This window comes from Salarias fasciatus, chromosome 15 (genome assembly GCF_902148845.1).
Source record: "Salarias fasciatus chromosome 15, fSalaFa1.1, whole genome shotgun sequence".
NCBI classification, from domain to species: Eukaryota; Metazoa; Chordata; class Actinopteri; order Blenniiformes; family Blenniidae; genus Salarias; species Salarias fasciatus.
Genome location: NC_043759.1, coordinates 25029424 through 25101051, shown reverse-complemented (window position 1 = coordinate 25101051; position 71628 = coordinate 25029424). Strand labels below are relative to the sequence as shown.

At 42.4% G+C, this 71628-nt stretch overlaps 4 protein-coding genes across 4 annotated transcripts; all 4 read left to right on the top strand.

Annotated features, from left to right (window-relative positions):
- The first annotated feature begins 14609 nt into the window (after positions 1-14609).
- On the top strand, positions 14610-15536 carry LOC115402387 (trace amine-associated receptor 1-like). Its single transcript, XM_030110898.1, has one exon. It carries the CDS (start codon positions 14610-14612, stop codon positions 15534-15536), a length of 927 nt encoding a protein of 308 aa, XP_029966758.1.
- Positions 15537-21626: 6090 nt separating this feature from the next.
- LOC115402386 (trace amine-associated receptor 1-like) lies at positions 21627-41149 on the top strand. The gene is made up of 3 exons (XM_030110897.1): positions 21627-21721; positions 21894-22034; positions 40285-41149. Exons 1-3 carry the CDS (start codon positions 21627-21629, stop codon positions 41147-41149), a joined length of 1101 nt encoding a protein of 366 aa, XP_029966757.1.
- An 8086-nt stretch (positions 41150-49235) lies between these two features.
- LOC115402385 (trace amine-associated receptor 1-like) lies at positions 49236-50234 on the top strand. Its single transcript, XM_030110896.1, has one exon. It carries the CDS (start codon positions 49236-49238, stop codon positions 50232-50234), a length of 999 nt encoding a protein of 332 aa, XP_029966756.1.
- Positions 50235-66401: 16167 nt separating this feature from the next.
- LOC115402384 (trace amine-associated receptor 1-like) lies at positions 66402-67391 on the top strand. Its single transcript, XM_030110895.1, has 2 exons — positions 66402-66726; positions 66799-67391. The coding sequence occupies exons 1-2, from the start codon at positions 66402-66404 to the stop codon at positions 67389-67391; spliced, it is 918 nt and encodes a 305-aa protein (XP_029966755.1).
- Positions 67392-71628: the final 4237 nt, after the last annotated feature.

Sequence of the window (71628 nt, the reverse complement as noted above, 5' to 3'; positions counted from 1 at the left end):
GTAAGTGTGAACCTATCGGGCTGTAGCTCCGTCTACAAAGACACCCAGAGAGTGAAAAACTCATGGATGGAGAGAGCAGACGGTCTGGTGCCGCCCCCGCAATTGAGAAACAGAAAAAAAAAAAGGCTAAACAAATTCTAATACTAAATGATAATGAATTGACTATGCATGTGCTTCATTTTTTTTTAAATAAACAGTCTGTAGTGCCGGAAAAGTTTCTTGAGGATGTGTGCATCAGTGCGCCTGCATGGAACGCACACAGCTGAGCCCAAAAATGTAGTATGGGAATATCGGTGGTGTGCAGAAGCTCCAAAGTGGACACGAACAAGACGCAAGTATCAACAGTCCTTCTGACATTTTAACCCAACCAAAACAAAGGCAACCACCTTGAGTTTCTTTTAAATTTAACTGCCTAACATAAAGTGCAAGAAGCTTAACGCAGCGGCAGCCAAGACACACACCATGAGTGTCCGCATCATGTTTAAAAAAAAAAAAGAGCTCATTGTCTGAATGAAATAAATAACAAAATAATCAAAATGCAAAGCTGTCGAAATTATAATTCACATGGTTCACAGTACACTACTTAGACAACATTTTTCAACGTGAATTAAATGGAAATTAAAAACTCCAGAACCGGAAATAGGCACCACTCAAAAACCAACTTGAGCTTGCAATAAGAAAAAATAAAAATAAAATAAAAAATAGAGCTCACCAGCCTCGAAAGATAAATGGTAAATAAAAATAATTCTTACTGCTGTAATATTCTTGGATCACAATCAGTTTAGTAATCCTACTCTGGGTTACCTTCCCTCACGTTCTTCGGCTTGCTCTCCATGTTTTCATGGAGAAAGATGAGCGCATCAACATGCACTGGATGAAGGCTTGCGCGCTGTTGGGTGATCGGGTGAGAGAAAGAATAACCTACGACTTGTCAACTCCTCCAAATTTACTTCGACTTGTGCGACGGGAGTCGCCAAAGGCTGAGTGAGTTGCTTAAACACTGCAATTTTCATCAAGAACCTCAGTCAGTTGCAATGATGTCCCCCTATTCATCTGAATATTGCAGATTTAATATTTCTCTTCTAATGTGCCATGTCTGTTCACAGTTTTGTCATTTGGTCACATCATACTTTCTGTGTTGCAGATGCAGTGACACAGAGTGGAAGGTGGATGCCTGATATGGACGACATGATGTTGAGCAAAAGAGACACTGTTAAAACTACCACCTTCTCTCTTTCTCTACTGTTCATTCTGCTTTTCATTTATGATTGGCTTCTCATGTCGGGGCTCCATTGAATGTCTGTGACCATGCCAGTGCAGATCAGTAACCACTCTTTTTTTTTTTAACCTTATGAAACACATTGCTGTGCAGCTGATCAAGGCTGAAATCTCTTTTTTAAACTGTTTTCAGACAAAGGGCAAACACAAGGTTAAACAGAGAGCAACTGTGAACCACCTAGGTAGTGGAGGCAGCCATTCTATTAAAGAGATGTTCTCATTTATTTCAGATGCTGGGAGTGAGTGGGCACTCACAGGTAATCCAGCTCATCCAGCTTACCTGTGAGTGCACATCGCTGTTCGCAGCACTCGCTCAGACTGTGGGGACTGGGCAAAGCACTGGGTCTTCCCTGCAGATGCTGCACCACTTAGCAGATCCCACCGACCGTCGTGTCACAGCTGGATGGACAGCACGCTGACATTCAGGATGGTCCACCTGACAGGCTCCGCACAGCTGCTCAGCAGCAACATGGCCTTCCAGCAGCCAAACGTATAAACAGAGCTGGCAAATTTCACTGCAACAGAGGCTGCACAACATGGGAAACATGCCTGAGCTGGCCAGAAAAGATGGCCGCCAGCAACAGCATGTGGCCCTTCTGACAAATTCTCTGGGATTTTTCTGATCAGAGGAAGTGCAAAAAGGTGTAATGGAGGCTCTTTGTCCAAGGGTGGAACACATTTTTCAAAAAAAATGCAACACGCTGCAGCAGCGAAAGAGAGGGAGATGGCGTGGCAGAAAATTGCTGCCCGTGTCAATGAGTAAGTTTAAATGTAGTCCTTTATATCAGAATATTTTTGATTGTTAAATATTATTACAGGGAAACTGTTTGAATGGTCACCAGTTAAGGTATTTCATTTAGTTGTAATCCCGCGGGGAAGACGCGCAAATGGCAGCAGCTAAAGATGAAATATAAAAACATTGTTCAAAAGACCTCGGCATAATCTTATTGAGGTACATCATCTTAAGCATGTTTAACATTGTAAAGTAGCATAAATACTAAGTGGCTGATGGACTGTGCAGTTGTTTTATGTCACACATCTATATCATGTTATGTTAAATAATTAATCCTATTTAATCTAATGTTATTATCTATTATTTGAGTATAATATTTTAAAAATGTTATTGATACAAATATTTATTTTGTCTTTCATGTTCTTTTCTTCTTTTGGCCACATGGATTGTGAAGGTTCTATCTGCCTGCTGGAGCCCCTTCGTGCTACAACCAACCTGAAACTGTCAGCAGGAAATACTCAGAATATTTTTGCCAAATGTTAGTTTGGAAAAATATACGTAAATATACTGAAAGATGTTATTTATCTAGGATGAGGAGGATGAAACCGTGCCTGCTGCCTTCACAGAGGATCCGAAGGTCATATCAAGGTACGTTACTGATTGTTCTCTTCCTATTAAATTTCTGAATACGCCTGTGGAACATAGAGCTTGACATTTAGCCGATACTGAAATATTCAAATTGTCATCCTTTTTAACAGATCATGGCTGGTCAGCAGCAGGATGGTCCCTCAACTTCCACATCACAGATCAACACTGTGAGATGATGTTCAGTAAACACCAGAGGTTCATTTCATCCAATTCATGTGCAGCTGGATAATTTAATGTCCTCTATGTATTCCCAGTTACCAGTCAAAGACATTTACAAAATCCACTTACTTAACAAGATAGAGAAATCCCATAAAGAACAGCAGTATCTGGACCTCCACACAGCAAAAAAGGGCTGTATTCAGGAGTACCCAAGAAGAGGATACAGCTGGTATACAGGTCCTGTGCCAGCAAAAGGCTGCAGACAGCCACTTTCAGGAGTCTGCCTTACTAGGTGTGACTTGGTCTTTCTTATGCTGATCAATGTCAGCAGGGGGCTGTGTGGTGGATCCTTCCTCTTTGTCTCATCAACAGGTCCATCTCATTTACAAAAAAAGCACCAAAAGCAGAGATAGTTTAATTCACTTGAAGATATATGCATTTTTTTTTTTTTTTGGGGGGGGGGGGGGGGGGGGGGGGGGTCTCCAAGACTTAAAAGCATTTCAACATTTCAAATATCCTTAAAAATTTATATCATTATAATTTTTTTTATTATTATTTCAGTTCTACAAAATTAAAATTGCCATTGGGTCCAATTTCTCACTCTATGTTGATCACTGAGTTCAATGCTTCATACACTCTCCCAAAACTTTAAAATAGCAATATCACTTAATTTTATTGGACTGGATTCATCACATTGGAGTAAAATGGCTTAAACGAGGTATGTTTCATGATCATTACACTGTCTAGAATCCATACATACTTAGTTGTATTTGAAGATGTCTCCTAAAATTTAAATTCAAACTTGTTTTATGATTTTATGTAAGGGTTACAGCCAGTTATAGCCCTGCTGTAGCCCTGTTTGAGTTCTGTTCCAAGGAAGTATTCCAGAAAAATCTTGAACAACAATGAAAAACAATGTTTTCCTATTGTAACTTTAAATTCACATGCTCTACACTAGGGCTGTCACGATATCAAATTTTCTCTTCACGATTATCGTGGGCAAAAAATATCACGATAACGATATTATCACGATATCAGCAAAAATTTAACTAATAATGGTACAAACATTCAGATTCATCTTTAATTTTATTTTTGTTTGTTTTCTCTCTTTTCCTAGATGAATTACATTCAGAATACCTGTCAAATGAGGTGTTGAAACAATATGAGAACAGTAACTGTACAAATGCATACAAAAAGTGTAGTTACACTCAACTAATTAAAATCTAAAGAACTGATTAACAGAGGATCCACAGCAGAGGAATAATTTACGTAGGGTTGGTGGGTTATGAAAACCCAGGGGCCCTGTTTGGATGAAATCCTGTGCCACCACCACACTGCCGAGGATTTTTGTTTGTTTGTTTGTTTAAATCGGAGGCTGAATGAGCAGCAGCTGCTTCCCTCCAGCCAGAGGCGCCGCTACTGGCTATGGCCCCGAGCTGAAGGGGGCCCCGAGGAACGGCTGATATTAGTCAATTTCAATGACAAATTTAAGGCGCTACACTAGACGCTGCAACGACAACATGTCGAAAATCCCCCGCATGGGGCCCTTTTCCGAGCACTCACCGGTTAGTTGCGAGAAGGGGGCCGGCGGAGAAGACGGCGGATATCAGCGACACAACTTGAAACCCCCCGGACACATTACAATGACACGTCTGGAACCTACCTAATGGAGCCCCACTACTACCCGGCTTGCATCAACGTGCAGTCGGTGTTGCTAAACACACGTTTTTCAGGTTAGGATAGAGCGTCTCGCTGTCATTCTCGGCCACCGCCGACATGTTTAGTTCACTCGTGACGCTCGCTAACTGGGAGCTAGCTAGCTAGGAGCCGTGCAGCTACCGCTGCTGCTGTGTTTACATGTGAGGGGAGGGGGAGAGGCTGGGGGGCTGCAGGAGGGAGACGAAGCAGGGCGGAAGAACAGGAGCGGATTTTGAAAATACACGTTTCAAGTGGCACTAGATCCTCTTTACGATATTATCATGTGCGCATTTTGAACACGATATTGAAATTTCATTTTTTTAATACCACGATTATCGTCAATACCGGTTTACCGCGACAGCCCTACTCTACACATACTAGCCCTCAACCTTATGTTAGATATAAATATCTGTATTAAAACTAAAGTGGGCTATCAGTAAATTGACTTAGCGAAGGGGAGGGGAAGGGGGGCTTGGAGATGCAGGGGCACACTTTGTTTTGCAAATGCTCTGGAATGGGAGGTGTGGTGGGGGAGCCACACGAATTTCTCTGAAAGAGGTCAATGGAGAGTACAAGAGGCTGCCAGACAGAATCATTGTCCCCAAAAACCCATTATTTATTGCAGGTCATCTGCAATCTACGGAGCCCCTAAAGGGACATCAAAAAAATTATTTTTTTAAGGGAGTTCTACGTGCTCACATAAAGCTTTTACGTGCGCACGTAGAACTTTTACGTGCTCGCGTAAAGTTGTTTACGTGAGCACGTAGAACTTTTACGCGCTCGCGTAAAGTTGTTTACGTGCGCACGCAGAACTTTTAAGAGAGCACGTAAAGTTGTTTACGTGAGCACTTATAACTTTTAAGGGAGCACGTAAAACTCAGCTCCCGTCCGTACGCTCCCGTCCGCGCAGATTCCTCCGGGGACATCTGTGAACAGCGTTGGGTGTACACCGGTCGCACCAATACGCATGCTCCGGAGCGCTACAGCAAACAAACCAGTACCGAAGTTAACATTGAAAAGTGAGTCTGTGAAGCCATCAGGCTGTAGCTTAGTCAATAAAAGACACCCAGGCCAGCCTCTCATTTATTAATCGATCATAAAACGGCACAAGGGTGCACTGCCATATGAAAGACGAGATCGGCGTTTGTGCATAGCTCCTTTTATATTTTCATGTTATATATAAAGTTAGATCTTGGATTTCTGCTATTATTCTTAAGATTCAAAATTATTCTTACTCTTTATTTGCACATTTCAATCGCTTTGTTGCACCCCATGTGTGTTCTAGCCTCTGTAACTTGAAATTTCTCCGTGGTGAGATAAATAAAGTCTATTCTATTCTATTATGTTCTGTTTATCAATATGATAATGGTATGGAAAGATGAAATCAGGTCTGACATCATGTACATAAGTTTGAGTCAGCGTGGATTTGCGGTGCAGCACAGAAAAACCTGGCGGAGCGAAATTATAAAGCGAACCTCCAACATGTCGTAAAACACAAGCAGCACATATTCAGTACAGATTCAAAAGTGAATGTTTATTAAAAAAAACTAATGCTCTTAAAGAATATCTAATAAAATTTCCTCTTGTGGGATTAATAAAGGATTTTTAACTTTCAATAACTGATGGATCCTGCCACGGAGAGCGCAGTTTTAACAGTGCGCACGCGCTGCTGCAGAGCGCATTTCAGACGCTCAGATCCAGCAGGGAAAGGTGCTGTTTAGCTCCGAAATGGTGAGTGACTTTATTTTGTCCTGTGTAGTTTTAGAAAATAGTGTACTGGCTGATGGAGTTACTTTAGATGCACTGGTGCCATGAGAGGACTTGATGTAGGAACCAGGAGAGGCTCGGACTGGAGGCTGGACGGAGGAGACGGGACCTGAAGAACCACGACTGAAATGTAAATATACTATAATTTTTCAGGAAAAAAATTCAGGAAAATAACTTAAAGGAGGTAGTAGAAGTAGTTAATGTAGAACTCAACAAGATAAAATAGTGGTTTGACAGCAACAAATTAGTTTTAAATGTTAAAAAACTAATTTTATATTGTTTAATGATAGAGAAAATAATATACATATATCAATTAAAATAGATGGGATTCAATTAGTACAGAAAACAAGATTTTTAGGTGTTATTATTGATAAAGACCTTCGCTGAAAGTCACATATAAATTATATTAGAAATGAAATAGCTAAATCGATTGTAGTATTACATAAAGTAAAAGCAGTTTTAAATCAGTCAGCATTATTTACCTTGTATAAATCACTAATTATTCCATACTTAACTTATTGTGTGGAAATTTAGGGGACGACCTGTAAAACTTATACACAACCAATGTTCATTTTGAAAAAAAAAGGCTCTGAAAATGATAAGTAATAATAGAAATAGAGACCTATCAAACCCACCATTCATTAAGTATAATTCTTTAAAATTTGATGATATAGTTGACTATAAAATACTTAAGATATTATATAAAGCTAATAGGAACATGTTACCAGGAAAAATTCAAGAAAGATTCAAAAAAGGACTTTGTTATAATCTAAGGGATTGACATTTTTAAAAACCCTAGATTCAGAACAAAAATAATGGAACTCATTGTGACTGTTAAGGGAACCAATCTGTGCAATGCCCTTCAGAAAGAAGTGAAAGAAATGTAAAAACTACATTACTGGAAATGTATGCAGTGTTGGACACATGAGATTATGTGTCCAACATTGCATAATTTTATTCTGACAGAATGGAATTTGTTTTTGAATTTTGATTACAGATGATTGAAATTGGAGACGGAATATAAGCGGTTGGATAAAGAAGAGGTAGATAGAGAAAAAAATAATAGGTGTGTGTAATGAGTGTAAAATTCTGTGAAAAAGATTATGGTGTTTGTAAATATTGTGAAAATATGTAAAAATATGAACTGATGAAAGAAGAGGCAGACATAAGTTATTCTTCTTTCTGCTCTGTTTTCATTCATGTATGTATTACTTTCTTTTATGTATATTTTTTGTGTCATCTTTTGAATGAAAATAAATCTATAAATAAAATAAATCAAATGTGATGCCAGTAGCCCAGATATAACATATCAGCTGACGGAAGATTAAATACAGACAGTGGACGTTTAGTCAAACATTTTATTCAGACTTCGACAACTTTCATTAATTTTGTTCAGTGTATTATTGATTATTGGTTCCCCAGCCTGGTCACTATTGCGGTCAATGAACGGCAGATTTCTGTTGATCTTTCCAGGATCTCTGCCATGATGACGGCTGCTCTCGGTCCAGCAGCACCCGCTCGGTCCCGTGTCCTGCTCAGCACCGGTCCAGTACTGGGTGTGTGTGTGTTGGGGGGGTGGGGACCTGGCCATGGTGCAGCTGCTGTATGAGACATAAATAAACGAAACAATAAAAATATGAGCTGTGTAAGTGTGTCAGCCTCATTATTTGCTATATCAGGGTTACATGAACGGACCTATTCAAACCTCAGCCGGTGTCCGTTCGTCCACGGTGACGCTGTTCATTGCGGCGTGATCTTCCTCCAGACAAAGTGTTTCTGTCCTCCTTTAATCCCAGTTTTTAGTCATCCACTGAGCCCTCCTTATTTACCTCCACCTCAGACCTGAGAGGATCGATATCCAGAATCCGGAAAAGTTTCTTTTTTGCCAAAATTGCGGGACTTCTGAACCATGAATATAGCCGTGGGTGCAGCTGAATCAAGACCAGCAATCATGTTTGCTGTAGCGCTCCGGAGCATGCGTATAGGTGCGACCGGTGTACACCCAACGCTGTGCGCAGATGTCCCCGGAGGGATCTGCGCGGACGGGAGCTTATGGACCGGAGCTGAGTTTTACGTGCTCCCTTAAAAGTTATAAGTGCTCACGTAAACAACTTTACGTGCTCTCTTAAAAGCTTTACGTGCGCACGTAAACAACTTTACGCGAGCACGTAAAAGTTCTACGTGCGCACATAAAAGCTTTACGTGAGCACGTAGAACTCCCTTAGAAAAATAATTTTTTTGATGTCCCTTTAGGGGCTCCGTAGCAATCTATTGATCATATATGATCATTTTGCAGTAAACAATGCAAGTGTAACCCAGGTTTAATAAGTGTAGGGAGATTTTAAAGGAAAAGGAGAGAAAAAGTCTTATTTATTCTATATCTGCGTGTGAAAGTGAGAGCTGGCATTTATGGGGTTAACTACACCACGGAGCAGTGCGTGATGACGTCACGGGCTGCAGCTGCACGCAGGCGCACGCTGCCAGTGTTGCCAGGTGTACGATAATTATCGTATTTGTACGATAATTTTGCCCTCTGTACGATGTACGATCAATAATCCCAAAAAAGGCCAAATATACGATAATTTGACCATTCCGTGAAGTGTGGTTGTAATTGGTTGTAATCAGTCTGTCGCAACTGTCTGTCGGATTTTTTTGTGAACCCTGAAGGCATCTCTTTCCATGTGACAAGTTTCAAGCAATCGTGCTTTTCTAAATGTGAGCTGGCCTCAGAACAACAGTAATGATTGGCTGAATAGTCCGCTGCGCCACCCCATGAGTGAGGAAATGAAAAAAAAAAAAAAAATAGAAGAAGAAACAGAGCAGGTCCGCGGACGGCTGAAAAGCGCAGCTTCTCTGGCTCTGCAGCAGTCTTCATCGGGCTCGAACAAGTTTGTTTCTGAACATCGAACGATGTTTATATGTGTTTGCATTTCATAGCCTCGTGTACGTCCAGTTGCCTTGTTCTATGTTTTTTTTCTGCACCAAAATTACTAGATCGCTCAACAGAGTGATTTGACCCCAAGCAGTGCTTTGTACGGTTTGAAAATTGAGTAAAGGGACATTGTGTGAAAATCAGCTTATTTTGCTTGCCAAAAACAGATTCATACCTCTGGTATTGTATATAGAGGGACATTTTGCCCCAAAATTATTTAATATAACACAGCAGAGTCAGATTTACAACATTTGAACACAACCAGTACTTTATACCACTTGAAAAATGAGTAAAGACATTACAATGTCAAAATCAGCTTATTTTGCTTGACAAAAACTGATTCCGCCTAGCGGAAATCACTTTCTGGCAAAAATCAAGTTTTGGCATGACACAGGCACTTTTAAGTTTGCATAAGTGCAGTTTTTGTTTATTTTATGAACAGTTTTCATCGTGAGCACAGAGACAATGTTGTTTCACTGAAAATAAAATTTCAATACTTGAAGCCAGATCTTTATTTCCTTGTCAGTTACCATGAAAACTATTTACCTTTTAAACCTGGTGCCATGTCTATTTCCTGACATTAGGTGGCCTCCAGGCCTCATGGTTTGGCTCATTAGTTCCCACCCGTCATTGTTTATGGGGGACACCTTTGCCTAACGCAACTGTGGAGCTGCTGATGAATCCATTCAGACGTTCTTTGGTCCATTCCGTATTGGCGCAAAGCCGCGAGTGCCTGTTAGACGCTTTTCAACACTAGAGTGACTATAGCGCATCAATAGACTTTTTTAGTTTGATTATGACGGGTGTACAATAATTTTCCTCAAAATACGATAATTTTATATCTCTGGTACAATAATCCTACATTTCCCACCTGGCAACACTGCACGCTGCAGACACAACAGAGAGGAGACCACGCCGGCTTCATGGAGAGTTCCTCCTGAAATCATCTTCAAAAGAGCAGGAAACAGAGTGAAATACTCGGAACACACTGCAGACCGACTCCCCAGAGTCTTGAGCTGAAGCGACCCGCTCGACGGTGAGTTTATTGTTCATTTTGAGCCATAGTGCGTCGACTTAACACGTGCTAGCCGCAGAGCTGCTAACTGTTAATGTAATGTGTGTGCGTGTGTGTGTGTGTGTGTGTGTGTGTGTGTGTGTGTGTGTGTGTGTGTGTGTGTGTGTGTGTGAGTGAAGGAAAGAAAAAAGAAGCTCACTTATTCATCATTCTATCCAAGGAATTGATGCTTACAGGTTGAATTTCAGTTAATTATTGTTTGATTTATACTGATAAAGTTACCTTTCATAATATATTTTATTTTGTAAGTTTATTTGATGTGTTTAAAAGTGGAAAGTATTATTTTGTACCTTTATTGGAATTTTTGTACGGTCATGTTTTATTTATTTTAACAAAGGATTTATGGCCTGTGATGAATTTAACTAAAATGAATGAATGTGGCCTGTCCTACCGGTCAGGTTTTTTTTTTTTTTTTCAGTGATAGAGAAGATTTGATTCAGTGACGCTTGATGCCGAGAGAAAGGGCATCAAAGACACCAGAAGTCGACGTGAGAGGACACCAGTGCTGAATACCAGGCGGTTTTTCAGAAAATGCTGAACTGATGGATCCAAGGAACCCGAAGGCGAGCCAGAACCAAGAAAAGGAATTCAGCTGAACATACCGCCCACACTGCAGTGTGGTACCACACTGGAAATTTCTGACACATTTCTGTAAGTGACCTTTGAGAGATATACGGCGATTCTTTTATTATTTAAGCAACTTTACTGCATGTTCAGTATTTAACATTTTCTCATTCTTCTTTCTCAGGAAGCTGTGAGGAGGCTCCACAAGGCTCAACATGATGCCAGCAAATGTTATGATGCACATTTAAGGTGTGATTACAATTTTGTGTTTGGGTAATATTAAATTCTGAAAGTGTTGTTTCAGCCTGACCCAGTCAGCAGGCCATTCCCTCCTCCTAATCACAGACTCCATTTGTTTTCCAGTGTGTCTTCACCCCGCAATTCTAAGGTGACCACCTTTCTGGCACAGGACGTTTCGTTGACCCACCCAAATGTGGAGCCTGAGTTGGTGAGTGAAATTGTCTGATGCCACTAAAACTAAACTAGGAAGGAACATAAGTTTTCTTCCTTATCTACTGAGCTGTTCTAATATATGTGACCAATTTTATTAATAAATGAACCCTTTCCTCTTTAGCCTGCTGCAAAACCTGTTTTGAAACACTCCGGCTAACTTTCAGGAGCCAAGATGATCCTCCTGAGGAGAAGGGGAGGCGCAGGGTTTCTGCAGCAACTAAACAGGAGGAGAAGAGTAAGTAAAGACTGCATCTCTCCATGCTTTTCTTTGACTCTCCCCAATCTAATTTGCTCAGTGCTAAAATGTCTGTTTTCTCTGTGCTTTGGCAGCTTTTCAAAACCAAAGGTGGCGTCGTCCGTGGCAACGAAGAGGGCGTATGGGAAATGGCATCCATTGACCTCATGTCAGAGGAGGAGGACGCCATCTTGGATGACAAGCCTGTATGGGTCCGGCTTCCACCTCGAAGCAAAGTTGTCAGCGCTGTGTGCTGTGCTGCAAAATAGACTGGAGGCTGATACAAAATAAGCAGCCTACCATCACAAGAGAGTTGCCTGCAGAGCAGCACAGGAGTGACCTGTTGGTGACTCTGTGCTATGGGACAAATTGTGCATACTTTGTAATTTTTTTTTTTTTTTGTTCAATGCAGCACAGTCAGTAAACAGTAAATTGTGTTTATATTGGGTTTTTTTTTCATTGTTTTTATGCATTGGACTGTAATGATGCACATTTGTATACAGTGGGTTTTTTTTTTAACCACAAAATAAACATTTATGCTCTGATAATGTGTCATTCTTATTTATGATATAGTGTGTAAGATTACATGAATTATAACTATATTAAATCATTTATGATGAATTAAACTATAATAGAGTAAAGATATGCAAATCAAACAAATCCCCCTACATATTTGACCAATGGCGGTAGGGCCAGTGAGGGCAAAACAACCAATCAGATGTAAGAATAAGGCCCAAGGTGTGAGATGCTAATGCCCCCCTGCAAGAAACCGGGGTATTATTCTCCATGGCAACTGACCATTGTGGAGCTCAAGAGGTGTCAACATTTCACACCTTCTCAAGGCTGTATGCGAGCCCTAAAAATGGTACGTATTCAGGCGTACTCAGGCTCCTGCATTACAGCTGAGATACGCCTGATTACAACTTCATATGCCTGAATACAGGAGGGGTGTGTTGCTGTAATCAGGCCTGAATACAGGTCTTTTCAAGCAGTGCCAGATGAAGAAGACGAAATTGGAAATTGAGATACTGCAGCAGAAGTTGCAGGTGGGTTCATGGTCACAGTGAATTATGTTCATTATTGGAACATGAACTAAACCCTTTATTTTTATTATTATTATTATTATTATTATTATTATTATTTTAGGAAATAAAGAAGACAAAATGAATTGTGTGTCATGTCTTTAGTTGCTGTGGTGGTAATGATGGTGGTGATTAAACTCCTCAGTGCTCTGCATCTCCAGTGTTATATAAAAAACTCCCATTTGCAAAGAACCGCAGCGCAACACACAATATCTGCTGGGATGTGAGTGCGCGACTATGTTTGGTTATGTTGCAAAATATGGATGAAAAAGATTGTGAATGTAGCGGATTGAGACGTGAAGAGGTACCGTTCAAACAGATAACTGTCCGGAAACGCCAAAACATCTCTGCGCGGTCTGTAAATAATCTCCCGACGAATATTCAAATCACGCTGCAGTAATGCCGCTCCTTCATCTGCAGGATCGCTGATAAAAGGACATGAAATTTTGACAGCGACACAAAAACTCGCCAGCTGACTGAAAGAATGAGGAAATGGAGCAGCGCGTGTGGCTGAAAGGGGGCGGAGCCAGAGAGAAACTTCAGGGTTGACTCAGAAAAACCTGCTCCCGACCAGGTGAGAGTCACAGAGTGTGTTACTGCGGTAACTGACCGACAGTTTAAGTTCTCTCTCCTAGTGGAACAGGCTGGAGTTACTCCTCTGTCTCTGGTTTGAGTTATCTCCCTTTGTGTAATTGAAATCTCAGAGTTTCCCTCATTTCCGGGTTATTCAACACAGAATTTTCTTAAAACCTGCTTGGTGAAATAGACCCCAGCAGTTCCACGTGGCGAAGCTAACTCAGGCATCGCTAACAAGCTGGCATGTCAACAAGCCTAGGGGGAAGCAAGGTCACTGTACCCCATCACTCAACAAGAATAATAATAGATTCATCAATCTTACCGTCTGCCAGGAGGTGACGAATGAACCTCTCACCTGAAAGAGGTGCCACAGTGGCGTCAATCCGCCTTAGGTGAAGGTGAAAATGGGTAGCTTCCATCGCAGCCTCAGGAGGGTGTATTCGATGGTCCGACCAACACGGTCACAAGGCTTCCAGCAGACTGAGATTCATGATTCCGTATAGGGTCGTACCGTTTTCTTCAAGCTTCAAGTTCCAAACTGCACACGAGAAGAAAAAAAGGAGCCGAACCTGGGATGAAACCAGAAAGAAAACCTCCTATGGTCACCCAGGTAACAAGTGATGCTACATACTGGAATTACACATGCACGAAGGCAACATTCAGTGGTTTCAGCACCGCCTTCTGGTGGTCAGGAGGGATGAAATAGAACTACAAGCATTACAGTATAAAAACTATGTTTTTAAATGAGTTTGAATTTGAAATTGAAAACACGTCCACAAAGACTATATTTGGATGAAGATATCTCCATGAAGACCACAGCTGCACTAGAACTAGCTCTTATATGGAGGTACTCCAGATGCTATAAATGGAGGTGGAAAAAGGCGTAATCTGGAGTCACATTCTTCACCTTCATTTGACCAAAAAATAACTTACAAAAGATGTGCGAACATCTCTTTGCACACTGGGGATGTAATGACAATACTACATGAACTTAGAAAATTCTGGGTAGTACTGGAAATCAAATATTATTGAGTTTGTTTACAAACTATCTTGAAGGGAAAACCCTTCTGGGTCACTTAGCTGCTCTCATGTCTGATGTAATCTCCAAGCATTTGATTGGACGGCTTCAGGATGGGTCTGATATGATAATGAGTTGAGTTGTGATAAAAGTCAAACTCAATCACAGCAGCACAACTTGGGACATTTGCTCAAATGGATGACTTTCTGAGATTAAAGCTTCTAAAGGTATACCAAGAACTAAAATATGTTTTTGTGATTTGTGTTCTTTAACACAAATGTAAATGTGTTCCTAACAATAATGTGATTTTCAGGTATCCAGAAACATGGCAGGAGGAGACCCAGTGAACCGCACTTTTATTGACAACAAAACTCTCTGTTATCAGATAAACATGTCTTCTACATTTAAAAGCTCCCTTTCCACAATATGTGCTTTATTGACCATTTTCTTCAGCTCTGTGTCTGCTGTAACTGTGTTTGGAAACCTTCTGATAATAATCTCCGTTATTTATTTCCAACAGCTGCACACTCCCACTAACTTCCTCATCCTTTCTCTGGCTGTGGCCGACCTGCTTGTTGGTTTTGTGGTGTTTCCTCTCAATATGGAATTCTCTCCGACTGCATGTTTTAAATACTATGTGTTTTGCAGATTACGGGATGGCTTTGATGTAACACTGAGCACATCCTCTGCCCTACACTTGTGTTTTATTTCCATTGACAGGTACTATGCAGTGTGCCAGCCTCTGACATACAGAACTAAAATTAATATTCATGTGGTTGTGATCATGATTGTTGTGGCCTGGAGCACCCCAGTTTTCCTTGCAGTTAGTTACATTGTTTCAAAAATGATTTATGAGAAATGCCCAGAAAACTGTTTAATTGGTTTTCTGCTGACATCTGGTTTGGGAACTTTCTCTTTTTATTACCTCCCTGTGTTAGTAATGTTGTGTATCTACATGAAGATTTTCCTGGTGGCTCGGAAACAGGCACGCAGCATCAAGAACACCAACTGTCACAGCAAAAAGAAAGGACTGACAGTCAGAAAGGTGGAAGGAAAGGCCACAAGAACTTTGGCAATTGTAATGGGAGTCTTTCTGATATGTTGGGCTCCTTTTTCTCTGAGTTTTGCCCTTCAGTTAATGGGAATTCCCTCAATTTCTGCTGAAGTGTTTGAAACTGTAACCTGGCTTGCATTGTTTAACTCCATGCTCAATCCGTTCATCTATGCTTTCTTTTACAGCTGGTTCAGATCAGCTTTCAGACTCATCCTATCTGGAAAAATATTTCAAGGGGATTTTTCTCACACAAAATTAGTTTGAAGTTTTCCCGTGTTGAAGCATTCATGCTTGATTACAGGATGTACAGTGTCAGTATAGATTCAGCCTTTTTTTTCCTTGTTAAATCAGGAATGAGTGAGCTTGTGATGGAAATAAAAAGTGATATGATCAAGTTTCCTGTGTTTGAGTGTCATTAAAATTGTGATGATAAATGACAGTCAATGACTGGACACATCCATCACCTTTGGAACTATGATACAAAGGTCACCATGACGATGCACATTACAAATCAGTTAACCCGTAATTCAGACCAAAGCCAAATCAGCCACTCCACTTTTACTTCAGACAGACGTCCAAGTATGAAAAAATGTTTAGATAAGTGAAAAAGGAAGCAGATGAAAGGAAGGAAAGAAAGTAGTGACAAAAAGCTGAGAAACTAATGACCTTCCTGGTGTCTCTCCTTCTGTTTATTGAGAGACACTCTCCTGAGAGACAAAATAAGTTGTACAAGAAGAGCAAGGAATATTAATGATTACTGCAAAAAGAAATTGAAGATAAAATAAACAGCCTTGGAAACAACTCACACCACCTCCTTTATGAGGTAACACTACTGAAACCAACTTAACTTAAAAAATAGTTTTTCAAAACTACAATTTCAACTACATAGATTTGGCATGGATACCTTTGAACATGGCGATAAATCTAACTAAATGTAAGCCAATCAGATAAAATGACAGAAAGAAAAAACATGTTGAAATTTCTGGGTTAAAACTACAAAAGAAAAAAATCACATTAAATCAAATTAAAATCTCATTTCCACCATCTCAGAAGTTAAAATCACATCTCTCTGAGTGATGCTGGAGTGTAAACGAATCGTTCAAAGGTGGCAAGTTTGCAGATGGTGAACAGGTCATCTAACATCTGACTGAGACACTGATGGCGTCTAACAGTGTAGGACAGTGGTCGGCAATTAGCGGCCCGCGGACCAAATGTGGCCCGCGTCCAATCCGGCTCGCGAGAGGATTCCAACACGCGCGCGCACGCACGCACGCATTATAAAGGCCTGTCCTTCCTTCACATGTCCGCGTGGGTGCGTGTTGCGCGTTGGTCCGCGTGACATAAAAATCGTCATGAATTCCTGTCCACTAGGGTCCACGCGGATGTCTGCGCAGCAGCCAGATTTCGAGACTGCGTTTTGCGTTGCTCGCAGCTCACAGCGGTGTATGCAAGCGCCAGAGCGGCACAACAAACAAAACATGACGGTAAGACACCGAAAGAGTGAAAAACGCGTGGAAAGAGAGAGCAGACTGTCTGGAGGGAGGAGAAGGTCTGCAGACAGAAGTGAAAGTAACTAATCGCTGTGGCACCGCCCCCGCGATTCAGAAACAAGAAAAAAAGGCTAAATAAACTTTAATACTTAATGATAATCCGTGTATCATTCGTTCAATTGATATTCAATTAAGAATCAAAAAACTAATTAAAAAGTCTCTCTGAACACACCGCACACTACACGAAGATCGGACCCAAACTCATTATCATACTCCCACAGTCGGACCCTGTCGGCTTCGGTCGGGAGGAGAAGATCGGTGCAAAATTCGGCCTGATCATTCTGTAGTGTGTGCTGGGCTTAAACTGGCCCACAGGTTGACGTGACCCGCCCACGTTTCCCGCCGGCAAAAACTAAAACACAGACGATAGAACTTCCGGGTCACGGAGATCGAAGAAATTGAAAAATCACATTAAAGTCTGCTCTGTGGCCGTATTTCAACTTTCCTTTATTTGATCTGTCTTAACAAACGGGATATTGAAAAACAAGCCAATTTTCATTTGTTTGTTTTTATTTTAAAAATGAAAAAAGGAAAAACGACTCATTTTTCAATAATTAGTTTTTTGATTCTTAATTGAATATCAATTGAACGAATGATACACGGATTAATGATGATGCACTGACAAGGTATGTGCTTAATTTTCTCTAAATAATCTGTAATAAAGGAGCAAAAAAACAGTCTGTAGTGCCGGAAAAGCTTCTCAAGGATGCGTGGATCAGCGCAGCGAACAGCAGAGCATACATGAAATGCATACATGTGAAGCATGGACCCTGGAGCAGACGCACCCACCCCGAATTGACGGTTCTCCCCCCTGGTCTGCGGGTGCATGCCTCTGTTGCTGCCACCTGACACCCCCCCCCCCCCCCCCCCCCCCCCCCCCCCCCAATCCCTGAAAGCAGCGCATTATTCACTGACGCAGAGGTTTTCAAACTGGTAATACCTTTAAAATGACAAAAACAAACAAAACTCAAATATACAACTAATACAATTCAAAAGTCTGCATAGAGTTCTTTATACAGGACAAAGGATGTTCAAGATGTATCTGTTACAATTTGATGTCTGCCCACATTGTGATGATAATATGACTGACAGTTCCCTCCATGCCTTGTGGTCCTGTGTAGAAGTTCTGGCTTCAGGTGTGTGAAGACCTGTCAACACGGTTCACATGCAATATTCCTGCAACTCCCACACTGTACCTATTAGGTGATCTGGGTGAAATTAACATGTCAACAAACTCTGTCTACATGGTTCTAACTATCTTGTGCATTGCAAAGGAAACTATCTTTGTAAATTGGAAATCCAGCAATAATCTGGGCAATAGGCAGTTTGGGAATCTTTTATTAGATCACATTAGCTTGTAGACAATGTCTGTCTGTTCAAACAATCAATCAGCTGAATCTGGTTCCCTCTGGTCTCCTGTGATCAGCTCCATCACTTAATGCAAGGGGAAGATGGGAGCCTCGCCACTTTGGGGGTCAGATGGAGGTGGCAGAGGAACTGACGGCTTTGGGTGGTTGGTGCTGTCTTGAGGTAGGGGTCTGGGCCCCTTTGCTTGGGGGTTGACTTGATGTTTGGTTTGGATAGGGGTGGTCCGGGGGGGGGCTCAGGTTGTTGGGGCTGCCTGGTGGCGGCGGGGGCTCCGGGGGGTCTGAATCGGTGGGTGCCGGCTCATGGTGGCCAGAGTGTTCTGGGGTGGGTGGGGCTGGGGGCTTTGGGTCCTGGTGCCTGGGGGCTGTCCCCTTCCACGAGGGCGGGGGCTGGGCCTGGCTGGGGGGGGGTCGGTTGGCTCGGGCGTACTGCTGTGGGCCTGGGTTGGTGCACGCCCTGGTGTCTGATTGCTGCCCTGGAATCAATGGTACAGGGTGGGTGGGAGGAGTGGGGGGTTGGTCTTCTCCCTCCCAGGCGGTGGATCCTGTGGAAGGAGATGTTTTTCACTGCTTCCTCCGGGAGCTTCAGCTGCGTTTTGATGAAACTTTTCACCGTCACCTCGGGGTCCTCCTCCGTCTGCTCCGGGATTCCAGAGAACACTAAGTTGTCCCTCATGCTCCTGGCCTGGAGATCGATCATCGTTTCTTTCATCTTCTTGTTTTCCTCTGACAGTCGGGTCATCCCCTCAGTGAGGGTCTTCATCGACTCTCTGAGGCTGGCGTTCTCCGCCGCGAGCGCCTCGACCTGCTGCTGGCTGAATTCCAGCGACTCGCGCAAGGCCTGGAACTCCTTGTGGAGGATTTCTAACAGGCTCAAGTGAGCATCGAGGCTGGAAAGTTTCTTATCTATGGAGATAAGAACGTCCGTCGAGTCGTTCGCAGGTGGAGAAATAGCTCCAGACGATTCCTCCCGCTGTCTCTTGGCTTTAGATGAGGAAGCAGAGGGGGTGGATGTTTGGTTCGGCTTCCCCATGACGATCTGGTGGAAGCAGCGATCTATGTACTCCGTCAGGCTGGTCAGATCCTCTTCGCTGTGCTCCAGGGTTAACCTAAAACATAGTAATTTCTCTACTTCTACGACTTTTTAGAGCCGAGTTAGTGAAAACAGTGCAATTCAGTGAATAAATGAATCTGTCAGCGCGCTTAGTTTGAATCTGCCATCTCACAGGAAGTGCGTCACTTACCACATCACACGTCACCTACCTGCGTCTCCCTGCTCTCTACCTGCCAAAAAAAAAAAAAAAAAAGAGTCCCTGTCTCTTTAAGAATCTCCTCAGCTTAGCGATACGACCCCCCTCAGAGCGTCCATCTCCATGTGCATTCTTCAAGAGTGGAGAGTGCACGAGCTGTGCAGGAGGAAATATGCAGACTATGTCAGAGCTGGGGTGGAGCTGTGCATTATGGGTGGAGCTGTGCACACTGCAAAAACTGCAAAAATCCAAAATCTTACCAAGTTCAAAAGTCTTGTTATCAGTCAAAATGTCTCATCTCACTTGATTTAAGATAAATTTCAGATACAGAGACTTATTTCTTGGTTCAATATTCTTATATCAAGATCTCGTTTTAAGTAAAATTCACTTGCTGCATGGACAGATAATTTCACTAGTTTTAAGAGTATTTTTCTTTAATTTAGTGTTGATATCTTGTATTTAGGTTATCCTTTTTTGCAGTGCAGCACCAAGCGTTTCAGCCTCAACATGGCTGCCAGGGGGAGATTCAGGGATTGCTCAAATATGCATAAATGGTTCAGGAAACAACTTCATGCATCTTTTTAATGGGGAAATGACACTATAGCATTATACAAAGCTCAAAAAAGTGGATTTTGCATAATACCCCTCCTTTAATGTGACCTTGGGCATATGATTTTTCCTTCTAAAATCAATTGCCATATCTTTGTTTTTTTAAGAGTATTAAGTTGAAGACTCCTCACACAGTGTACAAAGTCATCAATCACAGGGCCGTGGCTGCTCTCATTTTCCTGAAGCAGGTTGACAGTAACAGAATCATCTGCATATTTTATAATGAATTTGTTGTCATATCTGCTCCGGCACATGTCTGTGTAAAGAATAAATAATAAAGGTGACAGCACACAGCCTTGAGGTGAACCAGTGGATGTGCACTTAAGATCTGTTGTTCCCAAATGGTGGAACAAACTACCTAACTATGTGCGTTCTGCTGAGTCCCTTTCTACTTTTAAGAGTCAATTGAAGACTCAATTGTTCAGAGAACACCTAGGCACTTAATTCGACTCCACCCCACCTTAGGGGTAGAATATGTCAGGTGGTCCAAAACCCAGCACTTACTTAGCACTGACTGAAGTTGAAAATAAAAAAAAGGAGGGGGGGTGGTTGGCACTTCTTCTGCAACTTTATGGCAACACCTTTGACCAATCGCACTTGAAGTACTTTTTGCACTTACCAAAGGTTTTCCTCATGTCTGAATTCTTGCTTGTGTTGTACGTCGCTTTGGTAAGAAGCGTCTGCTAAATGAAATTGTAGAATTGTAGAATTGTAGAAGATCTGAGAGGGTACTATTTACTCAGTCTCTCTGGGTGAATTCAAATTCTCCCATTCGCCCTCGCCCTTGGCCGTAACCCTTCGTTTTGCGCATTCACGTGAAGTGGTAGGGGTGTCCCAATTCTACTTCATACCCCTTCAGACCGAGGGGGAGGGCGGAGTGCTAGGGCTATCTGGCCCTTAAAATGGAGATTTTCCAGGGGCACACTAGAAAACGAGGGCTATGTGACATTTCCCACATTGCCATGGGAAATGCAGGCAAAATGGCAAAGAAAACAACAGCGGCAGCCAAAGAAATCTACAAATGTGAGTATTTTTTGTTAAAAAAAGTAACTGCTATTTTAAGGTCGCTGCCATGTTACGTGACAGCTAGTTCTGTACCATTAAGTGCATCTGCTCATGTCTCTAACATAACGTTAACAATTAACTCGTTTTAATTTCTGCACGACCATGACATGTTTTATTGATATTACCATAGCCTGCTTTTCTGCTTTGAGCATATGAGGGGGTACCAGAAAGCTCCCGGACTGTGTTTATAAAATTAAAACAAGAATGATTTCAGATTTCTGGTCGTTCAATCTCGCTACAGCATGTTCTTGTGCAAATCTCTGCAAAGTATCGTCTCACAAAGTTACACAGGGAAAGCACAAACACTGCTGATGTCAACACAGCGGGACCGCTTCTTCGGAAAAGCACAAAATGGCAGAACACATCACTAAACACGATCAGCGCGCAAGCATCCGATTTTGTTTTTTTGCGTGGAAAAACTGCATACTCACCAAGGTCCAGGACGCGTATAAAGATGATGCCCTGGGAAGAACGCAGGCGTTTGAATGGTATGGGCGCTTTAAAAGGGGCAAAATGTCCATTGAAGAAAAGCCCCGCTCCGGACGACCCACATCCTCACGCATGCAGGAAAAGATCCCCGAGGTGGAAGCCGTGGTCTTGGCTGACAGGCGAAGGACGATCGGGGAGGTGTCCACCTTGACGGGGGTTCTGTGGAGTTCCTGTCAGGAGATCCTGTCCCGGGATTTGGGCTTGCGGTGGGTCGCAGCGAAGATGGTTCCACGCGTCCTCACTCCGGAGCAGAAGGCGGCCTGCGTGGACGTGTGCCGGGAAATCCTCCAGCACATTGAAGAGGATGCTGCTGGGCAGAGTCATCACGGCGGATGAGACCTGGTGTCACGCCTACGATCCCAAGACGAAGCAGCAGTTGAGCCAGTGGCGACACCCGGACTCCCCTCGGCCGAAAAAAGCGCGCCAGTCCCGGTCAGCAGTAAAAACCATGCTGATCTGCTTTTTCGACGCAAAAGGGGTCGTCCACAGTGAGTCTGTGCCGCCTGGGCAGTCTGTTAACCAGGACTACATCCAAGTCCTGAGGTGGCTCCGAGAAGCAGTGAGGCAGAAGCGTCCGGAGCTTTGGCGGGATGGCGAGTGGTGGCAGCACCACGATAACGCGCCGGCGCACCGGGCCCTGCGCGTAATGCAGTTCCTGGTGAAAAATGGGATGACCCTGCTGCCTCAACCACCCTATCGGCCGGACTTAGCTCCCTGTGCCTTTTTTCTTTTCCCAAGAATGAAGAAAGAGCTGAAGGGGCGGAGATTTGAGGACGTCAAGGAGATAAAAAAAAAATCGAAAGACGCACTGAACGGCATCCTTACGCACTAGTTTTCAAACGCCTTTGAAAGCTGGAAAACACGGATGCAACGGTGTATTCAAGTCAGCAGGGATTACTTTGAAGGCGACAGCTTTGAATAATTGTTAAAATAAAACAAATGAAACGTTATGACCAGTGTCCGGTTTTTTTCCAGCACCCCCTCGTTTAAGACACCCGAAAATATGTCATTTGAGCTAACATTACCGGAGCATTATGCAGTATCACGGACTGTAACGTTAACATCAACGAGTACCGCTGGGATAATATGATTGATGTAGAATGAAACGTGTGGGCAGTGAACAAATAATTCCTTCACAACAGTGTTGCATATCAACTAGGCAATTGTGAAAATGTCATATAATAAAATAACCAGCCTGGCAGCATATTACAACAGCATATTACTTGTGCTTTTATTCACATATAACAGCTGTACCCCTCTTTTGTGTCATAATTCACTTGACTTTTTATACAGGGCCTTTCTCGGTGACCTGGGACAGGCTTCAAAACAGTGTGAAAATTTAAAAAAAAAAAAAAAAAAAGGTAATCAGAGGAATTTTAATGAGATGCTGTAGAATAATTTTATAATATTCTTTACATCATGCTTATTATATTATGTTATTTACTATTGTTCATGTAATGCATGTCTCTGGTAGTTATAGTATGCTAGTAGACACAGGTGTAGAAAAGACATGTATCCTTTTTCTGTTCGCCAGCCTGCCATGTTTCATTTTTACGGCAGCCTCTTGGCAGCTGGACAGTTTGTTTTTTAAAGTTAAGACTACAGGTCAATTGTCTCTCTGTCTCCCTCTGGTGCAAATGAGGCTCATTGGATAAGAAATGTAACACTATGATTTGTTGCACAACACCTGGCATTTGGAAAGACTTGATGGAGACTTGATGGAGGCTGAGAGGGCCTCCCAAGGGGTCACGAACATTGACCTTTGTGGGGAGGGGGGAAGACTCAACTAAGAAGCAACGAATGGTTTTGAGTGATTGTGTCTTGACGAAGACTCAACTAAGAAGCAACGAATGGTTTTGAGCAATTGTGTTTTGACGAAGAATCAATTGAGAAGCAACAAACTCACAAGAAATAGTATAAATAGATGGAGCAGAGAGCGATCGGGGCGTCAGTTCTTTGGTCGGCCTGACTGCCAGGAGGGTTTTTTGGGAATAAAGTCCTCCTTTTGCATTCTGACTCTGACTCTGCCTGATTTTTCTGAGGAGAACTACGATGGAAGACTTCAAGAACCAAGAGTGGATATACTTGAGGATTTTACGTTTTTTCTGGAATATATGTTTGTGGGGTTTTTTGCACCGTGACTGGCCTAGGATACTTTTTAAAATAAAATTCCACGACATATTATTGGCGAGCCAGCCAGGAGGAGTAACCGGAGATTGATTTTTATCTGTGGAGGAGGACTGATTCAGCACACTGTGGCCACAACAATTGGAGGTAAGCAGATTCATTTATTCTGCGTCTAAATTTTTTGTGTGCTTATGTCTGGTCTCAGCCCAGGTGAAATCTAAAACCGGATTAAATTAATCCAAAAGAACCTAGATAAAGTTAAAAAGTGATTTTTAAAGATAAAAAAGAAAATTTGATTTAAAAGAATTTCAGAGGGGGAGTTCGGAGTCAGAATGCAAAAAACGACCAAATTGCATAAGAGTAACGACCATGGTGCAGAAAGAGTCTGCTTGCTAAGGGTAAAAAGGGGCCGCTTGCATGCGCGGACTGTCTTCAGGCTGCTCTGTGTCTTAACTTCTGAGTGGGAAGTGACACCGCGGCCAGAGAAGGGTCGGCATAAGTATAAGAGTGGGAGCCGCTTGAGGATAATTCTCCTAAGACGGGAGTAGGCGCCAGTGTGGAGATGCGGATACCGCTAAGGGTTTGTTAGACAGGAACAACTGTAAATCAATACTTTAGATAATGTTCTAAATTTTACATGGAGTAAAATGCATGTCAATTTGCTCGGTTGAATAACACACATTATTTACTCAACTAAATTAAAGAAAAGTTTAGATAAGTCTGAAATTTAAGTAGTTTAAATTCCTAGTGATCTGTATTAAAAGAGAATTTTGCAGTTAAGTGAGGGTTTATTTGGAGATAGTCAAGGTAACAATTACTCATAGTTTTTATGTCTAAATGGTTGCCAAGGTTGTTCTAAGCAAATAGTGCTCCATACTATTTTGGATGTGAGTGTGTTGTTTCTGTGTAATTTAACCTTAGGGCTGAATGGGTAATCTCTGCCATAAATAAAGCCTTCTAGGAGGGAGAGGGTATAAAACAGGAGACCCAGAAGTGGGTCCCTTACGGACGGCCGGTCCAACCTATGAGAGGTTAATTTGTTGACCCAGCGGAGAGACTGGGCTGTCAAAGTGAACTCTGGGTCTGAAGCGTAGGTTGTAAACTAGTAAGCCTTCTCCCAGGAGAGGAGAAAGTGTACACAAGAGACTCCAGGAGAGGGTCGAGCACGGATGGATCCGTCCCAACTGCGGTTACCGCCAAAGGTCAATTTGTCGGCTCAGCTGTGAGCTGGACCGCCAAAGCGAATTTTGGGGCTGAAAGGGTGGTTGTAAAACAAAAAGCCTTCTGACGCGGAGGAGGTAATTGTGTCTATGTCTAAGTAAGAGTGCGTAAAAATGTGCAAGTGAGTGTTAGAAAGATGTGAGGAAAGGAGAAGGGGTGACTGTGCGTATGAGACTGTCTGTGAGAGTTTGAAGGAGAGCAGATGGTAAAAGGAGCAGAAACTTTAGCCAAAAAAAGTACATATGTAAATAAAATGCGCATGTAGTCATAGGGTATTTTAGCAAAATTATATAAATAGTGTAAATAGACAGAAAAGGAAGACTGACTAAATTGAGAAGGTGGAAAAGTTAGAGAAGGTTTGCCTTCAAATGAGACGATGAAAGAATATTTTATTTAAATACTGCAGCTTATGTGACGTTACAGTTTTTATTATGAGACGGGTATGGATAATTATAGATAGGAAATTGTATTTGGGATGGTGGCAGAAACTAAGGGATCAAATTTAGAACCCTATAGTACAGGGCTGCGTAAAAGAGTACGCTGAGAGTCAACCATGGGGGAGTGACTGCTAGTGAGTAGAGGCAGCAGTGATAAGGAGTATTTACTACTCTCCTGAGAACATAGGAGAGATATTGAGATGCATGAAATAACTTATTATTGGATAGAATTTAGATATAAAAATGAAAACTAAAGTTGAATTGTGGCAAAATCGGCAGGAAATCATTCAGAAAACTGTGGCATTTGACCAGATGTGTTATTCTAACAAGTACAGGGGGAATTCCCCGACGTGCTCTGGACACGGGGATCAGGAGCTGCTGGAATGCAGGGGGGTTGGACGCGTTATCAGTGCAGCTGAAGTGAAGCACCATCAAGACGGGCCACTTTGCTGCTAAGTAATCTATTACGGCACGGAATGGCAGTAAAATCCATGGTTGGATATCAGTCATTCCATGAAAGGGTAACAGGTTTCCACAGATTGGTTCGTATCTCAGTTTAGGCTTACGGTTTTATTTCAGTATGTATTTTTGCATCCTGAAAAAAAAAAAAAAAAAAGAGAAAAGACTTTAAACGAAGGGTATTTTCTTTTTTCTGTTTTTTTTGAAGTTTGAATGTAACTACATGAAGAAAAATACACAACTTTAAAATTAAAAATGCCTCGACAAACTTTTCCTTCTCGTTCTCCTCCACTCATCCACTCGCCATGGCTTTCTGAAACGGGTGATTTGCGATCTGTAGGTGAGCGCTCCTCTTGCTCCTCTGGCTCAGATTTCACACATAGGCAGGAGGGGGGTGTGGAAGAGACAGTGATTGGACAGCTACTCGCAGGATGGGGATTTCTTTAGCAGAGTGCTTATTTATGCAGGTAGACAGACATAGAGATCTGTTCTGCAAGTAGGTGGCCAGCTGTAAGAAATTAATTAATTAAGCAACGACAGACTGTGGTTTATAGGTGAATTGATCTATGTATGTCGTACAGAAGAGTTTGGTTCAAAACCAAGAACCGCAGCATGCCTAATGATTATATTAGAGAACTAGTATTGAGAACAGCAGTTCTAAATAAATAAATATATAAATAAATAAATAATTTATTGTACTAATATAAACTATCCCCACAGACACAGAAGCTGTGTGGAAAGAGTCAAGGGATTTAAAATGGATCAAGAGGACAACAGGAGGCACAGGTACTAATATGACAGCACCCAAAATTTGAAAAAGAAATTCTAAAATGTATAAGAAAATAGAACAACAGAACTCCCGAAGGGGCAAAATGGCCCTCGGAGTCTTTGATGAGAAATGTTGTGACGAAATGGCATCAAACATCAAGCATTATGAAGATGAAGATTTCAGCAACAGAAGAGAAGAAGATCTGAATAAAGAACTGACAAAGTGACAACAGTGCAACTTGGAGAACAGAGCCAGCAAGTTGTGACAGTAAATCAAGAGCAAGGAATGCTGCAATGGATTTGGTTGGACGGGAGGCGGAGACAGCTGACACCCGCCAGGCCCACAGCTCCTAATAGCTCCACCCACCTATCAAATTCCAAGAAGTGGGATGAGAAGGGGGGCTACACAGCCAGCTGCCAGGCAGAGGAGAGACGCCTGCTGGAGAAGAAGAGACTCTGCAGACAGTGGAGACAGATGACATTCCAACCACGCTGCAATGAGTTCATCTGCAGTGGCTGCATAGGCCTCTACAGCTATGCCTGATGCTGTAGACCTGACTGAAGACCCATGGCATAAAACCCCATGATCTTTCAAGATAGATGGAGCCAACAATTTTATGCCAACTACAAGCCAACATAATGTGCACTACCAGATGGGGTATGTGGATTTCCCTGACAAGGAAATGGAAGAATCAAGCACTATGATGTGCCAACAACCAGATGATGGAAAAAACCAACAACCCTGATCTACTGGATCAGACTGATGGAGAACTTCAGTCAACTCTCGAAGAAGACGAAGAGCTAATTCTCCAACAAGTGTCACTGGAAGTATGGTCAAGACATAAGACTGATGGCGACAGAGTCAAATCAGTGAAATCCATCCACTGCCAAACAGAAATTGATACCCATTGAAGCAACATGCAATCAAAGGCATTGAACCAACCATAAATGGATTACTAGAAATGGGAGTGTTAGTTAAAACAAAAAGTAGATGTAACACACTAATCTTCCAATCAAGAAAAAACCAATTCTACAGATGATAGGTTGGTTCATGATTTAAAAGCTGTCAGTGCCATTGTCGATGCTGAGACTACTGTCGTCCCTGATCCACATATGTTTTCCCTGATCCACATACGTTGTTATCAAATGTTCCACCAGATACTAGATAGTATACGGTAATAGACCTTTGTTCTGCATTTTTCAGTATGCCGATAGATAAGGAGTCATAGTATCTTTTAGCTTTTACATATCAGAAACAACAATATACGTATACTAGACTTCCACAAGGTTATGTAGAAAGTCCATCAGTATTTGATAGAATACTAGCCTAAGACTTACAGCATATAGATGTTGCAAGCATAGTAATGCAGTATGTAGATGACATAGGAAAGAGGAACATAGCTCCATCAGATAGAGGCTATAACTCGAGCTCCGCAGCCACAAACGGTAGGACAAATGCTTTCCTTTCTGGGGATGACTGGATATAACCATCCATGGATAATTGACTATACTGGAAAAAGAAAAAAGAAAGGAAAAAAAAAAAGCTCCATTACGTGCACTGAAAAAAGCTGCAGACCAATTAAACGTAAAAAAGGACCTGCAGTTGGCACCAGTTCTGGGTAATGAAGTTATTCTTGATGCTCCTGAGCTCACAATCCAGCGGTGCGCTGCGGTGAATCCTGCCACTAAAATGGTAACTCCTGATGAGGGTATCCAATATGACTGTAAACAAGAAACAGATAACTCTATGAGGGTATATGATGACTTATATAACCAACCAATAACGGCTGATGTGACTTTAATTATGGATGGATCTTGTTTTAAGGATGCCATGGACAACCATGTAGGTTTTGCCATAATTGAACTAAAGCCACATGGCACCTTTATGGAATTATAAAGTACTAAATTGAGAAAACCATGCTCTGCCCAATTGGCAGAAATAAAGGCTTTTAGGACACCCATGCAGATGAAATTGCCAAACTCTTACAAGTAATGTTACTTTCGATGGCAGTTACAGTGATTGAATGCCCTGCCAATCAAAAGCCAAACAACTAAATAGCTAAAGGTAATCAATTAACTGATGAAGAGGAAAAAAGGCAGCAGGGGTAAGTATGTGCCTCATACTGTTTGCAGCTGATTGTAAACCTTAACTATTCTATCTTTTCTTATAGCAGCACAGGACAAGGTAGTCCTGCAAGGAAAAACGGTGTGGCTTAAGGGGTATGGCCATGATCACCCTGGATGGGCCGCAGCGGGGTTTGTGGAGGAGTTGTACTGGACATTTTGTCTTGCCACTGTCTCTGCTACGCTGTGCTATTAAGAATGCGCATGGTCAGGACCATTGCGCAAGGGGGGAAGTGTTAAGACACTTAAGAGATGTTTGGTGGTCACCATTTCTGGCACCCACAGTCGATCGAGTGCTGCATGAATGTGAAGTATGTGCTCAGTATAATACAAGGAAATCTTTTTCGGCACCTATTGCGCATATTCCTCCACCAGACGGTCCATTTCGTCATCTGATGATAGATTTTGTAGATATGACTCAAAGAATTGGATACATGCGATATATTCTTGTGGTAATATGCCGTTTCAGCAGATGGGAGGAAGAAGTACCAACCCATGCACCAGACAGTGGATCTGTAGCAAAGTTTTGTGTAGAGAGATTTTCTCAAGGTTTAGTTTCCTGACACATGTAGTTCAGACAATGGATCCCACTTTGTGGTGGAGGTAATAAAACATATTATAAAAATACTTGGGATCCCGCAGAAATTTGGATGTGTATAACCAACAGTTGCAGGGAACAGCTGAATGAGCAAATGGAATTTTGAAATCTAAGGGAATTAAGTTCATAGCGAACAGAGAGAACAAACTAAGATGTCTAAGAATGTTTTGCTAAGTGTTGTTAAACTAACTAAACTAACACACTAACCCATCTAACAGTGCATGAAATATGTATAGGGAGACCCATGCCTATACCTTTTTTTGAAGGGGCTTTTGGAAGGTCTATCTTGTGAACAGCTGAGAAGTTATGTTCAACAATTGTCCTGTATTTGTAAGGTGATTTTTCAACAGGTAAAAGGGGCTAAAGAAGACGGAGAGGCTGAAATCACACCATCTCTAGAATGAGTGCGACCTGGAGAGGGGGTATACATGAAAGGTTTCAGAGGGAATGGAACCAACTGAGACGAGGAGGTCCATTCAAAGTTGTCCTGACCAAGTCGCACTGCACTGGACATCGAGGGTAAGACTGTTTGTTTTTACTGAAACTGCTGCTGCAGGGCTGACAGACTGCCCTCAAAGCATCAGCAGACACCACCTGAGCTGGAAGGGGAAGGTAATACCTCCATGCAGGGAAGAGGCAGCTACAGGAAGGGAAAAGATGACGCCTCCCCTGCAGATTAGGCGCAGCTAGACAGAAATAAGATCATAAAGACTGATCTCCAAACAAAGCAGCAAAGAAACTAGGAGTAGAGGTTTGTTACCAAGTAGGCAAAGGAGTGATTCAGTTAGGATTCAACTAAGTTAGAAACAAATAGGCTTTGGAGATTTAGAGTCAGGAGAAGGACCATTAAGATATAGATTATGAAAAAGTTTAACGCAACCAATAGGTTGTTGCGACCATAAAGTTGCTATGTTACCTCACCCCACAGTAGGTGGAGTGCTAGCTACTTCTGGAGAACTCCAGATAGGGGTAGTATGGAAAACAATGAAGAAAATGTTTATGGAAAGGAAAAAAAAAGGTAACAATGTGCCTATGGTGGATACCATTAGAGAATGCTTAATGGGTTATTTGTCTTTATAGGGAAAATCATGGTGGAGAGCAATATTGACAGGAATACACTCCTGTTGGACAACATACCATCGATGACTCGAGACCAAACAGGAGAGAGGACGTCGGACAGTGTCTTCCAGATGGAGCCTGTCCCATGGCAACTGACGGTGGGGGATCTACAACCAGGACCCAGCAGACTTCGTCCACGAGAGTCCACCGGCGTGTACTGGGCTCCACCTCCATGCTGCTATCAGCCTCCGAGGACCTACTACCAGCATCCCCTCCCAACCTATGTCACCAGTACACAGGAGACCCTCTCCTCACCTCCCCTCCCTTTATGACGATGCAGGGATGCGCTCCATCGCAGGAGCAAAGGGCGCCAACAACACACACGGGTCCCCGAACCCCTGAGAAGCCAGGGAGACACCTTTCTCCCCAACTTATGACCCAATATCATCTGACGGCAGCGACGTCAGCGACAGCGACACCAATGCTCGTGTAGGATCCTGGTTTTTGAAAGTTTGTGTTTATACTTGGAAGTACCTTGCCACCATGCCTTTGAATGATGTACGAGAGATGATGAAAGATGTTCAGGTGTTGGAAGATACACCACGTAGCTGAGTGCGTCTATACTTGCCACTCGCAAAAGATGATTTGCTTTTCGGCAATTCTGCTGGCAGCAGGAAGCGGTTCCCGCTGCATCCAATAATACCCCAAGCTTCACTGAGTAGTGTACTGCTGCTTGTATCCCTTTGTGGGGAAGGGTTCAGTCAGGAGATCGATTGGTAATGGAAGGTTAAGCGTTAGTAGTATAATCTCTGTATTAAGTTAGTAATATAATCTTAGTATTGATCATTTATCGGAGTGTGTATCATGTTATTAATCATTTTATGTAGATGATTTAGTATATTCATACGTGTGTGCTGAAACCACATAACCTTTTTGAAAAGGTGCAAGATGTGCCGCAGTTAAATACTGCTGTTACACGCTTACAGACAAATGCTTATGTTTGCTATGAATAAATTGTAGTTGATTAGTTGTAGAGGTGTAGTATGAGACTTGTTAGTCTCAAAGGGGGGAAATGTAGAATAATTTTATAATATTCTTTACATCATGCTTATTATATTATGTTATTTACTATTGTTCATGTAATGCATGTCTCTGGTAGTTATAGTATGCTAGTAGACACAGGTGTAGAAAAGACATGTATCCTTTTTCTGTTCGCCAGCCTGCCATGTTTCATTTTTACGGCAGCCTCTTGGCAGCTGGACAGTTTGTTTTTTAAAGTTAAGACTACAGGTCAATTGTCTCTCTGTCTCCCTCTGGTGCAAATGAGGCTCATTGGATAAGAAATGTAACACTATGATTTGTTGCACAACACCTGGCATTTGGAAAGACTTGATGGAGACTTGATGGAGGCTGAGAGGGCCTCCCAAGGGGTCACGAACATTGACCTTTGTGGGGAGGGGGGAAGACTCAACTAAGAAGCAACGAATGGTTTTGAGTGATTGTGTCTTGACGAAGACTCAACTAAGAAGCAACGAATGGTTTTGAGCAATTGTGTTTTGACGAAGAATCAATTGAGAAGCAACAAACTCACAAGAAATAGTATAAATAGATGGAGCAGAGAGCGATCGGGGCGTCAGTTCTTTGGTCGGCCTGACTGCCAGGAGGGTTTTTTGGGAATAAAGTCCTCCTTTTGCATTCTGACTCTGACTCTGCCTGATTTTTCTGAGGAGAACTACGATGGAAGACTTCAAGAACCAAGAGTGGATATACTTGAGGATTTTACGTTTTTTCTGGAATATATGTTTGTGGGGTTTTTTGCACCGTGACTGGCCTAGGATACTTTTTAAAATAAAATTCCACGACAATGCATAACAGCTTATAGTCCTTAAGTCCACTTAAGTCCACTTAAGTCCACTATAAAATGGTCCTGAACACATAATATAATGATTTGCAATCTGGGGTTTTATGTGTGTTTGTTGCAGGACCTAAAAACTCCAAAAACTGGATCAGGGACTGATAGTGGGGAGACAATGGCTGCCACCTGGCAGTTTTTTGAAGACATGCACGAGGTGCCAGGTGCCAGGCCTTCGATTGACCCTCCTCTGTTGGTTTCATCCTTTGTGGCTGATGAGGATCCTGTTCAAATTCTTTTGGTAAGGCTACTGAAAAGCATTACAAAAATTAAACAGTAAAATGCTATGTTTATGTGGAATGATGTGATTAGTGAAGCTACAGTTTTATTTTTGTGGCCTTATCTCATAGTTCTGGCATACAGTATATATCCCTCTCATTTGTTCCTTTTTTTCCTTTCTGGAAATGGTTGAGCCCAGAATGATTGAGACCCCAGAGCCGAGCCCCTCTATCGCCTCCACTTTAGGCATCGCCTCTACCTCAGGGAACACCTCTACCTTCAGCACATCCGTGGAAACCTGCAGCTCACCCCCCACCATGGCTACCTCCACCGCTCCAACCCCTTCCCCTAAGAAGAGGAAGAGCAACAACCTAATTCACTTTTTGAAAGAGGAAAGTGCAAAGGAGCAGAAGTGCCACAAAGAGAGTGAAGCCAAAACTGAGCGTTTTTTGTGCCTTTTTGCCAGATGCAAATAATTAATCCTTGTCCATACCATGGTGTGTAGGACCCTTTTGGACATTTTATTATTGTTATGGTTGGTTAAATATATGAGTACGTTTTATACTCAGATTGTTCCACAGAACTACTGGTTTGACCAAAATGTTTATTTTGGTTGTTGTGCAATATTCATGGTGGATGTTTGCACACAGGTTAGTCCTTTCACATGTTTATACTATTTTATTAATTTTGGAGCAAAAAGAGTTAGAACTGTTGCTGGTAATGCCAATTGCATAATAAAATGCATTCTTTCTAATTTGTATGAATTATTATTAACATTTTTATGCAAGCACACAGAAAAAACAATCCAATTTCCCAGGAGAGGGAGATTAGTGCAACTGGAGACGGCATCGTAAACAATACCGGCGTCAGTTTACTACGTCACGGGTGACTACTGATGACGCATGATGATCTCGAAGGGTTGTCCCATTTCTTAGGGGGGAATTTCAGGCCCTACCCCTTAACACTCCGTTTCAAGGGCTAGGGCGAGGGGAAGGGTTAAGGGCTAGGGCTAGGGGTGGGGATGAAAACTAGAATTGGAATTGGGCCTAAGACTCTAAGAATATAAGGAGTCATATTTTCACTAGACCACATGTCAGTGGCGGCATACAAATAACCCACATTCTTGAGCTCACTCTGCCACTGATCCAGCAGCAGCAGAGACCGCCATCGATCTTGCAGCAGCACAGACCACCACAGATCCTGCAACAGTGGAGACCGCACTGATCACACCAACACTTCACACATCAAGGCAGAGTGAGCTGTCTAAACCATGGCCGTTTCTTCCTATAGGCCAGGGGTGGGGAACCCTGGTCCTGGAGGGCCGCAAACCTGCATGTTTTCCATGTCTCCCTGCTTCAACACAGCTGATTGCAATGAGGCTCGTTATCTGGCTTTCTGCTGGACTTGGCCATGAATCTTGATTCAATTCAGGTGTGTTGAAGCAGGGAGACATGGAAAACATGCAGGTTTGCGGCCCTCCAGGACCAGGGTTCCCCACCCCTGCTATAGGCCAACTAGGCGAATGCCTCGGGCCCCCAAGCCACCAGGGGGCCCCAAAGCTGCATGTTCAACTTCTTCTGAGGATAATTAAAATGTCCTGTTTTTATCTGTATCTGCTCTTGTGTTTATTACACCTCTTATATGCTTAAAAATAAACGTTGGATATAATAAACTGCAATGATAAGCTGTGGCTGGTGCTTTGTGGCATTATTAGTCTGTTGGACTTGGACCGCACTGTCACACAGCAAGTGGCGTCACGTAGCGGCCCGCCGACAGGTATGATGGGAATGATTGACAGCTACCCGTCATTTATGGCATCAAAAAGAAATAATTCCAGCAGCGCGGAAAAACAGAAGAAAAAGAAGACTGAGGAATAAAAACGTTCAAAGGATCAAGGTAAGTCATTTGTTGGTGATGTGGGCTGGAGAGGTGGAGGTGAAATCAAGTTTTTTTTTTTTTTGTGGAAGTTTGTTTATTTGTCCCACTTGCCAGCTAGCTAGCGTCGGATAAATGTTAGCCTGCTGCCGGCTGTTATCTGTTCTTCACAAAGTCGGTTTGTCTCATGAACGTTGGCCTGTCTTGCCGGGAATGATAGGCTGACTCCGTAGACCCGTTCATTCAGATGGATGGAGAAGAGAGGAGAAGAGGGAGGGCATGTTGTTGTTGTAGTCTGCTCTGTCAGTGTTCAGTGGAAGTTGTCTCACATAGTTTACACTTTATTTTATGATTAGTTAGAATTAATTTACTAAGTTTAGTGTGTATTGCATAGGGCTCTAATTAGGGACCGAGCCCGGAGGGCAAGGTCTCTACATGGTTCTTAAAACTGCTACTGTTTTGTTTAGTTTTTAATTTAAAGAACTGTTTTAAAGGTTTGTTTTTAATCTATTAATCAATCAACATTCATTTAACAGAGCCCTTTACAACACATACAGTGACCAAAGTGTGTTCCAATAAAATTACAGCATATTAATAAAAATAACTACATCATTTAAAGCCAATAAAGCAAATAATAAAACAAGATTAAACCAATAAAAACAAATACAAGAAATGTATTTGATTATTGTGTTTTAATTGATGTATAAATATTATTCATGGTGTTTTATTCTTATTTCAGACTGTTGTGGCAGTGGTTTATTTGTCTCAGTTTTATTACTTTATTACAATTTGTAAACTATTGCAGAAAACTCTTAGAAGTGGCAACTTTGTAACTGGATACAAACTTTAGGGACACTGTACATCACAATGTTTAATATAAAAACAGATTACTGGTCATTTTAATTTTCTGTATTACTGCAGCAACACTAATAATAAAATAGAATATGCACTCAGGATCTATTTTTTGCTTGATAACCTAATGAACTTTGTCTTTGCAGGAGCAATTCTAAAATATTTTGGAGCTCCAGACATCGAGCCTGAGTGATCGTCCGAACATCCTGACCAGGAAGCCCCGGGGCCATCAGGTATCTCCTTCTGTCCAGGAAGCTCCAGGACCATCATGTGCCTCCGAACCTCTTTCTGCTCAGGAAGCATTGGAGCAGAGGAAGACGCCACCTTCGGGTTGAACTGGTTTTAATACAAACTCTTAGAGCAACTCCCTGTGTTGTGTCTTCCTTGGCAAGTGTGCTCACACCCGGTCAGACCCCTTTCATTGATAGTAAACTTCAACCAGGTCAAATTTTTCCATTATTCAACCTTTCCATAACCCCACCTCACAATTTTAAGCAGTGGTTTGTTTTGATTGTCGCACTTTAAAATACATGTTGATTTGTTATGTTTTCTTATTTAAAATAAAGGTGTTTCTTTTTATAAATACTCAATCTGTTTTATTTATTGACATATAGAGGATGGTTTTCCTGGTATTATAGTATTATCGGTTTAACTTGCCTGAGTGGCTCAACTCTTAAGACGTTTGATTTTAACTGTAGCCTCGGCTTAGTAGACCATCTAAAGGGTTAGGAATCTCTTCTTCACAGTCTGACAAAATAGGGGCCCCCAGACAACAGCTGGCCTAGGGCCCCCATGAAGCTAGAAACGGCCCTGGTCTAAACACCACAATTTTCATCAGAAACCTCAGTCACTTGCAATGATGTCCTCCAATTTCAGCTGATCAGGGCTGAAATGGAGGTTAGATTTTCACATTTTTAACTGTTTTCATGCGAAGGGCAAACATAAGGTTCAAGAGAGAACTTCCTTGAATTAATGACAAACACTAGAGCTGGTAACAAAAACAATTGTGAACCACCCAGGCAGCCGAGGTAGCGGAGGCAGCCATGCTACTAAAGAAACAAGCTCATTTATTTCAGATGCCAGGAGTGAGTGTCGACTGACAGGTAATCCAGCTCATCCAGCTTACCTGTGCGTGCACATTGCTGTTCGCAGCACTCGCTCAGACTGTGGGGACTGGGCAAAGCACTGGGTCATCCCTGCAGATGCTGCACCACTTAACATCTTCCACCAACCGTTGTGCCACAGCTGGATGGACAGCGCGCTGACATTCAGGATGGTCCACCTGACAGGCTCCGTACAGCTGCTCAGCAGCAAAATGGCCTTCCAGCAGCCAAACGTATAAACAGTGCTGGCAAGTTTCACTGCAAGAGACGCTGTGCAGCATGGAAACGATGCCTGAGCTGACCAGAAAAGATGGCCACCAGCAACAGCATGTGGCCCTCCTGACAAATTCTCTGGGATTTTTCTGATCAGAGGAAGTGCAAAAAGGTGTAATGGAGGCCCTTTGTTAGCTAACTCAGGCATCGCTAACAAGCTGGCATGTCAACAAGCCTCGGGGGAAGCAAGGTCACTGTACCCCATCACTCAACAAGAATAATAATAGATTCATCAATCTTACCGTCTGCCAGGAGGTGACTAATGAACCTCTCACCTGAAAGAGGTGCCACAGTGGCGTCAATCCGCCTTAGGTGAAGGTGAAAACGGGTAGCTTCCATCACAGCCTCAGGAGGGTGTATTCGATGGTCCAACCAACACGGTCACAAGGCTTCCAGCAGACTGAGCTTCATGATTCCGTATAGAATCGTACCATTTTCTTCAAGGTTCAAGTTTCAAACTGCATGCGAGAAGAAACAAAGGAGCCGAACCTGGGATGAAATCGGAATGAAAACCTCCTCGGGTCACCCAGGGGTCACAAGTGACGTTGTTGGTATACATACTCAAATTGCACATGCACGAAAGCAACATTCAGTGCTTTCAGCACCGCCTTCTCATGGTCAGGAGGTATGAAATAGAACTACAAGCAGTACAGCATAAAAACAATGAGTTTGAATTTGACATTGAGAAAATGTCCACAAAGACTACTGTATTGGCCCAAATATAACACAATATTTTTTTTAAAGAAATAGTATTCTCAAAAATGGGGTCGTGCTATAATCGAGGACTAGATGGAGCCAAAGTACCAGTGACCTGTACTGCCTCTGCTTCATGCAGTGGCTCAGCCACCCCGTTAGGGGGAGGTAGTGAGCTGGACAGAGTGTAAGCCTACAGCAGTGTGAGAAGAAGACTGAGCAAGTGTGGCTGCTGTTTGTTTTTCTAAGGTTTATTTCAAACAGTGCATCGAAAATATATGCCCGTCAGTACTCGAATATACTTAGTTGATGTTCAGGAATAGAGGTGAAATTCATACTTGTGAGTGTGACCGTTTGTTTTGAAGTTTCAACGGAGATGCTAATTCCGTTAGCATGTTAATGGCGTTTCCATTAATAGTTAGCATTGAGCTAGCGGCTTTGATTTTAAATACTGACTGGTTTTGTAGACAGTGATGTATGTTGTGATACATCTTGTGTATATGTTGACTTATATTATATCTGGTTTGTTTCAGCTTTACAGTGCCTTCAGGAGAAAGTAATAAACGCTCAGACCAGCTGAAATCTCATGCTTTCTTTCTGAAGAACTGTTATCTACATGCCTGAACTGAATCCAACATTCATGGAGGGCTGAATTCTTAAAGTGGACCTATTATGCTATTTTTCAGTCACGTCATATAGGTCACGGACGCCCAAAAACATAGTATATAAGTTTGTTTGCCCCAAATCCGTCCTATGTTCGGAGTTTGAGCATTCTAAAAAGTGGCTCTGAGGAGCCTTCTTCAGAACAGCCTGTTTTTGACAGCCTACTTTCCATGATGAACTTGAAGGCATCTGGCCACGCCCACCTCGTAAATTCACTGTTGTTGAGAAAACACCTTACAGCAAGTTACACCGGAAGTTTCAAAATAAAACACAACGCATGACCTCACGGACGTAAAGTTTTTCCTATATGTTATTAAGCTGCCTCGGCCGACCCTGTTGAGCACGACAATCAGCTCAGCAGGGTCCCAGACAGAAGCAAACGCGGAAATAACCTTTTTTTTTTTTTTTTTATATCATAAACCATACAAAAGTAACTATTGGATAAATAAAAGCACTAATTTGAGATCAAAACATAAACCATGTACTCATCCTTGCTGGAAGTCTATAAATTACAGATCAATGTGGCTGGACGAGCAGAGCGACCTTGCAGAAGCGAAATGAGGTGTGTTTTTTTTTTTTTCTGTTTATATCATGTGTTGTTCGTGTGATATTGAGAACAGGGCAGCCTCTCAGAGGAGCAGCCCTCTTCATCCGGACAGCGCTGCGGGTGAGCGTTGCCCCGTGCGCAGTGCACCTCCGCTGGGCACCAGAGCTTGGCAGCCTCCCGGCCAGGAGCGGCCCAGCGGCTGCGCACGAGCCATGCGTCTTCACCGGCTTCGGAACTTGCGGAGCTTCCGTGGAGCAGCTCCGGGCCGTTTACCCAATCGGCCCCAACTCGGCCCCTGGAAATCAGGCACCCAGGCGCTCTGACAGCCGAGGCCGAGCCTCTCTGCTGGGGAGAGGTGCTCCATCACGTTCCCATAGGAGCTAATTGTGGCTAAGTTAGCGAAAACTGTCAGCTAGTCTACTGGTGGATGAGCTGACTTCATAACACTGGCGATGGATGAGAATGTACAGCCGAAATAAGCGATCTGTCCAGGGGTCAGCCAAAGGCTGGATTCTCTTCCGGGGGGGGGGGGGGGCAGTGGTCTTCCTCTTCATGACGTCAGAAAGAGGAAGATTTCAGAACCTCGTGTTTGAGTGTATATTTTCTTAAAAGTGGAGTGCACAATTGAGGGAGGTGACTGAATTTTTCACTTCTGGGGGATCATACAGAGGCTCTGGGAGGTCAAATGACTGTAAAGACTCCTTTTTAAAGTGAATTTTGCATAATATGACTCCTTTAATGTTCATGAAGTTGAATAGAACTTGAATTTGATGGTTATAAAGTTATTTACATCATTAATGCAGTTATTGAACCGTTGAGGGTATTTAATTGTTGCTTATTTTGAGGAAGAGAATATATTTTTTATTTAATACTGCAGTACTTTTTTTTATCTTAAATAACGTGAAATGCTATCTCTGTTGTCAGTTTTGGAGTTTAAAGAATTGTACAATAAAAAGTTCTCTTACGAGTAACTTTATTGTCGTCAACATATTTTTATTTTCACAAAATGATATTTGAAAAATAGGGTTCGCCTTATAATCAAAGTCGTCTTATATCCAATACGGTATATTTGGACGAAGATATCTCCATGAAGACCACAGCTGCACTAGAACTAGCTCTTATATGGAGGTACTGCAGATGCTATAAATGGAGGTGGAAAAAGGCGTAATCTGGAGTCACATTCTTCACCTTCATTTGACCAAAAAATAACTTACAAAAGATGTGCGAACATCTCTTTGCACACTGGGGATGTAATGACAATACTACATGAACTTAGAAAATTCTGGGTAGTACTGGAAGTCAAGTATTATTGAGTTTATTTACAAACTATCTTGAAGAGAAAACCCTTCTGGGTCACTTAGCTGCTCTCATGTCTGATGTAATCTCCAAGCATTTGATTGGACGGCTTCAGGATGGGTCTGATATGATAATGAGTTGAGTTGTGATAAAAGTCAAACTCATGCTCGGCAGCACAACTTGGGACATTTGCTGAAAAGGATGACTTTCTGCAATTAAAGCTTCTAAAGGTATACCAATAACTAAAATATGTTTTTGTGATTTGTGTTCTTTAACACAAATGTAAATGTGTTCCTAACAATAATGTGATTTTCAGGTATCCAGAAACATGGCAGGAGGAGACCCAGTGAACCGCACTTTTATTGACAACAAAACTCTCTGTTATCAGATAAATATCTCTTCTACATTTAAAAGCTCCCTTTCCACAATATGTGCTTTATTGACCATTTTCTTCAGTTCTGTATCTGCTGTAACTGTGTTTGGAAACCTTCTGATAATAATCTCCGTTATTTATTTCCAACAGCTGCACACTCCCACTAACTTCCTCATCCTTTCTCTGGCTGTGGCCGACCTGCTTGTTGGTTTTGTGGTGTTTCCTCTCAATATGGAATTCTCTCCAACTGCATGTTTTAAATACTATGTGTTTTGCAGATTACGGGATGGCTTTGATGTAACACTGAGCACATCCTCTGCCCTACACTTGTGTTTTATTTCCATTGACAGGTACTATGCAGTGTGCCAGCCTCTGACATACAGAACTAAAATTAATGTTCATGTGGTTGTGATCATGATTGTTGTGGCCTGGAGCACCCCAGTTTTCCTTGCAGTTAGTTACATTGTTTCAAAAATGATTTATGAGAAATGCCCAGAAAACTGTTTAATTGGTTTTCTGCTGACAGCTGGTTTGGGAACTTTCTCTTTTTATTACCTCCCTGTGTTAGTAATGGTGTGTATCTACATGAAGATTTTCTTGGTGGCTCGGAAACAGGCACGCAGCATCCAGAACACCAACTGTCACAGCAAAAAGAAAGGACTGACAGTCAGAAATGTGGAAGGAAAGGCCACAAGAACTTTGGCAATTGTAATGGGAGTCTTTCTGATATGTTGGGCTCCTGTTTCTCTGAGTTTTGCCCTTCAGTTATTGGGAATTCCCTCAATTTCTGCTGAAGTGTTTGAAACTGTAATCTGGCTTGCATTGTTTAACTCCATGCTCAATCCGTTCATCTATGCTTTCTTTTACAGCTGGTTCAGATCAGCTTTCAGACTCATCCTATCTGGAAAAATATTTCAAGGGGATTTTTCTCACACAAAGTTGGTTTGAAGTTTTCCCGTGTTGAAGCATTCATGCTTGATTACGGGATGTACATTGTCAATATAGATTCAGCCTTTTTTTTCCCCTTGTTAAATCAGGAATGAGTGAGCTTGTGATGGAAATAAAAAGTGATATGAACAAGTTTCCTGTGTTTGTGTGTCATTAAAGTTGTGATGATAAATGACAGTCAATGACTGGACACATCCATCACCTTTGGAACTATGACACAAAGGTCACCATGAAGATTCACATTAACAAATCAGTTAACCCGTAATTCAGACCAAAGCCAAATCAGCCACTCTACTTTTACTTCAGACAGACGTCCAAGTATGAAAATATGTGTAGAAAAGTGAAAAAGGAAGCAGATGAAAGGAAGGAAAGAAAGGATCCAGATTTTATCATACTTTTTACAAAACAGCGACGATAAGCTGAGAAACTAATGACCTTCCTGGTGTCTCTCCTTCTGTTCATTGAGAGACACTCTCCTGAGAGACAAAATAAGTTGTACAAGAAGAGCAAGGAATATTAATGATTACTGCAAAAAGAAATTGAAGATAAAATAAACAGCCTTGGAAACAAGTCACACCACCTCCTTTATGAGGTAACTACTAAAACTGACTTAACTTAAAAAATAGTTTTTCAAAACTACAATTTCAACTACATAGATTTGGCATGGATACCTTTGAATATGGTGATAAATCTAGCTAACTGTAAGCCAATCAGATAAAATGACAGAAAGAAAGAAATTTTGAAATTTCTGGGTTAAAAGTACAAAAGAAAAGAAAATCACATTAAATCAAATTAAAATGTCATTTCCACCATCTCAGAAGCTGAGGTCGCATCCCTCTGAGTGATGCTGGAGTGTGAATCGTTCAAAGCTGGCAAGATTGCAGATGGCGAACAGCTAAGACAGAGGCGGTTCTGGCTACAATTGCGCCCTGGGCAAGAAACATCCAAACCGTGATGTAAACAAATCTGCGAAGATTTTTTTTTCCATTTTTTTTTTCACATATCCCCGTCAGTTATGTGTGGGTCTGTATCAATTATGAAATACAATTAATTTTGAAACAGTATGTGTTGGCATCAGTCTGCCCCCCCTCCCCCTCCCCGCGCCACTGTGTACTACCACCTCCCTTGCCAACCGCTGCAGTCGCAGCCCAAACGGACACACAAGCTGACAAATGAGGGCGCTCCAACGCTCACGCCACTAACTTGACATGGAAATGAGTGCAAGTCTGGAAACGGGCGAGTTTGTATTTTTTTTTTTTTCTCGTGCGCACGGCGCCAGTGCGCCCTCACATAGATTGCGCCCTGGGCGGTTGCCCACATTGCCCATAGCTAAAACCGGCCCTGAGCTAAGATAACATCTGACTGAGACATTGATGGCGTCTGAAGGCCCGTACATCCTCCACAAGAGCAAGAACAAAGTTCGGCAGGATGACGTCATCAAGCTGCCGAAGAGACTTCAGCTGCTTGCTGACATTTCATACTCCAGCCTAAGCGAGAACTCAAAGGCCACGCCCCTCTAAGGCCTTGCCCCCCCTTCAGTGCTGGCTCAACTTCTCCAGCAACTTTTTCCAACAACTCCACATGGCTGACAGTGTAACAGTGGTGTTTTTATGGAAAATTGATGAAGGATTACTTATTGAAGCTGCCTTCCATGAGCAGATAAAGAAAAGAGGCCTACAGTCTCCTGGTTCAACAGAATTCACCACTTCACCGTCCTCATTCAGGTATTGGTGATCAATTATTCTCTTGTCTGTTCATAAAATAAATAGAAATAAGCCCATTTTTGTCCTGCAAAAGCTTGTAAAAGTTTTTTTTTTTTTTTCGTTTTTTTTTCATGGCTCAACTTGAGCCATGAAAAAAAGGCAGGTTGTTGGATGGTAAAAAGATCAGAGCTGCAGATATGATCATAAGAGCTTCATCAGTTTTTCTATTGTTCTTTCGTTATTAAATATTTCAATTTTCCTCTATTTCGCCAGTAATATCCCCTGCCCCCCCAAAAAAAGTTAATATAAGTACTTAGTGTTAATTAATTTTTACATCATTATAAAAATAATGTCGAATATATTTGAATTTCTTCATGATTTTTTTTTCTCCTGCATGACCATCAAATCATCAGGAATTGAGAGGCCTTGCATTTTATTGATCCGTCTCTAGATCCAGTCTCATGCAGGATAAGCTCTTTAATTAATGATCAAGGCATTGAAAATGATTTTATCATGATCTGTACAGAAGCACCTGCTGCACCACCCGCGACTGCTGCTCCTGCTCAGTGGCAGTGTGGAAGGTGGAGGAAGAGAGAAACCATCGGGACTCCAATCATCTCAAGAAATAACTTTGAGTTTTCCAGACTCCCAGACTCCTCCAGGACTTGTGCCTGGCGGAATTCCTTGGAGGGAATTATAGGGGCTGTTATTAATTCATTTTAAAGCCAAAAAAAAAAAAATTAATAAAAATGTTTTAAATACAGCAATCAATTGATGGGAATAATTTCTGTTCTCATTCAGAAATATATCTTTTTTAAAATTCTGGTTCACAATTTTTTGGAGAGATCGTGAGGACTACAAGTTGTATTTATTAATTTTTCTAAGATAACATCTGATTGACTCCTGTGATCAGCTCCATCACTTAATGAAAGGGGAAGATGAGGGCTTCGCCACTTTGGGGGTCAGATGCAGGAGGAGGGTGGGGGGGGGGGGGGGGGGGGGGGGGTGTGCGCTGATGGCTTTAGGTGGTTGGTGCTGTCTTGGAGTGGGGGTCTGTTCCGCTTTGCTGGGGGGTGACTTTATGTTTGGTTTGATGGGGGTGGGGGGCCACCGGTTGTTGGGGCTGTCTGGTGGCAGAGGGGCAGGCATTCCGGGGGACCTGGATCGGTGGGTGGCGGCTCATGTCCAGGTGGCCGGGGTGTCCTGGGGTGGGTGGGGCTGGGGGCCTGGGGTCCTGGTGCCGGGGGCTGTCCCCTTCCATGGGGGCAGGGGCTGGGCCTGGCTGGGAGTCAGGCGGCTTGGGCATACTGTTGTGAGTCTGGGTTGGTGCACGCCCTGGCGTGTGGTTCCTGCTCCAGAATCCAGGGTGCAGGGTGGGTGGGTGGGGGTGGGGTGGTCAATGGTGGTGATGGGGTAGGGGGTGGGCTTAGAGGGATCGCACTTTTTCTGCAACATTATGGTAACACCTTTGACTAATTGCACTTGAAGTACTTTTTGCACGTACCAAAGGTTTTCCTTATGTCTGAATACTTGCTTTTGTTGTACGTCGCTTTGGACAGAAGCGTCTGCCAAATGAAATTGTAGGATTGTAGAACTGCAGAAGATCTGAGAGGGTACCATTTACTCAGACTCTCTGTCTCCTGCTGTTTAAAAAGTCAAGAATCCAACCCACTAGATTTTTACTTGCATCAAACTGTTCAAATAGCTTTCTGGTTAAAATGTGAGGTTGGAGTGTATTAAAAGCAGATCAAAAGTCAACAAATAAAAGCCTGAAATTTGTCCCATTACAATCCAAGTGTTTGAGAAGCATGTTTAGCAGAGTGAGTGTCACATTCTCCACTCCTCGGTGAGGCCTATATGCAAATTGCATAGGATCCAAAATATGTTCAGACTGCTTTAAAATCTCTGTCCTCACCAGTTTTTCAAAAGTTTTCATTAAAACTGAAGACAGAGCTACTGGTCTGAAATCACGAAGAGTTTAAGGACAGTTGGATTTCAGGACAGGGACAACTACAACATCTTTCCAGATGATAGGTACATGTTTCTGTGTCTGCAGTGACTTATAATGGAACACAGGACTCACTTCAGTAGCACACAATTTCACTAAACAGCCACAGAAATTGTCAGGACCATGACTTTTGTTCATTTTTACAGATCAGAAGGCCTTTTTGACCTTCTGAAGGTCAATGTTAAAGTGCTGAGTGTCCTTAGGAATCATCATCTTAGTTCCTTAATTTCTTTGCTAAAATCAAAAGCAAGAAAATGACAGTAAAAACCATTAAAAGCATTAGCAAGATCAGAATCTGAGTTTAAAACATCTACGGTGATACAAGTGCAGCTCTTTGGGTTCTGGAGGCGTGCCCATCAGGTTGGGTGTGGTGGAGGGGGCCATCTGAGTAGCCTCATTTACTGCACCCTTTGGTGACTGGCCTCTCAGTTTTAATTACATCTAGTCACCGAACATGACTAAATACACACAACAAGCACTTGGCATGCCGTGTTGAGGGTGGCTGCTCGGGTAGATGGGACTGCCCGTTTGGCCTCGCTCAGTGGGGTTACTGCCCCTCAATTTTAATTCCAAACAACATATACTTCATCACATAAGCAGGGGAGGAGAGGGCAATTGGGTCTTTATACACTCCCATTTCCAGGTCCCTCCTGGTTTGGGGCATGCAGGGGTCAGTTGTTTCCCCACAGGCCTGGGGTTTGGACTGGCTATGGGTTCTGGAGCTGCTGGCTCAGGGGAGTGCATATCTGTCTGCAGCTGTGGGGGGTGGGGGTGGGGCAGCTGTTGTGGGTGGTGGGGGTGCCTAGTTGTAGGGTTTGGTGTTCCCTTGCCTTCGGGGGGGGGGGGGGGGGGGGGGGGGGGGTTATGGGACATGACGGGTGGATGACGAGGGGATGTGAGTATGTTTGGGTTAAGGTTGGCTTTGGCTGGATGTGTGTGTGTGTGTGTATGGGGGGGTCTGGTCATGACCCTCTGCCTGAGTGGGTGGGGTCGGATCTTGGGCTCTCAGCTCTGCCTGCCCTGGGTGTCTGGTAGAGATGTGCGGATGGCTCATCTTTCCATCCGCAACCGCTTCTTAAAATCTCCATCCGCCCGCTATCCGCCCGCACAACAATTTTTTATCAATTTTGAAAACCGAACCCACCCGCCATCCGCAGAATAGTTTTTAGGTGTATTGAAGAAGCCTCGGCTATTAAAATGTTGCTTTTTTTATTTGAGTGCTTCAACCGCAACCCACCCGAATGCAATTAATATCTTAATTTTTCGACACGTCATCCGCCCGATCTGCGGGCTCCGCGGGTGCAACCGCAATCCGCGCATCTCTAGTGTGTGGTGCCTGGGGGGGCCTTTGCCTGCCAGTCTTGGCTCCCTGGGGCCATGATCCCATGGCCACTGGGTGCCCCAGTCAGGGCTTTCCTCTGTGCCCTTCTGGACTGATGCGTGGGCATCTGCCTGGGGGAGTGGCTTGGATCTGGGCTCTGGGATGGCCGCCGGTTGTCTGGGCCCTGAGGGCCTCTCGAGCCTGCCTCTGGTCATCTCAGGGGTCAGAGGTCATATATGCATGATCACTATCAAATTTACATGATCACGCTGATCTTTAATCACTCTTCATATTCTGCATGTGGACTCAGTTACCTTGTTTTCTTGTGGTAGTTTAGATAAATGGCTATCTGTAGTAGGCCTCTCCTGATGCTCTTGTTGAATTTGATGCACTCAGTTTGCACGCCCCAGTTCACTACCAGCTATGTTCTCCAATAAAAGTCTGTAGGATGCCCTCTGTCATATTTTTATGCAGATGCAGTAGCTGGTCATCTGGTTTGTTGATATTAATTAAAAGACCATCATATCTTTGCACTCTCTTCCTTCTCTTCACTCGTTTTTGTTGTTGTTTGCTCACAAGTTTGTTTCTTCCACTTTCTGTCTCTTTACCTGTCTTTCTGTCCCCCTCTCAGGTCCAGCAATATCATGTATCAGTACTCCAAAAAAATGAAAAAAATTAAGAAAGAAAGTTAACAAGAGGAGCCTGATACTTATAAGCTCCTCTTGGAAGCGCAAATCTGCTGGGCACATAACAGCAGCCGGGCTTCCATTCTGCTGCTTCCATGCTGGACAGGATAGGTTATAAAACACCAAAACAAACGAAAAAAAACAAAAACAAAAAACAGGTAATAGAGGCAGTTTCGGATGGGCTGGATATTGATAATATCCTTGGACATAGTCCTAGGCTTTACTTCTTATTGTCTCATGCTAGCTGTTGTCAAAGCTGTCCGTCCCTGGGAGTGGGATCCCTCCATACTGTGGTTCTCCCCAAGATTTCTTCTTCTCCCACTGGGTTTTTGGAGTTTTTTCTTGCCGGATGTGAGGGTCTAAGGCGGTGGTTGCTTTGTTTTGTCTCGTTACTGTGAATTTGACATATTAACATTATGCTTATTCCCTGTTTATATTTTTACCAACCAATGTAACATCTTGAAGCCCTCTGAGGCAACTGTTGTTGTGATACTGGGCTATACAAAAATAAATTGATTGATTGACTGATTGATTGATTGATTGATAAGTTAATGGACAAAGTTACTGTCTCCATCAAACAGGTGCCTGATTTTTAAAGTCATCCAGCAGGCCAGATATTATTGTTAGCAGGTAAGTCTTGGCCTACAGGCCTCCGGGGGCCTAGCAACACCCATCTCAATAGAAGAACTGCATGTAGCTGTCCAGGATATCCATTGATAAAGCCTCAGTGAAAAAAAAAAACATGTCTGTTCGAATTAGTCACATTTATCTCATGGTTTGAACCATGAATTCATTTTCCATTTCTGGTTGCATGCACACATAATGAGAGCATGCTACAAACCCCATATGCCTTCAGTGAGCTATTGTTTTCAATATATGCCTCTCGAATTTAACTATATGCTGGCCACTTCTAAACTGTGGGATTAAAATGCCTTAATGAACAGTGACACATGCACACACACTTCTAAATAAAAATAAAGGAAGGCAAACTATGAGGACAAAACCTTGGGAATGTTCACTATGAAAAAGAAAGGAAGATCACATACAACTGGCTGATCTGATTGTGTGCCATGCTTATCCACAACATGCTTCAGAACATCATAAATATGAATAGAATTACAGTAGTTTAGCAGCAAAACTTACAATATTACAATATCACACTGTCTAGGGGTTGGCTCCGAAAAGGCTTAAAAAATAGACATGTGGATCATCTGCACGACATAGAAGTTACTGCAGTGTTCCCAAGTTATTGACTGTCTGTCTGTCTTCTCATTTTCTCTCCGTCAATCTCTTCCCCTCAACTGGAATACCAGAAAGCTGCCACATCTGAGCCTGTCTCTGCAAAAGTTTCTTCCTCTTAAACGGGTGTTTTTCTTTTCCACAGTCAGTTTTGCTTGGTTATGTGGAACTGTTGGGGTTTTCTCTGGAAATTTGGTGCTATATCAATAAAGCTGAATTGAACTGAATTTAATTTGTGAAAAAAAGCAAAGAACAGGAATATTGCAAAAAACATATAAATGAAAAAAAGAGATAAAAACAGGTCAGGTATGACAAAACAATAAAAAAAATTATCCATTAAACTGGAGTTTGCATCGTCAGAATTGGCCAGTTTAGGAAATCCTAGCAATGTAGGAGAAGATAGTGTCTGTCCAATGAGTCCCAGACTTGATGAAAAGCATCCACTCTTCATTAAAGCATACAAGTAATATATTCATGAGTGATACAGTACATTGCTCCAAATCAGCAGGAATAATTAATCACCCTCTTTAGAAGTTTAACAAAATGTTCAACACAATATGACAGATGAAGTGGTACAGATTTAGGCTCGCTAATAAAATCAGATATTATTATTTTTGTTTAGAAACTGTCTTTAAGAGAAACTCAATAATAATATTTCTGAGTCAGTTCGCTTCTGTGATGTCTGATGTAATCTCCAATCACTTGATTGGACGGCTTCACGGTGTGTCTGATATGATAATGAGTTGAGTTGTGATAAAAGTCAAGCTCATGCTCAGCAGAACAACCTGGAGCATCTGCTGATTTCGATGAGTCCCTGCAATCAAAGCTTCTAAAGGTATAATAATGATAAAAAAATTATGTTATTGTGATTTATATTCTTCAATATTTAAACGTATGCATAACAAAAATATGATTTTCAGGCATCCATATGACAGTGAGTTGAGGTGTGATGAAAGTCAAGCTCATGCACAGCAGCACAACTTGGGACATCTGTTAATATTGATGACTCTGTGATTAAAGCTGTTACAGGTATGACAAGCATTTAAATATGTTCTGGTGAAGTATTTCTTTAAGTATGTAATTGAAAACATATACCTGACGAAAACATAATTTCCAGGTACCCAGAGAGATGGCGGGAGGAGACCCAGTGAACCACAGTCACACTGGTGATACACATCTCTGCTATGAGATTGACATTTTTTCTTCCACATTTAAAAGATCCCCTTCCACAATATGTGTTTTATTGTACATTCTGTTTAGCTCTCTGTCTGCTGTAACCGTGTGCGGAAACCTTCTGATAATAATTTCCATTATTTATTTCCAACAGCTGCACACTCCCACTAACTTTCTCATCCTTTCACTGGCTGTGACTGACCTGCTTGTAGGTTTTGTGGTGTTTCCTCTCAATATGGAATTCTCTCCAACTTCATGTTTGTTCAATCCAAATGTGTTTTGCAAAGTGGGAGACATCGTTGATGTAACACTGAGCACAGCGTCTATCTTACACTTGTGTTGTATTTCCATTGACAGGTACTATGCAGTGTGCCAGCCTCTGACATACCGAACTAAGATCAATGTTCATGTTGTTGTGATCATGATTGTTGTGGCCTGGTGCATTTCAATTCTGGTTGCAGTTAGTTTCAATGTTTCAAAAATGAATTATGAGAAATGCTCAGAAAACTGTTTTATTGGTTTTCTGCTGACAGCTGGTTTGGGAACTTTCTCTTTTTATTACCTCCCTGTGATAATAATGTTGTGTATCTACATGAAGATTTTGCTGGTGGCTCGGAAACAGGCACGCAGCATCCAGAACACCAACTGTCACAGCAAAAAGAAAGGACTGACAGTCAGAAATGTGGAAGGAAAGGCCACAAGAACTTTGGCAATTGTAATGGGAGTCTTTCTGATATGTTGGGCTCCTGTTTCTCTGAGTTTTGCTCTTCAGTTATTGGGAATTCCCTCAATTTCTGCTGAAGTGTTTGAAACTGTAATCTGGCTTGCATTGTTTAACTCCATGCTCAATCCATTCATCTATGCTTTCTTTTACAGCTGGTTCAGATCAGCTTTCAGACTCATCCTATCTGGAAAAATATTTCAAGGGGATTTTTCTCACTCAAAATTGGTTTGAAGGTTTCCCGTGTTGAAGCATTCATGCTTGATTACAGGATTTACAGTGTCAGTATAGATACAGCTTTTTTTCCTTGTTAAATCAGGAATGAGTGAGTTTGTGATGGAAATAAAAACTGATATGAACAAGTTTCCTGTGTTTGTGCGTCATTAAAGTTGTGATGATAAATGACAGTCAATGACGGGACATCCATCACCTTTGGAACTATGATACAAAGGTCACCATGCAGATGCACATTTAAAAATTAGTTAACCCGTAATTCAGACCAAAGCCAAATCAGCCACTCTACTTTTACTTCAGACAAATGGCAAAGTTTGAAAATATGTGTAGATAAGTGAAAAAGGAAGCAGATGAAAGGAAGGAAAGAAAGGATCCAGATTTTATCATACTTTTTGGCAAAACAGGGACAAAAACCTGAGATACTAATGACCTTCCTGGTGTCTCTCCTTCCGTTCATTGAGAGACACATTCCCAAGAGGCAACATAAGTTGCCTCTTGGGAGGCAACTTATGGCATAAGGGGGGGGGGGGGGGTTGGTGGTATTGGTGGGGGGTGTCTCCTGACTTGTCCTGCACCATGGGGCTCCTGGGTGATGGGGGTACCTACTGCCGCTTGCGCTTCACCCTCTGGGGGGGAAGTTCTCTTCCCTCTAGATGTTATCCCCGGACCCCTCTCTCCCCCGACTCTCTTTCACACAAACGTAGGGTTTTGGGAGATTCAGGTTCAGGTTACTTTATTAAAACCCGAAGGTAGATTTGTTCTACAGTGAGATGACATTTACACACATCTATACACAGTTAGAAGTGCCAACTAAAACACTGAGTACCCCAAGGCTTCACCAGTCAGGACACGAGAAGGGAGAGAAACATCAACATACTACATACATCAAAATACTCATAAATAACCCAAATAAAATCCTCCCAATAAAAAACAAGTTAAAACTATTTGCAAATATTTGTAAAATTGCACAATCTCAATGGTCTGACCTTTGATTAAAGTGGCTTAGCTCCTTATCAAATGAATTACCATGTCTTTGTTTTTTTAGAGAAATAAGCTGAAGAAAAGACTCCTCACACCAGAGGGGAACCCTCAGGGCCTTCTCGGCCTTCAGAGAAGGCCTTAAAAATCTGGACCAAAAAATATGAGTTTTAATTATATATTATATATATAAACTCATATTTTTATTTTTTGGATGAGATTATATAATGAGAATATATATATATATATATTATATATATTCTCATTATATAATCTCATTTAGTTTGATAAAATACAGTTAATACATCATATAAGTACCACATATAAGTTTAAAGTTAAGTTTACTGTAAAGTTCACATCAGCAATGAAAGAGTTACTGTCCAGACACATGTCAACCAATCAGAATCATCCGTCACTGTCAGAGCCCAGTTAGCTGGCTCATTTATTGGTTAGGACTTCACGAATCACGGGAAGACCAGGCTATGTGTTTGGGGGTGGAGAGAGATGGAAGAAATTGACCAATCACTGTTCGTTTTTAAGTGGGCGGGAGAGAAAAAAAAGATCGTAGTCCTTCGTGAAGTCCAACAGTGGGCAGAGATTCATTCACCAAGAGATACAGTAGGTGGCGCTATGCACCTAAGTTGTTGGTCGCCACCCGCAATTATTACAAAGAAGAAGAAAACCAGAAGAGAATTAAAATGGACTCTATGCACAACTTCACCACTTCGTGAACTTCAGGAGGCTCCTTGTTTCCTGTCTTTCATGATAGGACGAGCTGATTAATGCAGGTGTGTCTGACCATTGCTGTTGTGGTTACAGGGGTCAGGGATACCTGGATTAATCAGCTCGTCCTATCATGAAAGACAGGAAACAAGGAGCCTCCTGAAGTTCACGAAGTGGTGAAGTTGTGCATAGAGTCCATTTACGCCAGAAATACCACAGGGTAAGCTCGACTTTCAGCCCTGGCTTTGATGGCAATGGAGAAGGATCTGCTGATGGAACTGAAACGCACGGATAATCTATATGACAGAGCAAATGAACTCTTTTTGAGGAAGGAAAGGAGGATGTATTTTCTTTACAAATAATGGGGATTTTGGTGAGTAAAATGTTCCTCTTTTCCTAAATAATATTGCTGTTGATGCTCATTGTATGTGCACAGATGTAGTAGGAGGCTTGTGCACTTCAGCAAAGGCATTTATTCTGGCTGCACAAGTATCTATCTGCTGTGCAACAACTCTTTATATGCATATCTGTATAATAAGTTTTTTTTAATAGACATAAAACAGTTATTGAGAGGTGGATTGGTTCAGGCAGATCTGTTCTGAAGGCCTTAGTGTGAAATGCCCGGTCCTCCACTGCCTCACACCAAAGTCATCAGTCACAGGGCTGTGGCTGCTCTCATTTTCCTGAAGCAGGCTGACATTAACAGAATCATCTGCATATTTTATAATGAATCTATTGTCATATCTGCTCCAGCATGTGTATGTGTAAAGAATAAATCATAAAGGTGACAGCACACAGCCTTGAGGTGAACCAGTGGATGTACACTTAAAGCTCGTGTCCGGAGTTTTGAAAGAGAGAGGTTTTTTTAATCCAACGTCTCAGGTTCCCCCTCCCTCTGCTTTCATGAGCGACCAAGCCACGCCCCCTTAATTGAGCCTCTGAGTCCTACAGCATCCTACATGTTTAGCTGTTTACGGTGGATGTTCAGCAGACAGTGGATATATCCGAGGTAAGCGCCGCGGCTGCTGCGTAGCTAACTCTCCTCTCCTCTGCCAATTTTTCAAAAGTTTTCATTAAAACTGAGATAAGTACGGTGGCCCTGAGGTGCAAAACACAACGGCAAATCAGAAAACACAACAGCAAAAGAGAAAACACGAATGCAAATGAGAAAACACAACGCAAAAAGACAAAACACAACAGCAAAAGAGAAAACACAACACAAAAAGAGAAAACACAACGCCAAATCAGAAAACACAACTGCAAAAGAGAAAACGGAAACCGGGTGACATTAGTCGTCGCTGATTGGACGAAAGAACTGGTCTGTCCTTTGAACCGGAAAGAGTCACAATTCGCCACTAATCCAATGCTTCTGATCCTTAAGATCCAGTAAAAAACGCCTGTTTTTTTTTAATAAAACGCCGTAAAAAACGCGCATTTTAAACCAGCAAGACGCACGATTTTTACGGCGTTTTATAAGATGTTAATAAGCTCTGCCCTCTGAAAAACACAGCCAATAAGTTTAATTTTTCTGAAGCCAATCAGCAGAGAGCACAACGAGGCCACAGCAATGGATCCAAGACACTTGCCAGCTCCTCTGCTAGAGGAAATGACTGAAATTCAGAGGGTTAAAATATCGATTTGCACGAATTATAATCACCGTGGCTGAAAACGCTGTGCTGAAAACGTGTGGGTAGTACAAAAAAACAAACAAACCCTTGATCATCACATTTTCAAAATGTATTAAGTCCATATCTGTACATATTTCTATATATTACAGCTCTAGTTATATTTTATTAGTAGTAGTGTTATATTTTAGATCTGTTGTATATCAAGTTCACTGTTTTCTTCTTTTTGATTTCGATTACTTATTCTTTATTTGCAAATGTCCTCATTTATTTGCACTTGTTTGTTCTACGAGCCTCCATAACTAAATGTCTCCATGGTGAGACAGGGTTTCCCCCAGAAAACTTGCTAAACCTGGTGTTTGGACTGCTAGAGAAGCCCACCGTGTTTATGAAAAAAAAAAAAAAAAGTTAAAAGTTGACAGAAATTTTGAAATTATGACTACTTTGTGTTATTGTCCGCATTTATTAACATTACTTAAAATGCAGAGTCTTACAGAAAGCCACAATCTTAAAATAAAGTTTTAACAAGCAAAAAAAAAATTAATTAATTAAAATAAATATAAAATGTTTTCACCTAAGTTAAATCCTAGTGAATCTTAAAATAAGCCATTGCTGTTCACATTTAAACGTAAAATAAATTAACAAAAATAAAAAAGTGCAAACATGATCAAGGTAGAAAAACAGGGCACTCAGAGGCTGAAGAGGTACCGTATTGGCCCGAATATAAGACAACGTTTTTTCCCAGAAATTGCATCCTCAAAAGTGGGGTCGTGTTATAATCGCGGACTTACGGTAGATGGTCAATACGCATCCGCGCCGCTAGATGGCGCCAAAGTATCACTGACCAGAGAGCGAGTGGAGCGATGAAATGAGATCAAATGATCTGATGAAAAATGGCGGATCATCTGGAACAACGGGGCTCGAACGCTGGACAACTGAGCAAACAACAGAGGCGAAGTTATGATACCAACTTTAAACTGATGGTGATCAACGCAGCAGAGTCAAACAACTGCCAAGCCGCCAGGAGATCTGGTGTAGCAGAGCCTCGTTCGATATTGGAGAGCACAGAAAAAAAACGCCTACAGATGCTAACACGATGAGAAAAGCTTTCCGTGTTCCCGAGAGCGATGCTTCAGAGAGACTGATAGAAGGATGAGTGAATACGTCACTGAAAAACGGAAAGACGGAATGTCCACCACCAGAGCCTGATTCAGCTGAAGGAACTGGAAAGTTATTCACATCATTTATGCAGTTTGGACTCTTGGGGCTTATTTGTTGCTTATTGTTTCTTAATTTGAGAAAGAGAATATATTTTTTCATTTTATATCTCGTGAAATGTTATCTCAGTTGTGAGTTTTTGAGTTTATAATAATTGTATAATAAAAAGTTGTTTTATGAGTGACCTTACTGTCTTCAGCATTTTTTTTTTCACAAAATGATCTTTGAAAAATAGGGGTCGTCTTATATTCGGGCCAATACGGTATATGATGGACTGTGTGACCTCGTCTACTTTTTGAATGAAAAACTAAAGAAAAATGACTGAAAAAAAGAAAAAAACACTGAGGGAAACCCTGGTGAGATAAATACAGTCTATTCTGTTCTATATGAGGCACAGATCTGCTCATAACTGGGTAAAATTGTTTTTTTTTTTTTTTCTGACAGACAAAAGAGTTTGCTGTTAAAGGTTTAGTTTCAAACTATTCTTAGGAATTGTGCAGAGACTACATGCTTGTCAGCATGAGGCCAGCTCAGAAGAGTTGGTTGATGACAGGAGAATTGTTTTATAAGGCTGTATTTAGTGACAGTTGTGTTTAAAGCTGTAACAGGGTAATATTAAATCAGTACTGGCTTCTCCCTACATGTAGATGATACTGGCTCCACCTTACCTTTCGCTCTTCAACAGCAGTCAGACTGAAGTGTGTTTCCATAAAGGACCCTGTTACTGTAATGTGTCACAGTGCAGAATTGTCTGGATTGAAGTTCATGATAATCACCATGTTCAAAATACCACCACATACAACCTTAACAAATTAAGTTATTTCATCTCCATTTAGCAACACTACTTAGAAAGAAATGCCAAATGCAAAAACACTGCTGTGCTTGTGTTGAGCAAGAACCAGTGAATTCAGGCACATATGGGTGTGAAAACTGTTTTTATTGGAAAGGACATCAACACCACCAGTTGTTCAGTTGCTCCTGTGTAGCGCTGGGTTCTCGGGGTCTGGACCAGCAGAGAGACCTGCTGCAGGAACGTCTGAAGGCCTGGCTCTGCTGCTGCTGAGACGCCAAATCAGCCTCATTCAGCCTCGCTGCCCTGCTTTATCTTCAAGGAACTGCAGGTTCAGACACTGCTCCTGCTGCTGCTCCTCCTGATGGACATGCCGTTCATCACGTACTTCACTAGTTTGTGTTCACTGTAACACTGGACGAGGAGAGCTGTTCAGCGTTAACATCCACAGTTCACAAAGCAAACTGGAGCTGCAGAAACAGCAGCATAGATTTATTTCAGTACTCTGCATCAATAGTACTGCACACTGGGCCCTGTATCCAGCTGGAGTAGCAGTGGTGAACGTATCAATGTGATACTTGATAGAATTCTGCTTGATAGAATACCAGAATAGATGCTGAATCATTTCCTGCATTATCTACAGCATGAACAAGGCTGCTGCTCACCTCCGAGCTGCTGGGGCTTCATAACACAGGAGAGTCCGGCTGGAGGTGGATGCTCCATCCTGATGACGCTACATCTCTCTCCTCCACCCCTGGGCCCAGAGGAGGATGACTCCTGTCCTCCTGCAGAAACGTTGCACAAACCACATGCAACACCACAATGCTACATGGAATATGATGTCCAGCTGGGTGCGAAGCTATCTAGCTTAGGTGCGTGCTAATGCTAACCAGCTAGCGCGCTGCGTGGATACACACTTAAGATAAAACCCTCAGATTTCAGTTGTGGATAACAGCATGGTAACACTGGTGGTTGTACAGTTCAGAGTCTTAAAACTTACCATCACCTCCATCTCAGCCGCAGTCCACACAGCCTCTCCTCAGTTTCTTGCATTTTGCGCGGTGCTGATCGGGCCTGGAGTCGATAGAGAGCAGCCGCTCTGAGACGACTGTGTTTTTTTCCCCCCTTTTTTTTTCCCATTTACGGTGATTTTTTCCCCTTTTTTCCATTTCTAATGGCTCCATTCGGTTCCGTTGAACCTCCTCTGCAGTGATGGAAAGCAGCCGCTGCTCCTCCCGTGAAGACCGGTGTTCAGTAGACTTTTTGGAAAGGTTTGCGTTGTTGTCGCAGTGAGACTGGTGGAACAGATCGTCACAGATGGCTGGCTGCTTCGCAGGCTAGAATGCGCGCATATCCGATCCGAACTGACCAGACCTGAACCGTACCGAAACTGTGGAAAAGGGGCTTTGTGGTGAATTGTGACTCTTTCCGGTTCAAAGGACGGACCAGTTCTTTCTTCCAATCAGCGACGACTGATGTCATCCACTACTTAACCTGAAGGGGCAGCATTGCGCTAAACAAGCATACAGCCTGCCGGAAATCATTAGAAGAAGAAGTCTGATGTCACCCGGTTTCCGTTTTTTCTTTTGCTGTTGTGTTTTCTCTTTTTGTGTTGTGTTTTCTGATTTGCCATTGTGTTTTCTCTTTTTGTGTCGTGTTTTCTTATTTGCCGTTGTGTTTTCTCTTTTTGTGTTGTGTTTTCTTATTTGCTGTTGTGTTTTCTCTTTTTGTGTTGTGTTTTCTGATTTGCCGTTGTGTTTTGCACCTCCGGGCCACCATAGATAAGAACTATTGGTCTGAAATCACCAAGAGTTTTAGGGCAGTTGGATTTAGGAACAGGGACAACTACAACATCTTTCCAGATGATAGGTGCATGTTTCTGTGTCTGCAGTAACTTCTTATAGATATAATGAAACACAGGACTCACTTCAGTAGCGCACAATTTCACAAAACGGCCACAGAAATTGTCAGGACCATGGTTTTTGTTCATTTTCACAGAGCAGAAGGCCTTTTTGACCTCCTGAAGGTCAATGTTAAAGTGCTGAGTGTTCTTAAAGCTAGGGTCAACGATCTTGGAAAACTAGCATGTAGCATGAATGTAGTATCTCTCCAAGGCTCCGCCCAGCTCCCACCCCATTGGAGGAGCTCCCGTTGGGAGCGAACGCACTGGACGCGGAAGCGCCACGCACACGGAGTTTGTGATCGCCTCCAATGTTATTAACCTTTCTGACTGCCTGCACACAACGCGCATAGGAGCGCAGCGCGCCCGCTCCGCTTCCTTCTATTTTTCACGCGAGCCGCGAGCGCCGAGAGCTCCTTGGCAACACGCGCGCACTCTGAAGCAGAGCCAGTGCACGCCATTGAAATGTACGTGCAGGGGGCTGGTAGAACGGCGAAGGGATTTGATTGGTTTCTTAAGAGCGGTCCGCGCGATATGATTGGTCGGAGTTTTTACACTCCTGTGGCCGCTACAGTGGTCAGATTTTTTCCGCACTTTTTTCCGTCCACATAATGTATTGACTTCTCCCAGGGGGCAAGGAGCATTTCACTCAGTATGACAAAAAATGCTTTTGGACAACATCGTCTACCCTAACTTTAAGTTCACATCTCAGTTCCTTAATTTCTTTGCTAAACTCAAAAGCATAAAAATGGCAGTAAAAGTCATTAAAAGCATTAGCAAGATCAGAATCTGAGTTGAAACCATCTACTGTGATACGAGTGCAGCTCTTTGGGTTCTGGAGGCGTGCTCATCAGGTTGCTTGTGGTGGAGGGGGCCATCTGAATGCACCCTTTGGTGGCTGGCCTCTCAGTTTTAGTTACATCTAGTCACTGAGCATGACCAAATACATACAACAAGCACATCTTGGGGACTTGGCATGCCGTGTTGGGGGTGGCTGCTCGGGTAGGTGGGACTGCTCATTTGGCCTCACTCGGTGGGGTTACTGCCCCTCAATTTTAGTTGCAAACAACATATACTTCATCACATAAGCAGGGGAGGAGAGGGAGTCTTTCTGCGCCCCCATTTCCAGGTCCCTCCTGGTTTGGGGGGCGCAGAGGTCAGTTGTTTCCCTACAGGCCTGGGGTTTGGGCCAGGTATGGGTTCTGGAGCTGCTGGCTCAGGGGGCTACATCTCTGTCTGCAGCTGTGGGGGTTGGGGCTGGGGCGGCTGTTGTGTGTGTGTGTGTGTGTAGGGGGGGGGGGGGGGGGGGGGGGGGTCTCCCATGGGACATGGATGGATGACAAGGGGATGTGAGTATGTTTGGGTTTAGGTTGGCTTTGTGATGTGTGTGTGTGTGTGTGTGTGTGTGTGGGGGGGGGGGGGGGGGGGGCGCGGTCTGGTCATGGCCCTCTGCCTGAGTGGGTGGGGTCAGATCTTGGGCTCTTGGACCCTGGGCTCTCAGCTCTGCCTGCCCTGGGTGTCTGGTGCCTGGGGGGTGGCCTTTGCCTGCCAGTCTTGGCTCCCTGGGCCCCAGATCCCGTGGCCACTGGGTGTCCCAGTCAGGGCTTTCCTCTGCCCCCTTCTGGACTGGTGCGTGGACATCTGCCTGGGGGAGTGGCTTTGATCTGGGCTCTGGGATGGCCACCGGTTGTCTGGACCCTGAGGGCCTCTCTGGCCTGCTTCTGGTCCTCTCAGGGGTCCGAGGTCAAATATGCATGATCACTATCATGGTGTGTTTCCACCGGACGCGTTTCACGCGATTGCATTCATGTGACAAATAACACCATGTCACGCTAGACGCCCGAGTTTTATCGCTGGTGTGTGAATTCATTCGCGCGATGCATCACGCTGGTACAAATATGCAACACAAAACGTCCTGCAGAAACATCACAGCCTCCTCATCACCGTCTCCTGCACAGCAGCAGTGGACAGGATTCTTCTGATGTTTGTCCCACAGTCCTGTGTGCACCTGGCTGTCCGTCTGTGTGTGTGTGTGCTCCATTGCTAAAGCCTCTGATAAAGTGGTCAATACGGTGTTTCAAATTAACTGGTGCCCTTGTTAACTGGTGACTGACTTCCTTTTGCATTTCCTGCTGCTGCTGCTACTGGCAGCAGATGTTGAAATTAGACTCATAGAAGGTCTGACACAGCTTTTTGTTTGGTTGTTGACAGCTGGACCCAGGAGGGACTCAGGAGACACGTGAAGGAAGCATGGACAATTTGCACAAAGGAGCGGCTCTCAGACAGCTGTGAACCGGCTCTCGTCGTTCACTTAAAAGAGCCGTTCAAAAGAACGGCTCGTTCATTGAACGTCACAGCACTACTGCAGGAGCTGCGCCTGGACAACGACCGGTTCCAGCGCTACTTCAGGCTGACGCTGTGTTTCCATCAAAAGCAATGAACAAATGAGATTGCGCATGCAGCTCGCCGCTCGCCTTGGCATCACGCCAACTGTTCTGCGTGGTTGGAGCACTGTATGCCCTACGTCAGCACGTCTGTGAAGACCTCCACACTGATAGGATGTCCTGGCGCGATTTCGCTTGAAAAGTTCAATTATTTCAACTTGAGCGACAAGCGTGGAGCAATGAAGCGGGGGGCTTCGGGCTGCGAGCGGCGAGCAGTGGGCAGGGCCGACTGGCAGTGCAAGTCGATGGGCGTGTGGATTTTTTGCTGGAAACGCTCGCTGCCCGCCACATCATCGCTCGCCGTCCGCCGCCCGCTGCTCAAGATTGAGCGACAATCGCATAATTACATTGACTTTGTATGTAATCTCATCGCATGAAAAATTTGCGTCGCGTCCGGTGTAAACACACCGTCACATTTGCATGATCACGCTGATCTGGATCTGGGCTCTGGGATGGCCGCCGGTCTAGCCTGTCTCCGGTCTTCTCAGGGGTCAGAGGTCATATAAGCATGATCACTATCACATTTACATGATCATGCTGATCTTTAATCACTCTTCATATTCTGCATGTGGACTCAGTTACCTTGTTTTCTTGTGGTAGTTTAGATAAATGGCTATCTGAAGTAGGCCTCTCCTGATGCTCTTGTTTAATTTGATGCACTCAGTTTGCACGCCCCAGTTCACTACCAGCTATATTCTCCAATAAAAGTCTGTAGGATACCCTCTGTCATATCTTTATGCAGATGCAGTAGCTGGTCATCTGGTTTGTCAATATTAATTATAAAAGAACATCATATCTTTTCACTCTCTTCCTTCTCTTCACTCTTTTTTGTTGTTGTTTGCTCACAAGTTTGTTTCTTCCACTTTCTGTCTCTTTACCTGTCTTTCTGTCCCCCTGTCAGATCCAGCAATATCATGTATCAGCACTCAAAATGAATGAAAAAGTTTAACCCTTTAAGCTCTGAGCCATGTTCGCCTAAAAGTTCAACTAAAGACGTACCCAAAGTAAACTGAATGCTGTTCTTGAACTGTTTGGAGTACCAGCATGGTTGGGGTCTCATTTGAAAGCTGAAAACCTGTATTTTCACCCTGTGCAGTCAGAATTACTCTAGGTGCTACTGGCACAGATTTATTTATGTTGCAGCACACTGAATTAGGATGAATTTCATTCTCGCCTGAATTGTTTCCCTCATAAAACCCCTGGAAGTAAGTGTGGCAGCACTGAAATAGCTTGAAAACACAATATTGCTAAAGCCTGGGGTCTTACATAGTTCAGGTCAAAATGTCAGAGCAGTAGTACAAGAAATGAGTGTTTTGGACATCCTCTGTATACCCTCTGCATGCCCTCTGTACAATGGTATATGTTGGTTTTTGGCCCGTTTTTACATTATTTTCACTCCAAAAACTCATAAAGTACTCAAAAAATCACTTCAGATAGGCTTCAGTGTGGGATAAGGCACACAGACTGAGAGGAACAGAAAAAAAAACACGGTTTTCAGCCCTCAGTAGACTGTCAGAAGTCCCAAAACCCCGCTTTCAGGTTATCCAGCAAGCTCATTGGCTACCAGCCCTGTCAGTCAAACGTTTCCTCCGACGTGATTGGCTCAGAATTCATCGATGAGGAGCGATGATGACCGATGACGAGGTCCATCAGCCTCAGCAATGGTTGGCTGGTTAGCCCTCGGAGGCAGCGATGAGTCACTTGATTGGTTGGAATATGATGAATAAGCAACAAAAACCGTTCAGTCGCCATATTCGATATCCTCAGCGCGAGTGATAAAAGTATGGATAAAAGTATCTGATAAAAGTATGGATTATTATAGGATGCACACGCAGAGAGGCTCGCGTGGCGTGTCTAATTCTGGATTATTTGCTTATTTCAAGACATGTTTTGGACAAAATGCGATACTTTCTAGCTTTGCCTGGATGCATACGTTTGGACTGTGGCAGTTTTTTGCTGGATTATCTGGATTATGCATCATCTGTGATTAGTTATGAGCTTTCAAAGGTGAGTTGCGCTTTTTACTTTATTTGCTGTTTGTTGGACAAATGTGTTTATATTACCCGCTGTGGTAATCACATCTGAAAGTGGTTTATACCGACGGATTCATGAGAATTTGTAAAGGCCTCAGTATGCTCCCCCATTGCCGCGACGGTGTTCATATGCCGGCAACCCTACGCCGCTACTGAACATTTCTTGCTTCCAGTGTTGCCAGATTTGGTTAAGCTATTTCCGCCCAATCATGTTCCAAAACCCACCCACCTCCGCAAAAAAAACTGCCCAATAGTGTTTTACACACGGAAACATTTAATATTATATTCCCGCCCACTGCATTTTTTTTCCCACACCAGATGTAATCAAAAGTAGCCCAATTGGGTGGAAAACCGCCCAATCTGGCAACACTGCTTGCTTCTATGTCAAGGTAACACCCTCCTCTGCAATTTCACCGCCAAGCCGCTAGACAGTCACAACAACAGCTCCGGCCTTACCTAGACATAGATATCTAGACATAGATATCTAGACACGCGTGCACTTACCGAACATGTATCTCCATATATGACATATCTGGTGACACCGGGCTGTCGTGGAGGAGTGGCGTGAGCGGACCATTAGGCCTGTCACGATAGTCAATAAATCAATTAATCGCACGATTAAAAAAAATGAGGTCGGTAAGTTTTCTAGGCGCGATAAATTTACATTTACCAAAGACACTAGAAACATCTCATACTGACTGCTTTCGGCTCTGTAGTGTAATGAGGAGTGATGCACCGAAAATTCGGCCACCAAAATTTTTCGGCCGAAAATGACTGAAAAGAGTATTTTCGGCTTTCTGCCGAAAGAAAAAAATCACAGAAACAACACGGTCGAAAATAATTGGTGATGACGTGGCGGTAATGCTAAAGCAAACCATTTAATGCCTCATGTCTGCTTTATTAATGCCTCAAATTAGGTTTTAAATTTATTTAACTTTTTACAGTGCACATTTGCGCAGCGTCACCTCTCACTCACACTCCGCGCACTCATTTCCCTGTTACACACGCACACACACACCAACACACACAAAATAGTTGTATCATTAACCATCAATAATAATCAAGAACATATTAAAATTGGTAAAATAAGTCTCCCCGGCTGCGCACCAAGACGGATACCTTCTCACACGGTCCCGTCCTCATCCTGCTCATTTGATTCTGGGACTGCAGGCTCGACAGGACAAAGGTATTTATTCAGAAAATATGTTCATTCTAAAATTAATTTTTGGAACTGAAAAATACATAGTTTCCTGTACTTTGATGGAGGATATAATATTTTACCTGAATCTGTAATTGGCACCTCTGGAGACGCTGCAGTGCTCCTGCTGTCAACTACCGTGTTCACTGTTGTGTTGAAATTTATTACATTAGTTTATTTTATTTTTTTGCACCATTTTATGTTATTATTATTTAGTTGTAAACTGACAGTAGCCTACAGTAATTCTCTACCTGGAGGTGACGCGTGAGCGCTTCTATGCGCCACTGCAGGTTCTGCGCTGGACTGTACAGCAGCTGGAGGTCGATCCGGCATTTTTGGGGCAGCAGAATTACATTTTTTTTGCTGTTTGGCCCGCGACTGTTCTGACTGTGATTCAGAACGTTCCTCCTCTTCACTCCAGTCAAGATCGCTGATGTCCGACACGTCTCCGCCATCTGACTCCCCCTCACTGACCTCCTGTATCATTGCTAAAGCTTCTTCCACCTTATATCTCTTCATTATGCCTGTTTTTATTGTCTTTCTTTTGGGATTTGGTTGATAATTTTGGCCGTCTGTCTGATTGTCTGCTGTCAGAGCTAGCCCCCTGTTCAGATGCGCACATATAAAACAAATCAATCACAGAAAAAAAGCACCGCCAAGTGCGTTTTTTTTTTTTTGTTTTTTTTTTATCAGCAGTCTGTGAGACCGCTGTTGGCCTTTGGAGGTATAAATGCTTTGTAATATTATGTGTGTCATTGTTAGGGCCTTATTTGCTTCAGAAAAACAGTTTTCTCATTTTTTGGTTTTGGTTTCGCCAAGAATTTTAATTTCGGTGCATCCCTAATTGTTGCATTAATTAAAAAATTGCAACAAAAAAATGGTAATGTTATCGTTTATCGCAATAAATTCTGGGACAATTAATCGTCCAGCAAAATTTGTTATCGTGACAGGCCTACGGACCATGATGAAATATTGGTGAAACTAATGAGCTTTTGGACGATTAAAGCCGTTTTAGGAGCGGCTATACACATAGCCCCGTCTGCTAACAGTGCTAACACTGCTAACAGTATAGGGATGTGCACCGCTCAATTTTGGATCTAAATTTCTCCCAAAGCACTGTTTGGATCAGAAAAAGCATGCGGGGTGAGTTCTACTTCATTCTATAAACAACGCGAAAGCGGACCAATCACAGCCCTCGATGTTCATGGCACCACGCGCCGCCTCGACGGGAAGTCATGATTTTCGGGAGGTGCACATCAAGCCCCGGCGTAGCCCGACATAGGGCTACGGCGTAGACGTCGTAGGAACGCCGTCGCAGTGATGGGGAGCATACTGAGGTCTTAACGGTACATAGGGTGTCCGTGGAATTTGCAAAATGCATCTGCACATTTGATAAATGCAGCGGGAGAAGTTTACCGGCCCGTGGGTGGGCCGGTTGGAGCTTAAGGGGTTAAGAAAGCAAGTTAACAAGAGGACTCCGATACTTATAAGCTCCTCTTGGAAGAACAAATCTGCCGGGCGCATGACAGCAGCCAGGCTTCCATTCTACTGCTTCCATGCTGGACAGGATAGGTTAAAAAACAAAAAAACAAACAAACAAACAAACAAACAAAAATAACAAACATGTTATGCCTTCAGTGAGATATTGGTTTCAATATATGCCTCTCGAATTTGGAAACCAACCATGAGCTAAATGTCAACAACCAGTGGTCAACAACCTTCAGTGGCCCAAAATCTCTAACCTAAGGTTCAGTTGAACCTTTATACGAGAAACAGAGATAGATAGATAGGTAGATAGATAGATAGATAGAGAGAGAGAGAGAGAGAGAGAGAGAGAGAGAGAGAGAGAGAGAGAGAGAGGGGGGAGAAAAGAAAAGAAGAAAAAGTCTTAGTCACGCTATAAATATGAAATAGCTGTCATATCAACAAGTACTTAGAATTTCAAACATGCCAACAATTTTAGGATTCATTGGTCAATATAAACTATATGCTGGCCATTTCTAAACTGTGGGATTACAGTGCCTTCATGAACAGTAACACAAATGCATACACACTTCTAAATAAAAATAAAGGAAGGCAAACTATGAGGACAAAACCTTGAGAATGTTCACTATGAAAAAAAGAGAAAGATCACATGCAATTGGCTGATCCGATTGTATGCCATGCTTATCCACAACATGCTTCAGAACATCGTAAATAAGAATAGAATTACAGTCGTTTAGCAGCAAAAACTTACAATATCACACTGTCTACCAGAGCTGGGGTCCGAAAAGGCTTTAAAAATAGACATGTGGATCATCTGCACGACATAGAAGTTACTGCAGTGTTCCCAAGTTACTGACTGTCTGTCTGTCTTCTCCTTTTCTCTCCTTCTATCCCCTCACCCCAACCGGAATAACAAAAAGCTGCCACTACTGAGCCTGGTTCTGCAAAAGTTTCTTCCTTTTAAAAGGATGTTTTTCTTTTCCACAGTCAGTTTTGCTTGGTTATGTGGAACTGTTGGATTTTTCTCTGGAAATTTGGTGCGATATCAATAAAGCTGAATTGAACTGAATTTAATTTGTTAAAAAAGCAAAGAACCGGAACATTGCAAAAACATAAACAAAAAAAAAAGAGAAAAAACGGCTTGATCAGGTTTGACGAAACAATAAAAAATTATCCATTAAACTGGAGTTTGCATCATCAGAATTGGCCAGTTTAGGAAACCCCAGCAATGTAGGAGAAGATACTGTCTGTCCAGCGAGTCCCAGACTTAATGAAAAGCATCCATTCTTCAACGAAGCATACATGTAATATATTCATGAGCGATACACTCCATTGTTCCAAATCAGCAGGAATAATTAATCACCCTCTTTAGAAGTTTAACAAAATGTTCAACACAATATGACAGATAAAGTGGTACAGATTCAGGCTCGCTAATAAAATTAGATAGTATTGTTTTGTTTTAGAAACTGTCTTTAAGAGAAACTCAATATTTTCTGGGTACGTTCACTCCTGTGATGTCTGATGTAATCTCCAATCATTTGATTGGATGGCTTCAGGATGTGTCTGATATGATAATGAGTTCAGTTGTGATAAAAGTCAAGCTCATGCACAGCAGCACAACCTGGAGCATCTGCTGATATCGATGACTCTCTGTGATTAAAGCTTTTACAGGTATGACAAGCATTTAAATATGTTTTTAAGAAGTATTTTACTTAAATCATGAAATTGAAAACATATACCTGACAAAAACATATTTTTCAGCTACCCAGGAAGATGGCAGGAGGAGACCCAGTGAACCACAGTCATACTGATGATGCACATCCCTGCTATGAGATTGATATTTTTTCTTCCACATTTAAAAGATCCCCTTCCACAATATGTGTTTTATTGTACGTTCTGTTTAGCTCTGTGTCTGCTGTAACTGTGTGTGGAAACCTTCTGATAATAATCTCCATTATTTATTTCCAACAGCTGCACACTCCCACTAACTTTCTCATCCTTTCTCTGGCTGTGCCCGACCTGCTTGTTGGCTTTGTGGTGTTTCCTCTCAATATGGAATTCTCTCCAACTTTATGTTTGTTCAATCCAAATGTGTTTTGCAAAGTGGGAGACATCCTTGATGTGACACTGTGTACAGCATCTATCTTACACTTGTGTTTTATTTCCATTGACAGGTACTATGCAGTGTGCCAGCCTCTGAAATACAGAACTAAGATCAATGTTCATGTTGTTGTGATCATGATTGTTGTGGCCTGGTGCATGTCAGTTCTGGTTGCAGTTGGTTTTCTTGTTGCAGGATTGAACTTTGAACAATGTCATGAAAAGTGTTTCTTTCTTGCAAATATTTTGGGACCAGTGTTTTCATTTTACCTTCCTGTGATAATAATGTTGTGTATCTACTTGAAGATTTTCCTGGTGGCTCAGAAACAGGCACACAGCATCCAGAACACCAAGTGTCACAGCAAAAAGAAAGGATTGACTGACAGAAAGGTGGAAGGAAAGGCCACAAGAACTTTGGCAATTGTAATGGGAGTCTTTCTGATGTGTTGGACTCCTTTTTTTGTGTGTTTTGCCATTATGATATTGGAAAATGCTTTAGTCCCTGATGAATTATTTGATGTGGTAGTGTGGCTTGCAATGTTCAACTCCATGCTCAATCCGTTCATCTATGCTTTCTTTTACAGCTGGTTCAGATCAGCTTTCAGACTCATCCTATCTGGAAAAATATTTCAAGGGGATTTTTCAAATTCAAAACTGTTTTGAGTTTTATTTTTTGCTGAAATATTCATGCTTCCACAACAAATTGCTTGTTCTTCAGTGTTAATAAATGTTGTGTTGATAAGTCAGGTAAACATAACAACACAGATTGGTTCTGCTGAAGAAAGAGTTTTTGAATGAAAAACCACACATCGAGTCACCAACAAAAATTGAAAATGATTTTGAATATACATGAATGGTAACATAACCATTTGCTCACTGTTAAAGACAGTGCAAAGTGTGCATTATTATTAACGAAGAACACAAATTAGTTTGCTATGATGATCTTGTTTTGATCATTATGGGAAAGCCAACATACCTTTTTTCTGGTAAAATGTTTGCCATTTGAATGCAATTGAATGAAATTAATATTGCAAAAGCACAACTCCTCAAATTCAATTACAATGCAGTTGAATAAATTAAAAGTTTAATACTAACTGGCATGGCAATTGGGGATTATTACATGAACAGACTTCAAAGAATTATTAAAATGTAAAGAAAATATAGCAAATTTATAACTATCCCCTGTCCAAATTTGAATTTGAGAATTGCTTCATTTAAAACGGACATATTGACTGTATTCCTACTACTAGCCCAAACCCTACTAATGCAAAGAACAGGCGTCAGGATCTAATCGAAAGTGTAATTTCAGGCAATGCAATCATGTGATGGCAAGAGATTAGTTTTATTTGAAGCACTGCTGATTGAACCGGGATCTTCTGTGTCGTCAACCTCCAAGCTGTGCTAATTAATCAGATGCAGGTACTGTTGGTGAAGCCAAGCAGATCTTTTAACAGATCTTTTAGCAGAGTTAAAAGATTTAATCCCAAAGAACTACAGCAATATGGGACTATTTCAGGCTATCTTCACATCTGCTGTTAGCTGGGATGTTTTAAGGCTGCAAGGCTGGGTTTCATACTGCACTTCATACGGATCATGTTGTCACTAATGGAGGCTGAAGAGTAAGAAAACATTGAGCACACTGAGCAAGAGACAGATGCGGGAGTTCAGGGCAACAATGTCACTGAAATATCACATCTACTATTGCCACACAGATTAGCAACGCAACCATAGAACATTTAAAAGACTTTTCAGAAAAACTGAATATCATTAAAAAAAAATGTTTATTTCCATAATTCCATTTGAAATATACATTTTTCATTGATTATAGATTCAGAGCCCAGGATTGAAATAATTTAAAGTGTTCATTTACTTATTTTTATTTAATGTGGGCTTCCAGCTCATGAAACCCGTGAAAACAGGAATAAAAAAACAAAAAACAAAAACGTAACACTGTGAAGAAATGCTGATCCATTTTTGCAAAAAAAAAAAAAAAAAAAGGTAATGCTTTACTTGAAGCACCCAGTATAACACATTATAAGTAGTTATAAACACTCATACATGATCACAATGCTTTATAACTCACTATACAGCACTATACAGCATAGGATTAGGGTTAGGGTTATGGTTCGGTCCTGGCATTGTGATGATCTGTGAATGTTTATAACTATAGCTACACGTGTTATAATGGCATTATAATGCTTTATAAATCTACTTATAATGTGATATACAGGGGGGCTTCAAGTAAAGTGCTACCAAAAAAAAAAAAAAAAAAAATTAGGATCACATCAAATCAATCAAAGTATAATATTTTCAAATTGATATGCAGCTTCAATAATTGGTCGGGAATCCCTCTTCCTTAATGCCGTAGCACTGATGCAATCAGCCTGTGGATTTGCCTGGGAGTTACAGAAGCCCAGATTGCTTTGATGCTTGCTGTTAGCTCATAGTTGTTGGGCCTGGTGGCACTTATTGTCCTCTTGATAATGGCCCATAGATTCTCAATGGGGTTTAGGCCAGTCAAGCACTGTGATGGCATCAAACTAGGTTTTGGTTATAGCTGGGCCGTAAACGGCGATAACGTGCTCTCGCGAGAAAAAAAAATGTCGCCGTTAATCTATGCATTTCAAAGTTGGGTCTGGGAGCTGGGTCTACACGCGCAAGCTATGAAATTCACGTTGATATATTTTAGTGTGGATGTATGCCTGGCCCAGCCTGGCTGAATTACGCTGTGGGGGGCGTGAACGAGCTGAACCTGTCCTGCACCCGAGAGTCCCACAACGCGCTCCAGCTGAACCTCAAAAAAACACACACGCGCTTTTTGCGGTGAAACACACTCCATTCCTCATTATTTGCCATATTGAACTCAGCGAAATTATCAGAAAAATCATAAGGACAAGGCTGGTATCAGGCACAAACCGAAATAAGGAGCGCAAATATGACAAAAATGAAAATGAAACTTAAAAGAATACTCCGAAGATTTTGGACCCACGCCCTATCCCTATCATTTACAAAGTGAGATAAGCTCATAAATACCTTTATTGTGTCCGTTCGTCCAGTGCTTGGCTAACAGCTGTTAGCATCGTAGTTAGCTTAGCTCAACTACGGCAGTTGACGAGGAGACAGAGCCAGACTGAGAAAGTGGACATAATCCTCCTTCCAGCGGTCCAGGGGACGGCGTATTAGCACGCAAAGTAAATCCGAATGGTTATAAAACATTTTAAAAGACGTGTTTTCTTTTCAATCCCTTAAAATAGTGTTTTGATACACACAGACCTGCACAAGCATAGTGCGCTGCGGAAGGATATACCAGGCACACAGCGGCTGAGTCTATGCTTCTACTGCTGTGCTCCGGTATATCCTTCCGCGGAGCACTGCGCATGCGCAGGTTTGTGTGGATCAAAACGTTATTTTAACGGATTGAAAAGATAACACGTCTTTTAAAATGCTTTATAACCATTCGGATTTACTTCACGTGCTAATACGCCGTCCCCTGGACCACTGGAAGGAGTATTTTGTCCACTCTCTCAGTCTGGCTCTGCCTCCTCTTCACCTGCGGTAGTTGAGCTAAGCTAACTACGATGCTAACAGCTGGGAGCCTGCGGCTGGACGAACGGACACAACAAAGGTATTTATGAGCTTATCTAACTCTGTAAATGATAGGGATAGGGCGTGGGTCCAAAATCTTCGGAGTATTCTTTTAAATCACGTGTTTTGCTGGTGCAACGTTTCTCCCGCTGGGTCTTTTCAGGTGCTGAAAACACGCAAAATAAAGTACATTTCCCTTCAACACACAATCTTAATAAAGGTAAGTATGATAGAGGCACAATTCGGCTTAACTGAATTTAGGCTGCCTTCTGTGTCTGAGACTCAGAGATAGAATGAAGTTTGAGGAAGTGGCCTCATAAGAAACTTAAATTTTTCATCTGCTCTGCTCTTGGTGGTGTGTGTGTGTGTGTGTGTGTGTGTGTGTGTGTTGGGGGGACGATCTTGGTAAAGACTTGGTATTTTATGCTATTATAAATCATATTTGATGAATTATAAAATTATTATGTAACACACATTTTGAATGGCCTCGGCAGACTTCAAATGAGCTATTTTAATCGCGATTAATCGCGATTAACTCCAGGATTGGGGTGCAATTAATCGCGATTAAGAAATGTAATCGTTGCTCAGCTCTAGTTTTGGTACTTCTGGTGGTCTGGGCAGGGGCCAGGTCCTTCTGGAAGATGAAATTTGCATGTCCATACAGATCTGCAGCTGAAAAATCATGAAGTCCTCAGCAGACTTTACTCAACATCTGGACTGGACATTGCACCCCAAATCATGAGTGACTGTGGATATTTCACACTGTACCTCAAGCATCTTGGGTTCTGTTCCTCACTAGTCTTCCTGCAAACCCTTGGACTTTGATTCCTGAATGAAAGGCGTACTTCATTTTCATGGGAAAAGAGGACCTTGGACCACTGGTCAGCAGTCCAGTCCTTGTTCTCCTTGGCCCAGCTGAGATGATTCCTACATTGGCTTAATGGCTTGACTCGAGGAACCCCACAGTTGTAGCCCACCTCCCGGATGCATCTGAATATGGTGGTTGTAAAAGCTGGGACTCCCACCTCATGACTTTCCAGAATTTACCAATTTGGGATTAAAAAAGTAACTCGACTCAATTCTACTGTACTCTACTGTACTCTACTCTACCCATTGCACTCTTTCTAAATCTCTGCCAGATTCTCGAATCTTCTCTGTTTGATAATCTGCTGAAGCCCACTGTCATCTCTTTTGCTGCTGGCAAAAGCTCTGCTGGCCGTGGTCCTTTTGCTTGGCCCATATCCAATGGCTTTTTGTTTCAGCTGCTTCAGAGACTGATTATGAATCATGAATTCTGTCTCTGAATTCGAAGATC

Excerpts from the sequence above, each read along its gene's own strand:
- LOC115402387 (XM_030110898.1), top strand. The coding sequence starts at position 14,610 with ATGTCTTCTACATTTAAAAGCTCCCTTTCCACAATATGTGCTTTATTG.
- LOC115402384 (XM_030110895.1), top strand. The coding sequence starts at position 66,402 with ATGGCAGGAGGAGACCCAGTGAACCACAGTCATACTGATGATGCACAT. Across the intron at positions 66,727-66,798 it reads GTTCAATCCAAATGTGTTTT|ACAGGTACTATGCAGTGTGC; the intron begins GCAAAGTGGGAG and ends TTATTTCCATTG.
- LOC115402386 (XM_030110897.1), top strand. The coding sequence starts at position 21,627 with ATGTCCATTGAAGAAAAGCCCCGCTCCGGACGACCCACATCCTCACGC. Across the intron at positions 21,722-21,893 it reads GCCGTGGTCTTGGCTGACAG|CACATTGAAGAGGATGCTGC; the intron begins GCGAAGGACGAT and ends GAAATCCTCCAG. Across the intron at positions 22,035-40,284 it reads AAAAAAGCGCGCCAGTCCCG|TTCTGTATCTGCTGTAACTG; the intron begins GTCAGCAGTAAA and ends CATTTTCTTCAG.
- LOC115402385 (XM_030110896.1), top strand. The coding sequence starts at position 49,236 with ATGGCGGGAGGAGACCCAGTGAACCACAGTCACACTGGTGATACACAT.